The sequence below is a fragment of the Vicia villosa genome, linkage group LG3 (genome assembly GCF_029867415.1).
Source record: "Vicia villosa cultivar HV-30 ecotype Madison, WI linkage group LG3, Vvil1.0, whole genome shotgun sequence".
Classification (NCBI taxonomy): domain Eukaryota; kingdom Viridiplantae; phylum Streptophyta; class Magnoliopsida; order Fabales; family Fabaceae; genus Vicia; species Vicia villosa.
In genome coordinates, this window is record NC_081182.1 from 66,713,696 (window position 1) to 66,781,619 (window position 67,924).

At 32.4% G+C, this 67,924-nt stretch overlaps 2 protein-coding genes and 1 long non-coding RNA gene across 3 annotated transcripts; 1 reads left to right on the forward strand and 2 right to left on the reverse strand.

Annotated features, from left to right (window-relative positions):
• Window positions 1-17,927: 17,927 nt before the first annotated feature.
• On the reverse strand, window positions 17,928-19,250 carry LOC131656012 (uncharacterized). Its single transcript, XR_009299944.1, has 4 exons — window positions 19,035-19,250; window positions 18,332-18,913; window positions 18,150-18,221; window positions 17,928-18,039 (listed from the first exon to the last, which is right to left on the reverse strand). It is a non-coding gene; the product is annotated as an uncharacterized LOC131656012 (long non-coding RNA).
• Window positions 19,251-27,817: 8,567 nt separating this feature from the next.
• LOC131661749 (uncharacterized) lies at window positions 27,818-37,071 on the forward strand. Its single transcript, XM_058931361.1, has 3 exons — window positions 27,818-28,219; window positions 31,994-32,365; window positions 32,453-37,071. Exons 1-3 carry the CDS (start codon window positions 28,127-28,129, stop codon window positions 36,863-36,865), a joined length of 4,878 nt encoding a protein of 1,625 aa, XP_058787344.1. The 5' UTR covers window positions 27,818-28,126; the 3' UTR covers window positions 36,866-37,071.
• Window positions 37,072-56,515: 19,444 nt separating this feature from the next.
• Window positions 56,516-60,671, reverse strand: LOC131661750 (rac-like GTP-binding protein ARAC8). The gene is made up of 8 exons (XM_058931362.1): window positions 60,389-60,671; window positions 59,991-60,078; window positions 59,562-59,671; window positions 59,408-59,471; window positions 57,762-57,826; window positions 57,615-57,680; window positions 57,404-57,501; window positions 56,516-56,907 (listed from the first exon to the last, which is right to left on the reverse strand). The coding sequence occupies exons 1-8, from the start codon at window positions 60,491-60,493 to the stop codon at window positions 56,868-56,870; spliced, it is 636 nt and encodes a 211-aa protein (XP_058787345.1). The 5' UTR covers window positions 60,494-60,671; the 3' UTR covers window positions 56,516-56,867.
• Window positions 60,672-67,924: the final 7,253 nt, after the last annotated feature.

Sequence of the window (67,924 nt, forward strand, 5' to 3'; positions counted from 1 at the left end):
GGAAGTCACCTTAGTAAAACGAACATTTCTTCCAATCCAACTGTTGGATCGTCGCGGTTCTTGAACACAGCATTCTAGACTCGTAGAGGTAACTTCTGACCGGAGAGATTTTTGTTTTGATGATTTTAAGTCCGTCTGACAAAGCGATTTCCGAACAGGTTTTTGGTGCGTTTGTGCACATTGTTAGAAAAGATTTTCGGAGAAAAGTTGGAAGCGGTGGCATAAGATATGGCAACCGGGAAAGTAGAGCAATCTCATATCCAAGGTAAGGGTGGGGTTCTAGCTCTATAAACGGGATTATGATGAATAATATGTGGGGGTTATGGTTGTATGATTGTCTCTATTTTGTGTGTTGTGATTGTATTGTTGAATGTTGAAATTGATTGACGTCTGTGAATAAGGTTATAAAAGTTCAATCAATGGTTGTGGGAAATTAACCTAGGGTTTATAATTGTTATTATTGAGGAATTAGTTGTAGAAAATTCTAGATGTTGGTGGAGTATAACTATAATATTACTATGTTCCTATGATGGTCGAAATTGAATTGTACTGGAATCAAAGGAAGAAAATTGAGTTTTAATTTTGTTGGAAGATGCTGTCAGCGCAGGTAAGCGCCAAGGTTTGGACGCGGCGCAAACTAAAGGTTTCTATGGTGTTCGCGGCGCAAAGAGAGGTTCGCGGCACGTGCTATACGAGTTTTAGAAATATGTTTTGATTTCTGGCTGTTGATGTTTTATGTTGGTTGTTGGGATCAAGCCTTAGTAGGATTAACTTGAGAAGAATCATAATTATTATTAGTGAAGAAATTGGTTTACATTAATTAGAATATTATACCGTTGGAATTGATTAATTTAATTAGTAGAAATTGTAGTGATGATTCTTAGTGATGAGATATGTAGTTAATGGATTAAGTTGTATAAAGATGGAATTGGTGTGAAGAAGAAATAGCAGTAGTAATAACGATGATATATGTAGCAGGCTAAATTAGTAGCATAATTGGAATTAATAATAGAATTAACGAATAGTAGAATTGGAATTAGAATGATAAGAATTGTTGGTAGTAGATTAATTAATAAATTGAGGAATTAGTACCTAGATGTTTAGGGGTTGTTTTGTAATGATTAAGTTGATGCAATTGATGCATGTTTAAGTTGTTGTTTTCGTTGCTGTTGTTCTGGTTGTTGTTGATACGTTGATTAAGTTGCAGGTCTTATGACCAATGTTGTTTAAGTTATTGATGATGCGTTGACTAATATGTAGGTCTTATGACCACGATTGATTAAGTTGTTTGCGGTTGTTGCATTGTTGTGTTGTGACGTTGTAGTTGTTGTTATTGTTGCATGCATACATTTGCATATTACGTTGGCCTGGATTGGCAAAATGTTTAAGTTGGCCTTGACGGCACCTGTTTAAGTTGGCCTTGATGGCACCTGTTTAAGTTGAAATGCCTCGATAACCTGGCATATGTTTAAGTTGGGAGTTCTGCTCCAATGGTACCACATGCATTTGCACAGTTGAGTCGCATTTGAAGTTGTTGTTGTTATTACGTTGTTGTTGTTATTACGTTGTTGTTATAAGTTGTTGTTATTGTTATACTTGTTGCTAATAATTGTTATTATACTTGTTGTTGATAAATAATTATTATAACCGTTGTTGCTATTTGTTATTATAACTGTTGTTTGAATAAGTATGAAGTGGTGAAATGGTATGATCTAATCTTAATATATTATTTATCATACGCTTGTTTATATTGTTGGATATCTCACCCCTTCTGAATGATGTTTCCCTACCATGGGAAATGGACAGGTACTCAAGTTAGCGGTGGAAGTTTGAAGGGATTTTATGAAGTCTTTAGTTACTGTTAGTTCGAGTTGGGTCTTGCTCTGATACGTAGCACTCGGGGGGATGAACGATTTTCTTTTAATTGTTGTTATAACTATAAGTTGTTAACTTTTAAGTGGAATTTATGAAGTAATATGACGTTGGTGAAGTTGTTTTAGTTTAATAAAAATATTACGCGAAGTGAAGTTGAATAATTGATATTATTATTATTATTAATAAAAGTTGTTTTATTTTTTAAAAGAGTAAACAGGTTTTATCGGTTCATCCGAGTTATGTGCTATGTATCTATGATATATGTGATTAAGTTGTTTGTTGTTTTACGTTGAATGTGACATCCCAATTGTATATTGAATTTCCGCACTCTGATTTTATTAAATATTCGTTGGGTAGATTTGGGGTGTTACATTAAACAAGTGAAAGGTTTGTGGTTTAATTGAAGACAACTGTCTTTTCTTGAAACTCACCAAGATGCTTGAGCGACATATTGGGTACACTGATTTATTGGGATTAGGTTAAAACCTATCACACCTCCCTTTTTGTCAGAAATTTTTACACTATTCAACATTTTCTCATCATTGAATTAAAATCTTTTTATGTAAATTCACTTCACTTACATTTAACACATATTCGCCTCAATTCCACACTTTTACCCTAAAAAAACCTTTTAGTTCTCTGCAACCAAACCCTTGTTCTTCATTTTCGTTTGTAATGGCTACTCAATAATCTTCATCTGCTCAACAATAAATTATTCTAAATCTTCGAATCAATTCGCTTCAACCTAACAATCGACTACTACTTAGCAATAAAAACAACAGAGGGAAACTCAAGACCAAGAGAAATAAGGAATTCCCGAGCTTCATTTATCTATTCTTATCTCTCAGTTGGATGTTTTAAGTGAACTTCATGTGGATTTTGAAAATCTCAAAGCAAATGGATTTGACTTAACCAGGGAATTAATATTTCAAAACTGGGAAACTTTATTTCTTCATCTCAAAGGACCAGTTTACACTCAACGTGTGAAGCAATTTTGGATTTAAGCTAAATCAACCGCACAACAAGTTTCAACAAATGTTCTAGGATTGTAGATTTGCATTACGGAAAGTCGTATTACTAAGCTTTTCAATCTTGATAAAGAAGGTAGAAGATGTTGTAACCTTGACGGCTATAGAAGTAAGAAAATATTGAATCACATATCTGCAAAGATTTTTCACATCAAGGAGAATTCTAAGTATGTCAAGGATATTCACCCACGCCTCAGAACATGGGCTCAAATGATTCTGGGATGCATTCATCATCAACCTCATACAAATTGCCTCAATACTGAAGAAAAGTACATCCTATTTTATCTTGATTCTGATGATAAAATCAATCTCTCTGCAATACTTTTAAGTATCTAAGGGACAAGGTTAGAGAATCCATAAATGGAAAGCCTAATATCATAAAGTGGATTCCTCTAGGACGACTTATCTCAGAATTTCTAATTGAAAGCAATCTGGTAGAAGGCCTTAAACAACAAAATTTGGATCATAGTCTTGATGCATATCTATCTGGTCACAAATTCTGGAAGACCCTTTGATAAGAGAAGTTTAAAGAATACGTCTTTAATTTCTTTTGTTATTGAACCTTCCGTTATTCTGAAACCATAAGCCTTTTGCTTTGCATGGAATGATACAGAAGATTATCCTGACTTTAATGTATGTGATCCTCCAGATGCCTTGGTATATTATCTGGAATCATGCATAAAAGATATATCTACACCGAGTTTATCTTTTTAGGCTATTGTTAATCTTATTAACAACTTTTTAGACATTGTCCCTACAATAGTTATGAGATACATTTATGCAAATGTTGTTAATTTAGGCTTTCTGGACGATCTTCCAAATGAGCCTTATGAACCACATATCAGAGAAAAAGAGAAAGTTATTTAGGATTCTTGCTACAAATTTGTCTAGACCCTCTGCAAAGACTACCAAAACTTATGTATTTTCAAGGATTCTGAAGCTTGTGAAAATTGAGTTCCTCATGATCCGGATGTCATGGATTCTGGTCCTCCAACTGCAAGTCTGTCATGTTCTGACATCTCTTATCAAAATGATAATACCACTTCATCCATTCTAGCACCTTCTTCTTCTGCACCCTTACCGTTACTTAATCCAGTTCATACGACCTTTTCATTTGAACCCATTCCTTCCCAGTCTTTTACCTATGACATCCTTTTATCCCAGATTCACCAAATGTAAAATGGACTAGACACCTTGATAAACCAAACCTCTAGTGATTCTTCAGATGATTTTGAAGAATTTTCTGACATATCCTCTCCATGTTCCCAAACTAACCCCTCATATGAACCTCCCATAAAGTACCTAACTAATGTCATAAACATCCTTTTCCTTTTCGAGGCCATTGACATAATATCTGATTCTAAAGAAGAAATTTGACAGATTATTGCTTTCTCGGATAGATCCTCTAATCCATAAAATTCATATAAACCTACCATAAACCTTTCTTAGAACCGATGTCCGCCTAACACCCATGGATGAATTGTTACATCATTTTGAATATGAGGTTACTGATAGGCTCTGTTCCTTAATAGATTTTTTCAATGACTATGAAGACCCTTATGAGAGAAATGCCTTATGACATGTCTTCGGAAGTTGGATGGATTCTAGCTCTACAAAACTCCAATTCTTTGTTAGAACAAGATTTGTTCTGATCAATTATCTTAGTTTTGATGATAACAATAATATGAATTTTGCTTAAGATAATATGGTACTCTAATCCAATGCAATTTCCCTTTCAGGAAATATATAAAGAGTACGCATAATTCAGCGCTCAGAAGCTTTGTCTCAAAGGGTTCAGCATGCAACATCAGAACATGGTCTGGCAAGACATCAGAAGATGGTCGAAGCAGAATCAGAACATGGGTCTATGGAAGCATCAGAAGAACAAGAGAACAGAAGCACTGAAGTTCTGATGGTATCACGCTCAGAAGCACTTCAAGGTCTGAAGATCAGAAGATGCTATGCACCAAGCTGTTTGACTCTGATGATATTCAAACGTTGTATTCACAAACATCAGATCAGAAGAAAGTACAAGTGGCAAGCTACGCTGACTGACAAAAGGAACGTTAAAAGCTACTAAAGGCTACGTCAGTAGACACAGCGTGAACAAGGCTCGAGGTAGTTGACAAAAGCGTATAACATTAAATGCGATGCTGTACGGAACACGCAAAGCATTAAATGCACTCAACGGTCATCTTCTCCAACGCCTATAAATATGAAGTTCTGATGAGAAGCAAGGTTAACGATCCTGAACAAAACAACGCTTATTAACTTGCTGAAACTCTGTTCAAATCCAAAGCTCAGAATCTTCATCTTCATCAAAGCTCACTACATTGCTTTTGTAATATATTAGTGAGATTAAGCTTAAACGATTAAGAGAAATATCACAGTTGTGATTATCGCTTTCAAGAAGCATTTGTAATACTCTTAGATTGATTACATTAAGTTGTAAGGAACTAGAGTGATCGTGTGGATCAGAATACTCTAGGAAGTCTTAGGAGTGAACTAAGCAGATTGTAACTAGAGTGATCGTGTGGATCAGTAGACTCTAGAAAAGTCTTAGAGGGTATCTAAGCAGTTGTTCCTGGAGTGATCAGTGTGTGATCAGAAGACTCTGGAAGACTTAGTTGCTGACTAAGTGGAAAACCATTGTAATCCGTGCGATTAGTGGATTAAATCCTCAGTTGAGGTAAATCATCTCTGCGGGGGTGGACTGGAGTAGTTTAGTTAACAACGAACCAGGATAAAAATAACTGTGCAATTTATTTTTATCTGTCAAGTTTTTAAAGCTACACTTATTCAAACCCCCCCTTTCTAAGTGTTTTTCTATCCTTCAATTGGCATCAGAGCGCCGGTTCTAAGGTGCAAGCACTTAACCGTGTTTAGAAAAGATTCAGGAAGAGAAAAACGCTTCAGTAAAAGATGGTTGATGAAAGTGAAAAGTCTACACCTGCATCTACATCTGGCTCTGCTGAGCAATACAACGGTAACAATGGTTATACTAGACCGCCGGTATTTGATGGTGAAAACTTTGAATATTGGAAAGATAAACTGGAAAGTTACTTTCTGGGTCTAGATGGTGATCTATGGGATCTTCTGATGGATGGTTACAAACATCCTGTAAATGCCAGAGGCGTAAAGCTGACAAGGCAAGAAATGGATGATGATCAAAAAAAGCTTTTCAGGAGTCATCATAAATGCAGAACTGTTTTGCTGAATGCTATCTCTCATGCTGAGTATGAGAAGATATCTAACAGGGAAACGGCCTATGACATATATGAGTCCTTGAAAATGACTCATGAAGGAAATGCTCAAGTCAAGGAGACTAAAGCTCTAGCTTTAATCCAGAAGTATGAAGCCTTCAAGATGGAGGATGATGAAGACATTGAAAAGATGTTTTCAAGATTTCAAACTCTTACTGCTGGATTGAGAGTTCTTGACAAGGGATACACCAAGGCTGATCATGTAAAGAAGATCATCAGAAGCTTACCCAGAAGATGGGGTCCTATGGTGACTGCATTCAAGATTGCAAAGAATCTGAATGAAGTTTCTCTGGAAGAGCTCATCAGTGCCTTGAGAAGTCATGAAATAGAGCTGGATGCAAATGAGCCTCAAAAGAAAGGTAAGTCTATTGCATTAAAATCTAATATCAAGAAATGCACTAACGCTTTTCAGGCTAGAGAAGAAGATCCTGAAGAATCAGAATCTGAAGAAGAAGATGAACTGTCCCTGATCTCCAGAAGGCTAAATCAACTCTGGAAAACCAAGCAGAGGAAGTTCAGAGGCTTCAGAAGTTCAAAGAAAATTGAACGTGGAGAATCCTCTGATGACAGAAGATTTGACAAGAAGAAGGTCATGTGCTATAAATGTAATGAGCCTGGACACTTCAAGAATGAATGTCCAAATCTTCAGAAGGAAAATCCCAAGAAGAAGTTTCATAAGAAGAAAAGTCTTATGGCAACCTGGGATGAGTCAAAAGATGATTCAGACTCTGGAGATGAGCAGGCCAACTGTGCGCTGATGGCGACAGAAGATGACGGATCAGAATCTACATCAGAATCAGATTCTGAAGAGGTATTTTCTGAACTTACTAGAGATGAGTTAGTTTCCGGTCTAACTGAACTTCTGGAACTCAAGTCTCAGATTAGTCTCAAATACAAAAAGCTGAAAAAGCTGTTTGAATTTGAAACAAAGAAGCTTGAGTTGGAGAATTCTGAATTAAAAGAAAAACTTTTAAAATTATCCAATAATGTTGGATCTCCTTCTGATTCAGAAAAATCCACTCCTAGTCTAAACCATATTCTGAAAGAATATGATTTAAGTTTCAGGAAGTTCTTATCTAGAAGTATTGGCAGAAGTCAGCTAGCTTCTATGATATATGCTGTGTCTGGAAACAAAAGAGTAGGCATTGGTTTTGAGGGTGAAACCCCATACAAACTTGAACCTGTTGATGAAATGAAAATCACATACAAGCCATTGTATGATCAGTTCAAGTATGGCCACTCCCATGATATTAGGCACACTTCACATGCTCAAAGCTTTCACATAACACACACCAAAAAGCATGTGACACAACCTAGGAAATATCATGAAACTCACATTAAGAATTATCATGCTGTTCCTCCTATTGCTTACAATGTTAAACCCAAGTTCAATCAGAACTTGAGAAAATCTAACAAGAAAGGACCCAAGAAAATGTGGGTACCTAAGGATAAGATTATTCCTATTGCAGATATCCTTGACTGCAAAAAGGACAAAGCACAACATGTCATGGTACCTGGACTCTGGATGCTCGCGACACATGACAGGAAGAAGGTCTATGTTCCAAGACCTGGTGCTTAAGTCTGGAGGAGAAGTCAAGTTTGGAGGAGATCAGAAGGGCAAGATAATTGGCTCTGGATCTATAAAGTCTGGTAACTCTCCTTCCATTTCTAATGTACTTCTTGTAGAAGGATTAACACATAACCTCTTATCTATCAGTCAATTGAGTGACAATGGTTATGATATAATCTTTAATCAAGAGTCTTGCAAGGCTGTAAATCAGAAGGATGGCTCAATCCTATTTACAGGCAAGAGGAAGAACAACATTTATAAGACAGATCTGCAAGATCTTATGAGTCAGAAGGTGACTTGTCTTATGTCTGTTTCTGAAGAGCAGTGGGTCTGGCACAGAAGATTAGGTCATGCTAGTTTGAGAAAGATTTCTCAGATTAACAAACTGAATCTGGTCAGAGGACTCCCTAATCTGAAATTCAAATCAGATGCTCTTTGTGAAGCATGTCAAAAGGGCAAGTTCTCCAAACCTGCATTCAAGTCCAAGAATGTTGTTTCTACCTCAAGGCCATTAGAACTCTTGCACATTGATCTGTTTGGCCCAGTCAAAACAGCATCTGTCAGAGGGAAGAAATATGGATTAGTCATCGTAGATGATTATAGCCGCTGGACATGGGTAAAATTCTTGAAACACAAGGATGAGACTCATTCAGTATTCTTTGATTTCTGCATTCAGATTCAATCTGAAAAAGAGTGTAAAATCATAAAGGTCAGAAGTGATCATGGTGGTGAATTTGAGAACAGATCCTTTGAAGAATTCTTCAAAGAAAATGGTATTGCCCATGATTTCTCTTGTCCTAGAACTCCACAGCAAAATGGAGTTGTAGAACGAAAGAATAGGACTCTGCAAGAAATGGCCAGAACCATGATCAATGAAACCAATATGGCTAAGCATTTCTGGGCAGAAGCAATAAACACTGCATGCTATATTCAGAATAGAATCTCTATCAGACCTATTCTAAATAAGACTCCCTATGAATTGTGGAAGAATAGAAAGCCCAACATCTCATATTTCCATCCTTTTGGATGTGTATGTTTTATTCTGAACACTAAAGATCATCTTGGTAAGTTTGATTCCAAAGCACAAAAATGTTTCCTTCTTGGATATTCTGAACGCTCAAAAGGCTACAGAGTATACAATACTGAAACATTGATTGTAGAAGAATCAATCAATATCAGGTTTGATGATAAGCTTGGTTATGAAAAACCAAAGCAGTTTGATAATTTTGCAGATTGTGATATTGATATATCAGAAGTTGTTGAGCCAAGAAGCAACGCATCGGAAGCAGAGCTTCTCAGAAGCAAAGAATCTGAAGATCAAGTATCAGCTTCTCTGGAGGATCTAAGTATTTCTGAAGAACCATCTGTCAGAAGATCATCCAGACTCATCTCTGGTCATTCAGAAGATGTCATTCTTGGAAAGAAGGATGATCCAATCAGAACAAGAGCATTCCTTAAGAACAATGCAGACTGTCAATTAGGTCTTGTATCTTTGATCGAGCCAACTTCTGTTGATCACGCTCTAGAAGATCCAGACTGGATAATTGCTATGCAAGAAGAACTAAATCAGTTTACAAGGAATGATGTTTGGGATCTTGTTCCTAGAACAGATGGATTCAATATTATTGGTACAAAATGGGTCTTTAGAAACAAGCTCAGTGAGAAAGGTGAAGTGGTAAGGAACAAAGCCAGACTGGTGGCTCAGGGTTATAGTCAGCAAGAAGGGATTGACTACACAGAAACCTTTGCACCAGTGGCCAGGTTAGAATCTATTCGTCTATTAATTTCTTTTGCCACTCAACATAACATCACTCTTTATCAGATGGATGTTAAGAGTGCCTTCTTAAATGGTTATATAGATGAAGAAGTTTATGTCCATCAACCTCCTGGTTTTGAAGACTCTATGTCTCCTAATCATGTTTTTAAACTTAAGAAATCATTGTATGGATTGAAACAGGCTCCCAGAGCTTGGTATGAACGCTTAAGTTCTTTCCTTCTGGATAATGGTTTCACTAGAGGAAAAGTGGATACTACTCTCTTTTGTAAAACCTTTAAAAGGGATATTTTAATTTGTCAAATATATGTAGATGATATTATTTTTGGAACATCTAATGCTACACTTGGAAAGGAGTTTGCTGAGTCTATGCAGGCTGAGTTTGAAATGAGCATGATGGGAGAACTCAAGTACTTCCTTGGAATACAAATAAATCAAACATCAGAAGGAACGTATGTTCACCAAACCAAGTATGTGAAGGAACTTCTGAAGAAGTTTAATCTTCTAGACTGCAAAGAAGCCAAAACTCCTATGCATCCAACATGCATCCTAGGTAAGTATGAGGTAAGTAAGAAGGTAGATCAGAAGTTATACAGAGGTATGATTGGATCTCTTCTATATCTGACTGCTTCTAGACCTGACATTCTGTTCAGTGTTTGTTTGTGTGCTAGATTCCAATCAGATCCTAGAGAATCTCATTTAACTGCTGTTAAGAGAATTTTAAGGTATCTGAAAGGTACTACTAATGTTGGCTTAGTTTACAGAAAATCTAAAGAATACAACTTAGTAGGATTCTGCGATGCTGACTATACTGGAGACAGAATTGAAAGAAAGAGTACTTCAGGAAGTTGCCAATTTCTTGGAAGTCATTTGATCTCCTGGTATAGCAAGAAGCAAGCAACTATTGCTCTATCAACAACAGAAGCAGAATATGTCGCTGCTGCTGGTTGTAGTACACAGATGCTCTGGATGAAAAGTCAGCTGGAAGATTATCAGATATTTGAGAGTAACATTCCTATATTCTGTGATAATACTTCTGCTATATGTTTATCTAAGAATCCTATTCTTCATTCAAAAGCTAAACATATTGAGATTAAACATCATTTCATAAGGGACTATGTTCAGAAGGGTGTTATATCTTTAAACTTTGTTGATACAGACCATCAATGGGCTGATATCTTTACAAAACCCCTGGCTGAAGATAAGTTTAAGTTCATTCTGAAGAACATCAGTATGGACTTATGCCCAGAATGAGAAGATGAGAAGTTCTTATGTATGAGTATCTTCTGAAATGAAAATGGATTATTTTTTATCAGAAGTTCTGATTGAAATCTTTTAGAAATTATGATTCGGTTATTACTAACGTTTCATTGTCTAAGTTGATTCAGAACCTCTTTTAAAGCAAAAACAGCTGTTACGTTTTATCTCGGGATGGTAAACCTGTCGTTACTATTCATGGATAAACGTGCGTGCAGTTGAAGGGACGCCGACCATAGGTAACTGTGCTAGTCACCTCATTTGTCTTTATTTATCTCTCCTCACGTCACATAACATTAAATGCTATTCATCATTCGTTTCATTTTATTTTCTTTTAAATACTCTTCACACACTTCTCTTTCCCTCTCATATTTTCTCTATTCACTCTATCTTTTTGCATTCATATCAAACCCTAGCTGTTCATTATCTGCAAATCCATCATGAACTCTTCATCAAGCCCAGGAAACCATGAAAATGATCAAAGCCAAGTCTCTGATAAAGATGGTGGAAGATCTGCATCAGAACCAAGTCTCCCTGATCCCTCGCCTGGAAGCCCAAGAAGCAGTCAATGAGGCGTTTCACTCCTTCATGGCATGCTGGCACAGACTTTGTCTTAGCTAGGGTCTTAGGTTTTGGTCTTTGTAGTTTTCTTTTCCTTGTTGCATCTGCTTGTTAAACATCTTCATGTAATATCTTTTGATTATAAATGAAAAAGTTTCTTTCTTTTACATTCCAGTGATTTTATTTGTCGTTTTAATGCATCTGAATCTTTTGAAATATTCTTTTTGATGTTATGACAAAAAGGGGGAGAAGATAAATGATAAATGATTTGATTAATCTATCAGTTGCTGGGTAAAGCTCCCACACATTTACTAACAAGAACTGCAAGTTCTATATGGTTTAAGTGTTTTGCAGGTATAAAGAAGTGAAGAAAATCTTCAAAGCAAACACAAGAAGCAAAACCATGGAAACTGAAGCAAGCTGAGTGCTGTCAAGCTTCAGAGATCAGAAGCAAGAAAGAAGAATGAATCAGAAGCACTGATAATAGAATTTGATCCATATTTGTCTATTTGTTTTGACAAAATTCTATTTGCTCTGATACATTATTTTAGCCTATATGGCTCTGATACATATAATGTTATAGCTCTGATACATATAATGTGTTAGAATATACATTTTATGTTCTGACTCGTTCATGCTGACTTTTGTCGTTTAGTTTTTGTTCTGTAACATTTCAGGATGTAGAGATGCTCTGATGATGCTCTGGTACATTCAACAATGTTCTGATACAAATCTAGCATGAAGTGATGTTGGTAGAAATTCAAAGCTCTGAAGCTATCCGAGGGAAGCAGAAATCAGAAGCTGCGAATGTTCTAAAGATCCAGAAAACTCAAGTTCTGAAGCTGTCCTAAATGGAAGCAGAAATCAGAAGCTGTGAATGTTCTGAAGATCAAAGAAATTCAAATTCTGAAGCTGTCCTGAATGGAAGCAGAAATCAGAAGCTGTGAATGTTCAGAAGATCAAAGAAATTCAAGTTCTGAAGCTGTCCTAGATGGAAGCAGGAATCAGAAGCTGTGAGTGTTCTAGGGATCTAAAGAAATTCTAGTTCTGAAGCTGTCCAATGGAAGCAGAAGTCAGAAGCTATGAATTCTCTGAAGACAAAAGCTTATATGATCGTCTCTACCGAAATAATCAGGGAAGTCTTTTATTAAAGTTCTTCGAGTATTTATTTCAGGGGGAGATTATTTATCTCAGGGGGAGATTGTTAATCTCAGGGGGAGACATATTCATATGCTTATGCTATAGCTGTGTAATTTGTCTTTTGCCGTCTGTTCTTTCTGATCGCAAATTCATATCATTTATATATGTTTTTGTCATCATCAAAAAGGGGGAGATTGTTAGAACAAGATTTGTTCTGATCAATTATCTTAGTTTTGATGATAACAATAATATGAATTTTGCTTAAGATAATATGGTACTCTAATCCAATGCAATTTCCCTTTCAGGAAATATATAAAGAGTACGCATAATTCAGCGCTCAGAAGCTTTGTCTCAAAGGGTTCAGCATGCAACATCAGAACATGGTCTGGCAAGACATCAGAAGATGGTCGAAGCAGAATCAGAACATGGGTCTATGGAAGCATCAGAAGAACAAGAGAACAGAAGCACTGAAGTTCTGATGGTATCACGCTCAGAAGCACTTCAAGGTCTGAAGATCAGAAGATGCTATGCACCAAGCTGTTTGACTCTGATGATATTCAAATGTTGTATTCACAAACATCAGATCAGAAGAAAGTACAAGTGGCAAGCTACGCTGACTGACAAAAGGAACGTTAAAAGCTACTAAAGGCTACGTCAGTAGACACAGCGTGAACAAGGCTCGAGGTAGTTGACAAAAGCGTATAACATTAAATGCAATGCTGTACGGAACACGCAAAGCATTAAATGCACTCAACGGTCATCTTCTCCAACGCCTATAAATATGAAGTTCTGATGAGAAGCAAGGTTAACGATCCTGAACAAAACAACGCTTATTAACTTGCTGAAACTCTGTTCAAATCCAAAGCTCAGAATCTTCATCTTCATCAAAGCTCACTACATTGCTTTTGTAATATATTAGTGAGATTAAGCTTAAACGATTAAGAGAAATATCACAGTTGTGATTATCGCTTTCAAGAAGCATTTGTAATACTCTTAGATTGATTACATTAAGTTGTAAGGAACTAGAGTGATCGTGTGGATCAGAATACTCTAGGAAGTCTTAGGAGTGAACTAAGCAGATTGTAACTAGAGTGATCGTGTGGATCAGTAGACTCTAGAAAAGTCTTAGAGGGTATCTAAGCAGTTGTTCCTGGAGTGATCAGTGTGTGATCAGAAGACTCTGGAAGACTTAGTTGCTGACTAAGTGGAAAACCATTGTAATCCGTGCGATTAGTGGATTAAATCCTCAGTTGAGGTAAATCATCTCTGCGGGGGTGGACTGGAGTAGTTTAGTTAACAACGAACCAGGATAAAAATAACTGTGCAATTTATTTTTATCTGTCAAGTTTTTAAAGCTACACTTATTCAAACCCCCCCCCTTTCTAAGTGTTTTTCTATCCTTCATTCTTCTACTTCAAGGATGTTATGAGAAAGCTCAATGAGTAGCTTGCTGCAAGCAGACCTCTTCCTTCAGTGCTTCTGCTTCTTGCTTCTGAAGTAATTGTTTTTGAACCAGACCTTCAGATGGTTGAAGCATATTCTTCTGGAAATGCTTCTGAGAAGCCTCCTATTAAAGATTCGGCTCCTACACCATCATCCAAGATTGTTGTTGCCTCTGAAGTTGCGATGTCTACTTCTGAGACTGTTGTTCTGCCTCTTACTCTCTTAAAGACTTTGGAATAGATCAAACAAGAGAATGCTCTCGTTAGATCACATTTGGACATGCAGTATCGGTTGATCGAGGAACAAGTTAAGACCAACTCTCAGATTACTGGCTTGCTGCAACAAATCATGTCCCGTGTACCACCCCAACCTTGATTTATTTTACCTTTTTAGTTTACATTTTTGTCATTATTTCTGTATCTTTATTATATTATTCAGTGAAAGTTTGCTTTACTTCATTTGTTTTGTATTCTTTTTTATTTATGACAAAAGGGGGGAAAGTTAAATGATTTTGATATATCTATATCCCAAGGAACTAACCCACACATATATGTTATGATATTTATGCCTTTGTTCTAACAAATTTGAAGTGATAAGGAACTCTAAAAAGGTTTACTGAATATTTCTATATAGGCATTTCTAAAGAAATATCATTGCTCTGGATTATATCTCTAGTGATGGATGGAAGATGTTGATATATGGATGTTAGATTTTACATTATACATGATTTAACAAAAGAGTGAGCCATTCAACTTATCAATTGCTCATCTCAAGACTAAATCGTTGACATTATACCAAATTACTAAGTTTGAAATCCATTTACAAGTTTAGGGACACACTTATATATAAATCGTTGTCAAGTGTTAAAACGAAATGTTGGATATTCAGTTTAGATAATAATTTTATTAAAACTTAGTAACTAATTTATTTAGTCAAATTAGATAATTTGTTTTTTGCAAGTACGATACTTAAAACTAAAATTAGTTAAGAATTATTTAATTTATGTTAGATTGTTAATTATTGAGCTTTGTTGCACCCTATTAATAAGATTTGTTCACTAATAAAAAAGATAAAACATTCACTTTATAATAGAGAAATAGTTAAGACCATATGGTGCTTGACCTAAATTTATCAACTATCTACCTTAGCATGGAAGATACTATTGATATCCCTAATATACCCTTGCTAACAAAAATTAATTGCATTAAATTATGCCCATTCATGTAATTGACTAAATCAATTATCCTTGACCGATAAAATGCTCCCTTTCATCCAAGTGGCTGTTACTATTTTCAAATCTACTTGGTACAATTCATTACCTGGATAAAGCATTTGTCTCATTCAAAACTTTTTCATTTCCTTCTAATTCACTTTTATGATCTATCACTCTCATTCTTACATTTTAGTTTCTCTCTCTTTCAATCACCATTTATCATATTTCTCACTTTCTCTTTCTCTCGTCTGAAAAACATCTCTCTCCTTCAATGAACTTCGCGCTGTCATTTGGTTCATTAGATCTTGCACTGTATTTTGGTTCTGATTTGTTTGATTTTCATCTGAGTGAACTTCGTGCTACTACTCATAATTTTTCGAGTAGTTTCTTGCTTGGTGAATGTGGGTTTGGAATAGTTCATGAGGGATATTTAAAGGATAATTTTAGACATGATATGACAGAGATGGCAGTCGTTCAAAGATGAGAGAACGTGTTTGCAAAATGGAAGGTATTTTCTTTGATTTAATGACTTTTTGTTGCTCCGAGACTTTCTGATTTACTACTCTTTGTTTTTCATATTTTCTTCACTTTTTTTATGTTTTCTTTTGCTTCACTCAGATTATTAACTTCCCTTTTTGAAATTTCATTGTTGATTGTTGCTAAAATGCTCATAGATTTTTTTCCCATAAAGTTGATGCAAGCCCTGTATGGTTGGCTTCCAAATTGTGGAATTTAGGCATTTTTTTTGTGTGAAATTTATCTACAGGTAGGAAATGTATATTGATTTCTAACTAGATTTATTTATGTTTTTTTTGGTGTGTTTTGATACTGTTTTCTCCAATGTTTCTCCAATGTGATTGATTTATTCTGTGTGTATGCTAATGTTGTGGGAAAGAATTATTCTATTATAAATTATGTTTGTATTTTTATTTTTGTTAATCAAACTCTGAATTGAATTTTTTTACGATCCAACTACTTTATTAATTGAACGATACTTTCATTATGATTTAAGACTCGGAGAGTTTAAAGCAATTGAACTATAACGGAAGAGACTAACAGTTTGTTGTTTGGTCCAATTAGACATCTTTATTGAATCTTTACTATTGTAGCATGTTTAGAAATTGGAGCAAAAGTTGATAAAATCAAACTCATATTGTTCATTTTGAGGAGAGAGAAAATGAAACCCTATTTCCCCCCTCTTTTTCTTCCCATCTTCCTTTCTTCCCTGATATTCGTTTCTTACTAACCGGTGAATGTAAAATAGCTTTACGTGGGACATCTCTATGTCTTAACAACCATTTCTTGTTCTTCAAGACTTTTATTCAACTTTACATGTAGGAACTATATATACTATGGTCATCTCTATAACATCATTATTTTTCCTTTTCATTTGTATATGACTGATTTAAATATAATACTTTAAAGTTCCTAAATCACTCTTATTACCTACCAGATGTTATTGATTGCCGAACCATTTCTAGCCGGGCGAGAAGGAATACTAGGCTTGCATTTTATAATTTCCTACTGGATGTGACACATTTGTACAGCAGTATTTGTAGGTACAAATCTTCTCTTTTAACATTACTTGCTTTAACAAAATATGCATGTATTACTCTACCTCATCACATGTTGCTTTTCCTTGATACTCGTTACATGTCACGTCCTTTTCCTCAACAAACTAATTGTACTTTCTTGAACATTATAATTTGACATACTTCAACTTTTCAAATGTACAAAACTTAGATAAGCAAATTGAGTAATGCTTATGTTGCTAGGTAAAGAATACCCTGCTTTATTTTCAATCATCATTATGGTTATGTCTAATACATAGTTCTATCTCAAATCTCCTTCTCTTAGTTCAAATCACTTCTAACTTTTGTTTATGAACCCTTTACAATATTAAGGCTACAACTATTAATAAAGAACAATGTATTCATTTTTTTACTGCCACTTCTTTTTTCATGTTGTTAGGGTGGAATACCATTCACATTATGTCTTTTGTCGTTGTCTGACATTAAATGTTAGTAATGCTATTTAGTAAGATGTTTGAGTGCCATTATATAAACTGTCTCATGTAACATTTTACCTTAACGACATGAGAATTGCCCCATTTTGTTATGAAAAGTCCTACACATTTTTTTGAACTTGCGACGTTGCTGTTGTCAATTGTCTGTGATATTTATGTTTCCAATTTCAAAATTTATTGCATCACATGAGTCACCACATTCTATCAATCAAGCATTTCATTACAAATCAATGGTAACTTGTGGAATACCTTTTTTCCTTTCAATTGCATGCTTTTAAGAACTCTTACCATACACAAATTATGATGTTTATTTTTGTAACTGCATGATTTGGCCTTTCAATTGCATATTTGATAAAGAATTAAAACATACTATATGGACTTGATGAAGAATTACAACATGCTGATGAAATCGTGAAATCGTGAAAATTATGAAGAATTACAGTGCCGCAATTGTGAAGCACTGTAATCCTATAGAATTACAGTGTTGAATTACAGTAAATTATTTATAGTGTTCAAATTGTGAACATTATGCATAAATATATAATTTCAGTATGATGTGTTTGGTCTATGATATTTCGTATGAATTAAATTGTATTACTATAGAATTATACTACTTTTTTAGAACCGGCAGTATGTTTCTTTATATTGTACTAGTAACAAACCCGTGCTGCCGCACGGGTAATATTTTTAAGATATGCCAACTTTAAAAAAAAAACCATTGAACAATAACTTTATCATCTCAAAACCATAATTCCAATAGGATATATTTAGTTTTTACAATGTCATAAAACATGAAAGAGCTATAATGTCAAAAATCTATTTTGCATGTTTGATTGAAATAAAAATATGGCTGCAGCATGAATCTCAAAAATGGAGTGAATGTTTGGACCTGAAATAGTTTGAAAACGAATGAAAAGTTAGAATGTGCATCTAAATAACAACAAATATTTAGCAAATGTTGATAATGGCATGATAAGATAATATTTATAAAAATTGGACCTTTATGGAACGGTTGTTTGAAAACAACTTTGGCTGCAGCATGAATCTAAAAAATGAAGTTACTTTTTGGACCTGAAATATTTTGAAAACGAATAATAAGTTAGCATGTGCATGTAAAGAACAACAAATATTTATCAAATGTTGTTAATGGCATGATAAGATAATATTTATAAAAATTGGACCTTTTCAAATGTTATGGAACACTTCTTTGGATACCACGTTGGTGGTAGAGCTCATAGATTTTTTATCTTTGTCATGAATAAGAATCCTTAAACCCTTTTTCGATTTGACTCTTGAGATAGCCACATATAATTGCCCATGACTAAAAACCTCTTTAGGCAAATACAACCCAACATTATCAAGTGATTGCCCTTGAGATTTGTTAATAGTCATGGCAAAGGAAACAATAATTGGAAACTGGCGTCTTACCAATTTAAACGACCATGGCGATTGTGAGGGAGATAGAGACATTCTAGGAATATAAAATAAGTTACCAATATTTTTTCCAGAAATGATCTTAGCTTCAATGACATGATTAGCAAGTCTGGTTACAGTTAGCCTTGTACCATTGCACAATCCTTCAGACTGATCTAAATTGCGCATTAACATAATAGTGGCACCAACTTTCAACTTGATTGAATGGTTAGGCAGTCCCGAAGTTTTGAGAGCATTTAGGAACTCAGGTGTCACATGCTCATATGCATCAAAGGTAGTGACATCAGATTTATCAATAGAATCACTACTAAAGTATTCTTTCTCTTCTCCTACAACAATTTCCAAAGACCTATATTTAGTTACAATGAATGGGCACCATAATTTTGCAAAACATATAAAAAGGTGTTAACAATTAACTTAAACAGAATGAACTAAGTTTGATTTATATACCTGGAATAAGATTTGTGATATATTGGTTTATATCATCAACAACTTCAATTGTTGAAGCTAAGATCGCACGACTTTGAAGATAATTGGAATCAAGATAATTATGAATGAGATCAGGGTATGTATCTTCAACAATTGCCTTGATTGGATCAGAAAAGCTAGAAATCAAGAACTCATCTGGAATACAAATATCAACATAACCATCATTTGGCTCACACATGGTCCCATCTCCAATTTTTAAAATCCACTCAGAAAAGATAGCACTGTAGGATTATACTACATGTGTTAGAAAAGATAGCACTGTAGGATTATACTACAAAGCTATCAGTTCATTATATTAGGGTTCATTCTCATGTATCACTATTAATAATTTATATACTTTTCAATGTACAATCTATGCCCACATCCTATTTTTATATACTTATCTATGAACAATTTGTGCAAACATTACCTTACCATCATTTAGACATTCACTCATTTGATATACATTATGACTCAATTAATTATATTTTAAACATTTTCCATCAACATCTTTAAATGAACTTACCCGTACGGACGCACAAGTTTTCGGCTAATTTAGTCTAATGATACGACTCAATATAATTCATGATGCAACTTAACTAATGTCTTCCTCTATCACTATTTATAAGATTCTTTAATATTTTTTAGACCTATTATTAAAAAAGTTAAATCTATAACTATATATACTCTATATATAACAAGTACTCTTTGATTTATTTATGTCATAGATAATCTTATAAAATGGTGTGAGTTCATATTTTTTTTATTATAAATTTACTTTATAATTTTAAAATTATATTTTAGTATTAACTAGTAGAAACCCATGCGTCCGCACGAGTATGGTTAAATATATTTTGAGTTTTTTTCAATTATAAAAGTTTAAATTGTGATCCCAATAAATAAAGTTATTAGAATCACTTCTCATTCTGTCTAATTTGCTTACACTAAATTTTATGTTGAAGCTACACCAATGATAATTAAATCAAATATACAAATCACCAAATTGGAATCAATGATTCATAACTAAGAGAGCTCAAATATATAATTACCAATCCTAACATAAATATTCAAATTTATGCTCCTTTATGACCCTTCAATCACAAGTAAAAAATATTAATGAATAAATAAATAAAATGTAAAAAAATGAGAATTTTGAACTGAACTCCCTTGAAATCAAATATGAAAATCAGTTCTCCACTGCTAAATAATAGTATGTCAGACATCATAATAGTATTAGTGGCATGATGACATATTAAATCATAGGCAACACCTAAGAAACTATCAAAATATTTTCAACAATGAATAAAGTAATCAGAATCTTGGCTAATTATTAGGTTTGAGTTATATATATTTTTTACTAAAAAGATATTCATTCATTCAAATTGAAAAATATATCGATTATTACAAATTCAAGATCGCTAAAAACTGAAAAAAGGTGAATCTGCAAACAATCTTGCAGCACCTATGTTAATAGCATACAACAGCAACATAAAAGTGCCTACAAATATAAGAAAATAAAAGTCACCAGAATATTCATACTTCTGGATCTGCAACATTGACGCCCATGTCTTCCTCAGATCTGCAATGATTTGAAGTGAATGTGTCAATCTGAACCAACAAACACCGTACTAAGACGGAAAACCAACAAACACCGTACTAAGACGGGATACGAAACACCAACAAACCCTGTACTAAGACGGGAAGACCAACAAGCACCGCACAAGACGATGAAAACTTAAAAACACACAAAAGAAGAAGCAAATCTATATGAATAACCACTTATTTAAATAAAAGAGAAAGAAAAACAGTGTTGAGGGGTGATTTCTTGCTAAAAATGGCCAAGTTCCATGTTCATACTCTCTTAGAACCCAATAAGGAGAATATCAACTCTATTTATTTTCCTCATAAGTCACAACCATTACAATACTACTAAACACAAATATAACATTATATGGATACAAAGTATTGTCAAGAGTTCCATAAAATATTCTCTAGAAACAAAATATCACCTTCTGAAATATGTGGAACCAAATAAATAACTAATATTAATATTTACGTTATGCTTCCGAGCAAGAGAAAAATAACATTGACTAAAATTATTTAACATAGGTTTTAATCATGTTTAATGATAATATATTAATATGTTCAGAAACATCATTTGTATAACTATTTGAAAAGTTAATAATAAAATGGTGATTGAGAAGAAAATAGGCTATTTGCAAAGTTACTATCATGCACATAATCAAATGTACAGAATTGAATCTCTCATAACACTGAACTCACAAAAACTTTGCTCTATTCTTAGCTTGAACATAAAACATGGTCTCAAAAAATTAATTGTACATATCAAAGAAAAAAGAGACTATTTGGATAAACTTTTTAACATTCATAGAAAAAAATTAGACCATGGAGTATAATTAATAAATACAAACACACGTAGTTGTTCCACTACATTTTAAATCCACAAGTTTGAATTGAAGTCAATTTGGTTATGATATTTTTGAGTTCTCAGTTGTTCCATTCAATATTAGCTACTCACAGATATATTTGACATTATAACATAATACATGATATTATTGATATGTAAGCAACAATATCTAACTTTTTTTGTAAGGTCTATCATTTCTCAACTGAAGATAGTTTTAACTGGATTATATGTTAACATAATACATGTTCCATTAAGGTTTAACTCAAAAAATACATTATAGGAGTATCCCGGTCAAAGGTTAGTGATGGAGACATAGCCTTACACGTGATACAGACTGGTGTGGTTCAGCAATCTGTTTTGAAGGAAGCAATTTTCGTAAAAAGTACTTTAGCACCTGCACAATCTGCTTTATTTTCAGTAATTCCAAAAAAAGACAAGATATTTTAGACATAAAGCTACCCATCGTACGAGTGTCTGTGCTTAAGGAGTATGTTTTGAAGCAAACTCTATTCAGAAGATGCATTTTGGACCTGCACATGGAGCTTTATTTATCACTCATTTCCAAAAGGATAAAAGAATTTGTAGATGTATTAATAACATGGCAATAGGATAGCTCCAATGAAGCATACATGGATGTAAGAAATAAGATAAAAAAATGAGAAATGAGATGGATATAAAACATGAGCATTGTTGATTATGTAGATACTTTGTTAAGTTAATATAGAAACAACTGCTATGGATAAAGTTGAAAATGTTATAAATACTTGATATATGTACTACACTTCATTTATATTCAATGTATTTCACTCTTCAAATGACTTTTGCTGTGCAGTAATGTGATGTCTTATTTGTATCTTAAGCTATGCCCAGTTACACTTCATTTATATTCAATGTATTTCACACTCCAAATGACTACTCCAAATGACTACTCCAAATGAAACTTCATTTACATTCAATGTATTTCCTGAGTTGTATCACAAAGTTAAATATATCATGTAATTGAACTGAACTACTAAAAGTAAAAGAAGGAAGCATTGCCATTCTTCAGTTGCTAAATGGAATAGAGGCTGCTATCAGACCTTCCCAGGCATGACATGTCTTATTCCGTTGATTACAAAAAGATATTAAAAATTGTGATATAGCAGAGTTAATACATAGAAAATGTGATGAATGAATTTTATTGATGATAATGAAAATAAAGTGATAACCATAAAACATATCCAGAGCCTAAGCTCCTCTATACAGAGAAAATGAAATTCTCTCATTCGTAATTGCTAAATTAAATGGCGCGTGACTCATTTGAAGAGCATCCAAAGTGACAAAATGAAAGCAAGATATCAATGTATAACAGTCAGTTTAGAAATAACAGTGAAAAAAGATTGTAGTTTATGAATGGAAAGTACCAGATTGGACAAATATGAGAAGACGATTACCAGGTGATTTATTAGTCTTGTTACAGGTTGGACAAGTTTCATAATACGAATATAAATGATTAGGCTTAAACCTCTTTGCCGTACCATATGAAGTACAAAATATTTCCTACAAAAAACAGTTTGTGACTGTTAAAAACAAATTGATATGTACAAAGAAAATATTTGCATTGATCTGTGATATAAAATCACTATCATCCTAAAGACAAATCATCTCGTCAATGGTCTTAACATTCTCAATAAAGGAGAAACTTCTGTCTTTAAATGCACCCTGTGAATCAGAATTGAGTGACAGAGTTTGCGGTTTCTTGTATGGTTTCTTTTCCCTACTAAGAAATAATATCGCCACCGAGAATACATGTCTTACATTGTATGAACACACACACACACACACACACACACATATATATATATATATATATATATATATATATATATATATATATATATATATATATATATAATCCTTAACCTGTAGTGTAGTACAACCAAAATGAACATAAGAAATAAAATTTAGTGTTTTGAAAAGATATTGAATTTAAACAATAACTGAATTTTACTAAACCTTGAACTAAGATGAAGAAAAGTAATTAAAAATTTAAAATTGACAAAAATAAAACACAACATGTTTGATAAAAATGATGGCTTACAAAAAGCATGCTAATTTTACTTTATTCATAAAGCAACAAATGAAGTCACCAACTAATTAGTAAAAGTTGCAATAACAACCTCATACACCATAAATCCTTTTCATTAGTTTGAAAAATGCAGAAATAAATGCACAAATCTGTAGCAAAAAAGGAATCACAGTCAAAAGATTCATCGAGAAGAGACGAGTAAGACTAACTAATTGAATCATTAACTATTTCATTACACTTTTTATACCTTTTTTTCTATTAACAAGACGACATCAACAAAACAAAACATATCAGATTTGTCATCCACAGAAATAAAACAAAATCAGAATTAAGAAATATTAACCTCATTGCTCCACTAAGTCTAAATGGGAACATTCAAATAGTCACTGATGTATTCAAACTGGATTGTAGTTTAGAGTAGAGAGAAAACTAAAAGAAAATTGAATAATCTTGGACAGAAACCTAAAAGGAAACTTAAAGAAAAGTAACAAATAATGAAATCAAATTGTTAAAAAATGTGCAAATATGAAAGGTAAATGTAGGTTCATGAAATCAAATAATGAAACTAAAAGGTAACCTTAATGAAGATATTATTCATGAAACCAGAACAATATCTTAATCTTAATCTTAATATATATATATATATATATATATATATATATATATATATATATATATATATATATATATATATATATATATATATATATATATAAGTGCAAGGTTGTCATGATGGCAACCCTAGCCACATGTCAACCTGATAACAATTCTAAGCATAAACCTTAATTTTGATTTTACTAATTTGACCTTACACCCTAATTTTAATTTTACTAATTTAACCCTACATTAAAAATAAATATAATAATAATAGAACCAATAATAGTAATATAAATAATAAGTTATATATATATATATATATATATATATATATATATATCCTCAAAAAAAACTTAATTCAATTCTTATTAAGAAAAAAGAAATAGTTCATACATTAAAAAATTATTATATTATAAATTCATTTGGTAAATACATTTTTTTTAATAATATTGTAAAATAATATTTCCACATCATATAAAAATTTTCGGTGTCACTCAAATGCTTCACTCCCTTTTTTTTTCTTCTTCTGTACTACTCTCTAATACGTTTCACTTTTGGATGCCCACATATTAATAAATTATTCACTTATGATTCCTGACCAATTATTTCTATTAAAGAAATATGATAAATATTAATTATGATAACTAGAACTCAATTAATCGTTCCGTTATGTTTGTACCAATATTTATTTTTTACCATTTACATTATTCTATATAGAGTCTCATTTGCATAGAAAATTACACTCTTTCTTCATTTCATACATTAAGTAAACATTCTAACTTCCTAACAATAAAGTGTTCTATTTGTTGGTTAGTTTTTTTACCAATGGACTACATAGATTTTTTGGCTTCCACATATAAGTATTCAGTGTTATTTTTTTCATGATAGATAATGTCGGATTTAATTCATTTTATATTTTATATTTTCGTCTCCAAATTTCTAATTACATTTTTTAATTTCAATTTTGGAAATTAAACTTTTTTTTTTTACAGTTTTACAAGTCTTCATGTGTTTGATTGCATGAAATGCAAATGAATTTGTTTGTTCAATTGATTCGTTGCAAATTATATTTTAGTTATTTATTTTTTATATTAATATTTTGCCTGGTGTTTATGTAGGTGTGCTGGAGAGATTGTTTCATGTTTTATCACTTTGCATCAACTATTGATATTATCTTTATGATATTTAACTTCATAATCTTTTTGTATTTTAGTCTTTAACTTATAATTGCACTTATGCTATCAATTTTTAGAATTAAAATACTTTATTTCTTTTTTAAATTTTGCAGACATTTGATTTGTCTGATTGCACATAAGCAAAATGAATTCCTTAGTTCAATCAAGGGTTAGAGGGATTAAATTCAATTAATTTATTTTTTATATTATTTTTGTTATTTTTTAAAGTAGATAGTCTTCTAATTCTTATCATTCATTCAAGATTATGTCTCTTATCATTCATTTTAGACTTTATAACCAATAATATTTGTTCTTTAAGACAACATTTACCTCTGAAATTTAATCAAGACCATCATAACCTTTGTGCTCTATAAAAATATTTTATTTTTATTTATTTACAAATTTATTATGTGATTGAATAAAATCAACAAATAGAGAGTCAGATAATTGAAATTCAATTTTACTTATATTTTCAATAATAATGATATTTTTCAGATTTTTATAATTGCAATTTAATATTTCTGAAGTATAAAAAATAAATATAAACTATAAAAAATAATAATAATCCCGCGCGATGCGCGGGTCATAACCTAGTATGTGCAAATCTGAAGTGATGCTCCAACCAAATCTCAGATCCAACAAATTCATATGCCGAATCGCATCATCAATCGCTTCTCCATCCTCAAAATTCACAGATCTAAAATCTTGCAAGAACCTGGCTACCATCTGCTGTCTTAGTTCCCGTGAACATCTTCAACCGTCATGGTCTTCTACGGCGTCGTGATTTGCATAACTATGAAATATGAAATTGAAAAAAAGAAAATAACCAGAAGAACCATTAGGCAAAAAGATAGAGGTGAAGTGAACAGAATACGTGAACATGAAAATGGAAACCGTGTGATATTGGTTTAAACATACCGTTATCACCGCAGTATGAGGCACCGAGAAGAATGAGGAACCTGCTAGGGTTTGAAAGGAGAATAGAAAGGGGATTGGAGGATGTTGGTCTGAGGAAAATTGACGAGGGAGAATGGAGGATGTTGAAGACAATGTTTAACCGCTTCACAAAAAAAAAATTAAATTGATAGAGTGAATCTTTAACCGGGTAAAAGGATTGTGTCAAACATTTTAAAACATGAAAAAGTAGTGGCATTTGTTATGCCACTCGACAAAAAGAGCCGTTTTAATTGGCTCATAAAAATGTTTTAGTCAATTAAAAAAAAGAGTAAGTTTTAGGATAAATTATTTTTGAGTGGAAGGGTAAATTAGGTAGTACATAGACATATCACATATTCTAGTCTTAAGCAGTGTTTTAAAAATCAGACCGGTCATCGAACCGGTGAGGGTATTGGGTCACTGGTTTATCGGTCGAACCACTGGGTCACTGGTCGAACCGCACGACCAAACCGGATTAAACCGGATAACTCGGTTGAATAGACCTGTCATTATATAGATATAAAACCGGTCGAACCGGATGATTCAGTCTCTAAAAAAATATAACTAGCTTTTAAATTTTTTAAAAATATCATATCATAAATTCACAATTTCATAACTTAAATTCAAATTTTAAACAAAGGTATCACACATAACAAAATAGTAAAAAATTACAAAGTCTAATTACAAACAAAGTCTAATTACAACATAATCTAAACAAAGTCTAATTACAACATAATCTAATTGAATAGTTTATAACAAAATAACTCCAATGTGTACCAAATAGGATCCTCCTAAAAAGAAAATCAAATAAAATTCAATATGTTTATGCTATTTAAGAAAATTTATTAGCAAAGATAACAAATAGACAATAAAATTTTTAATTTGTCACTAACGAAAAAAACTATGGGAGAATGCTATTTAAGTAATACACTACTAAATATATTTAAAAAAAAGTTAAAAATTTTTTTTTAAAAGAAATGTTAAAAAAAAAGTAAAAAAAAAGTTAAAAAAAGTAAAAAAAAAAAAGAAAAAAAAAGCAATTAAAGCGTCGGTTTTCCGGTTTTCCCGGTTTTTCCGGTTTTCTCGGTTTTCACCGGTTCTCACCGGTTTGATGACATATCCGATCCAACTATTGAACCAGACCGGTTACCTGGCCGGTTCCCGTTTCGACCGGCCGGTCCGGTCCGGTTTTTAAAACACTGGTCTTAAGTTGATAATTGATAAATCATATATTTTTAAAAATACATTAAATACATTTAAAAAATTGTAAATTTAAAATAAACAAATATTTTCAAATGTTTGAATAATATTAATAAAAAAATTGTAAGAAAAAAAAAGAAAAAAAGAAATGAAGGTTAATTGTGGGAGAGAAAAAGAATAAAAAATTCAAGTCAATTAACAAGGTGGGAGATGGAGCAGTCAATGTCGATGACTCAGTTCCCAATCTGCAGTCACATTCTCCACACGTTGCCTCATCACCTCCCCGTGACGTTATCATTCTCCCTGACCAAACTGCCCGATCTGCCCGTCCTACACTACCCAAACCCAAGTACTGCCAAGCTCATCCTTTCCCTTTATTCACTCTCTCTTTCTTACCTCTTTCTCTCTCTAAATTCTCTCTCTAGATTCTCGCACGCTCTTTCGTCCTCCATCGTAAAGCGCTTACCAAATCCATCTTCATCCTCTCGCGTGGATCCGATTATCGCAACCGTGCTCCTAGTTTGAATAATCGAATTCATAGTTCTCTTCGGTGTGATTTTTAAGTTAGGGTTTTCGGTGGATCTAGGGTTTCTCGAATGGATTTTAAGATCTTATTTGTTGTGTAATTTAACGAAGGATTTGTTGTGAAGAGAGGAAAAGCACTTGGCACATGTTGAAGTCCCTCAAACGTGGCGAATCGTCTCTTAAAGTGGATGTTTCTTCTTCATCTCCGTCTTCGTGGTCTGCTAAGTCTTTCACTAAGGTACTGGTGTCAAGATTAAGATTGTAATTGAAGCTTTTCATTTCTTATTCTTGTTGAATTTTTTGTAAGACAAGGTAAATTTGGGATTCTATTGGAATGAAGTGTAGATTTGTAAAAATGTAACCCAAATTAGCTTATTCAACTGTTTTTTCTTTTTTTTTTTAATAGTAAAAATACCTTAAAGAGCTTTCTTATTGTAGAAGGGGGGGTGTAGCACTTCTTAATGTTTTTTCTTTTTTTAGTAAAAATACCTTAAAGAGCTTTCTTATTGTAGAAGGGGGGTGTAGTACTTCTTAATATATAGTGAAGTGCCAAGGAGCTTATTTTCTTTCTTAATCAATCTCAAGTTCTAGTCTTGTGAATGGAAATAACTGCTATGGATAGTTTGTGGCGTGGAGGGAGAACTTAGTCGTAAGTGGTTTTACATGGTTTAACTTAGATTAGTTGGAGTTTGATGTTGTGACTTCATGTATATATTTCTGGCTATTGCTTTAGCTGAATTTATTTAAATTTATGTGAGTGGGGGAATAATGGTGTAGTCTGTGTCAGTTACCCGTGGCACACAAGGTTGTCAAAATCGGGATCTTGCATAAGATCGGGGAGGGGATAGTAAGATCGTAACTAAGATTGGAAGATCCTACTCAACTATTTTTGTAAGCACGAGAGTGGGTAGAAAGATCGTAAAACATAAGATCATAACAAAAATCGTAAGATACTACTAGAACATCAAATAATACTACATCTTTAAAGTATTTCTACATGATATTTTCGTAGGCAAGTGTATTCGTGGGAAATGAACGCCGCCGAACCATAACTCTTGCCCCTTTGTATCTTGTCATCCTTCTCGGCATGTAATGGCGGTGGCCGGAAAATGGCCGATTGTGACCAGAACTGGCCAAGATTGCACTTAATCAATGTTTTTTACCATTTTTTTTTTACATTTTGACTATAACACAGAGATTCTACTTAGGATCTAGATCGTTGGGGGTGAGTGAGATTGCAAATCGTAAGATTTTAAGATTTAAATCGAGATTTTGATAACCATGGTGGCACGGGCTGTAAATGGATGTTTGTGGAGAGATGGAAATTTCTTGTTTCTCACATAACTTAGCATTTGTACGTGTTGGCCGTGCTGTGGATGTATGGGAAGTACACTATTTTCACCAATTTATTTAAATAAACAATATAGACACTGAAAGTGTGTCTTTTTATTACCATATACTGTCCAATGCATGTAGATTTTGTAACATTTAAGTCACCGAGTATGTAATCACCCAGTTTAATGCTTATTGAGTTAAATACTAATTTCCACAAGCTTATATCGTCAATCACCTAGTTTAATGCTTATTGAGTTAAATACTAATTTCTACAAGCTTATATCGTCCCAATGTTTTATTAACAAAATTGTTGTCTGTACACAGAGAGGATTTTATGCATGCGTTCCCTTTTAGGTACTCCATCCGTTTCAAATGAATTGTCATGTTAGAAGTCTTAGTTAGTTTCAAATTATGTAGGACTTAGAATGTAAAGAAAGCATTATTTTTATCTTCTTTCATTTTTTAACTTTCTTTTGATATTTCCACTATGTGGAATTAGAGAGAGCATTGACAAAGTTAAGGGCTTGGCCATAGGGAATAAAAATAGTGTCTGGGAATCAAAAAGGTGAATTGGGATTTGAAATTGAAGACGGTGTGAGTTTCAGCCTCTATCGGTGAGATCAGAACACGGATTAAATGACTGGAGGAGTTTTGCAATACTCAATTGATCTCGGATCCCCAGTACTTAGTAGAGGGGGCTTGTAATTTTCTAACCATTCAAATTTAATTGAAAGGTGTTGCAATAATGTGTAGTTATATTTCTCTAAAGAAGTTGATATTTGATAACTTAATCATTGTGCAAAGCTTTAAAAATGATCATTTTGAACGGAGGGAGTAATTTTTTATTTCAGAATTTCTCTTGTATGTGGGTTGCAATGTAAAAGAGAAAGTATGTTATTATTAATGTAGATTGAAAAATCAATAGAGCTGGTTTTTATAACTTCAAAATATGTTATTGCATGTGCATTGATTTCATCTTAATCGCAAGCATCTATTTTCTAATAAATGGTTATGATTTTGTAATTTTCTCTTGAGCATATTTATTACTTCATTTAGAGAAGCCAAGCTTGGTTGCATCATAATCTGTGTTCTAATTTTATGTATGGAGTGCTTAGACAGTAAAGTGTAATTAAATTCTTGTTATATTATTATTAATATTATTATTCGACTTCTCTTTTATTGCTTTTTTAATTTTACTCTGCTTTTGGTGCTCTAAAGAGTTGATCACTGAACATGGATCCCCAATACTTAATAGAGTGGGCTTGTAATTTTCTAGCCATTCAAATTGAATTGAAAGGTGATACAATAATATTTAGTTATATTTTTCTAAAGGTGTAGATATATGATAACTTTCTTAATCATTGTGCAAAGCTTTATAAATGATCATTTTGAATGGAGGGGGTAATTTTTTATTTTGGGCTTTCTCTAATATGGGTTGCACTGTAAGAGAGAAAGTATGTTGTTATTAACATAGATTGAAAAATCAATAGAGCCGGTTTCTAAAACTTCACAATGTGTTATTGCATGTGCATGTATTTCATCTTAATCTCAAGCATCTGTTTTGGAATAAATGGTTATGATTTTGTAATTTTCTCTTGAGCATATTTATCACTTCATTTAGAGAAGCCAAACTTGGTTGCATGATAACCTGTGTTAAAAAAACTAATTTTATGTATGGAGTGCTTAGACGGTAAAGGGTAATTAAATTCTCGTTATATCATTATTATTCAATTTTGCTTTTATTGCTTTTTAATTTTACTCTACTTTTGGTGCTCTAAAAAGTTGGTCACTGAACATGGATCCCCAATCTTAATAGAGGGGGCTTGTAATTTTCTAACCATTAGAATTGAATTGAAAGGTATTACAATAATATGTAGTTATATTTCTCTAAAGTTTTAGGTATTCGATAACTTTCTTAATCATTGTGCAAAGCTTTAAATATGACCATTTTGAATGGAGGGAGTAATTTTTTATTTCGGGCTTTCTCTAATATGAGGGTTGCACTGTACAAGAGAAAGTATGTTATTATATCATAGATTGAAAAATCAATAGAGCTGGTTTCTAAAACATCAAAATATGTTATTGCATGTCCATGTATTTCATCTTAATCTCAAGCATCTGTTTTCTAATATATGGTTATGATTTTGTAATTTTCTCTTCAGAATATTTATCATATCATTTAGAGAAGCCAAACTTGGTTGCATTATAATTCGGTGTTAAAAAAACTAATTTTATGTATGGGGTGCTTAGACGTTAAAGGGTAATTAAATTCTTGTAATATTATTATTATTCGATTTCCCTTTTTTTGCTTTTAAATTTTACTTTGCTTTTGGTACTCTAAAGTATTGATCGTGCGAACATTTTAGCATTGATTACTTTCTCTCTTTTGATAATGCGTGGAACTTGTATATACCACTTGCTACAAATTTATTTCAAGTCTAAATACAGGTTTCACTTTATTGTGATTTTCTTGTTTCATTAATGAACTATTTTTCTTCTGTTGCCAAAGAAGAATGTGTACCTTAGAATATTGCTTTGAAGGGTTTAGCTGTCGAATAGATGTCAAAAGCATAAATGGGAATGTTTAATGTTTGTTATTTGAAATATAAACTACAGATTTACTCTGTTAATTGAACTGTAATGATTTACACAGAATTTTCTTTCTTTTCAAATGTAGGACGGCCGAATAATTAGTGTTGGTGACTGTGCTCTCTTCAAACCATCACAAGATCGCCCACCTTTTATTGGAGTTATTCGTAGTTTGACACTTGGTAAAGAAAGTAAATTGAAGTTAAGTGTTAATTGGCTTTATCGGTCCATTGAAGTAAAACTCAGTAAAGCAGAGCCCTTGGAGGCTGCTCCCAACGAGATTTTCTACTCCCTTCATAAGAGTGAGATTGATGCTGAATTGCTAATCCATCCTTGTAAAGTTGCATTCCTTCCGAAAGGCGTCAAACTTCCAGCAGGGATTTCATCATTTGTGTGTAGGAGGGTTTATGACACATCAAACAAGTGTTTACGGTGGCTAGATGATCAAGAGTATCTTACTGTAAGTAGTGAATGTCTTGTGTTGTTGTCTGTAATGATCTTTTTATAGTGCCTTATATTTTCGCCTCTTATTTTTCCAACATCCCAGGAATGCCAAGAAGTACATAAGTTAGTATATAAGACTTGTGTAGAAATGAATGCAACAATTCAGCCAGGCGGTCGATCTCCTAAGCCAATGAGTAGCCCAACAACAACATCACAGGTGAAATCAGTTTCAGATAGTGTACAGAACAGTACTTCTTCCTTTCCTTCTCATGTTAAGGGGAGGAAAAGGGATAGGGTAGAGCAGGGCTCTGAGCCCATCAAGCGAGAACGTTCAATAAAAATTGAGGATGGACATTCTAGTAATTTTAGGCATGATAACATTTTGAAGACAGAGATATCCAAAATTACAGAAAAGGGAGGGCTTGTTGATGCTGAAGGAGTCGAAAAGTTTGTGCAGCTAATAGTCCGTGATAGAAATGAAAAGAAGATAGATTTAGCTAGCCGGTCATTGCTTGCAGCTGTTATTGCAGCAACCGATAGACTTGATTGTCTTAGTCAGTTTGTGCAGCAGAGGGGTTTACCTGTATTTGATGAATGGCTTCAAGAGGTCCATAAAGGAAAGAACGGGGATGGTGATAAATCTGTTGATGAATTTCTCTCGGTATTACTTCGGGCACTTGATAAGGTCCCAGTCAATCTACAGGCTCTAAAGATGTGCAACATCGGTAAATCTGTGAATCATTTGCGAACCCATAAAAACTTTGAAATTCAGAGGAAAGCAAGAGGTTTAGTTGACACATGGAAGAAACGTGTTGAAGCTGAAATGAATTTAAAGGATGGAAAGTCTGGTTCTGGTCCCAGTTCCCCCTGTCCTGCCAAGTCACGGGTTGTTGATGTTGGTCAAGGTGGGAATAGACATTCAGGTGTGTCATCTGATATTGCCATGAAGAGTTCAGTCACACAAATTTCTACATCTAAAACTTCTTCCTTGAAGATTGTCCAGGGTGAGAACACACCTAAATCTGCATCAACATCTGCATTTCCACATGCAAAGTCAGTGCCTTCACCTGTATCTGCAATTACGAACTTAAAAGATGGACAGCCCCATGTTGCCGCTGTCAATGGCAGTTCTATTATTCCTATCGCCAATGCGAAGGATGAGAAAAGTAGTAGTTCTAGTCAATCTCACAACAACAGTCAATCTTACAACAACAGTCAATCTTGTTCTAGTGACCATGCTAGAACTGGGGGTCTTTCAGGAAAGGAGGATGCCAGAAGCTCTACTGCAATGAGTGCAAATAAGTTATCAGGCGGCTCTTCACGGCATCGGAAATCTATCAATGGACTCCTAGGTTCAACTTCATCCAAAGGGAAAAGGGAAAGTCGGTCAAGTAGGAAGTCTTCCTTGCACAAAAGTTTAACTTCAGAGAGAAGATCTCAGTCTGGATTAATTGAAAAAGCACTTGATAAAATTTCTCACGAAGGGAATACTCCCAAGCTAATTGTTAAAATTCCAAACCAAGGTAGAAGTCCTGCTCAAAGGGCCAGTGCTGGTTCTTTTGATGAACCTACAATCATGAATAGTAGAGTCGCTTCTCCTGTTCTTTCTGAGAAGCATGATCAGTTTGATCACGGTTTAAAGGAAAAGAGTGATTTTGATAGAGCCGATATTGGCTCTGATGTTAACACTGAATCTTGGCAGAGTAATGATTTTAAAGATATATTGACTGGCTCTGATGAAGGTGATGGATCCCCTGCTGCAGTTACTGATGAAGGCAATGGATCCCCTGCTGCAGTTACTCATGAAGAGCACTGTAGGACTGGCAATGATTGTAAGAAAACAGAGGAGGCATCAAAAATTGCTTCGTTGTCATCTGGGAACGGAAACAAAGCTGGAAATTTGCAGGATGCTTCTTACAGTTCCATAAATGCTTTAATTGAAGGTGTTAAGTACTCTGAAGCTGATGATATTGGAATGAATCTTCTTGCTAGTGTGGCGGCTGGAGAGATGTTGAAATCTGAATTATCGACTCCAACTGGGTCTCCAGACCGAAAAGCTACTGCTGTTGAACAGTTGTGCACAGGCCACTCTTCAGGTAAGTCCTCTGGAGTAAATGTTGTGCAGGATGAATGCCACTCAAATAATGGTCTTGATGCTGAAAATAAGCAACATGGTATATCTGGTGAGATGAATGTTGATGATGATTTTGATTGCCCGGCATCTGGAGGAAAGGCTGTAGGTGAGCTAGATAAGCCTGTTAATGCACGTAGTATGGATTTGCAGCAGGTTACAGAAACTATTCAAACTGGATTAGAAAGAAAAGGAATATCGATTGAAAAGCCTGTTCCTGCTTCATTGCGCGCACTTCCTGAATCGCAAGAAGCTATGGATGGTAATTGTAGTAAGCAGCTCCAGGAAGAGGTTGTTAGAGGAGTGGGTGCTGATGAAACTCTTGGTATTAAGATAAGTAGTGTTGGTGGAGTTGGGGTGGAAGCAGTTGACAAATTGTTACACGCATCTGTGGAAGTGGATGTAAATGGTGATCACGGTGCTGAACGATCAGGCAGCGACAGACTGATAACTCAAAAATCTCCCACTGTTAACAGACAATCCAATTCAGCTAGAGGAACAGACGACGGTGTACTCCTTTCTCGTGGTGTTGATAAGGTTCCTGAAGACTTCAATGAACGGGAGCATGGAAAAAACGGCGATATTGCGGCCAAGAACCATGCTAATGAGGCTAAAGTGCTAAGAACTGAGTGTGAACATGTTGTCTTGGCTATGCCTGCGAAAAGTGGTTTGTGTTCTAATGCAACTGATTTTGCTGCTGAGCGTGTGGAGGAAAATTCTGATATAAAAGAGGTTCATGACCAAGATACTGGACAGAGGCTTCACAAAGCTTCATCAAGCTTTCGTTCACAAGAAATGGATGAGCAACTGGATTCTAAAGGATCAAAACTGAATGCCATTGAAGCAGAAGAGGCTGAGGAGTGCACCTCTACCACAGCAGACGCTTCTTCCATGTCTGCTGTTGCTGTGTCAGATGCAGATGCAAAGGTTGAATTTGATTTAAATGAGGGGTTCGGTGCCGATGATGGAAAGCGTGGTGAGTTAAACAGCATTGCCACATCTGGATGTGCACCTTCTGTTCGATTGATCAGTCCTGTACCATTTTCTGCTTCATCTTTGTCTTATGGTATTCCTGCATCAATCACCGTGGCTGCTGCTGCAAAGGGACCCTTCATGCTGCCTGAGAATTTATTGAGAAGTAAAGGGGAAGTTGGTTGGAAGGGGTCAGCTGCTACTAGTGCATTCCGGCCAGCTGAGCCCAGGAAAGTTATGGAAACCCCTCTTGTTACACTAAACACACCTAATCTTGATACGGCCGCTGGAAAGAAGAGTCGACAACCATTAGATATTGACTTGAATGTTGCCGATGAAAGAATATTAGATGATATTTCTTCTCCATCTTGTGCTCGTTACATGAATATTGTATCTCTTGAAGCCAATGGTTACAATCCAGTATGCAGTAAGATGGCCTCACCTGTTCGGTGCTCTGGTGGTCTTGGACTTGACTTAAATCTAATGGATGAAGCCTCTGATATCGGTAATTGCTCCACAAGCAGTAGTTATAAGATAGATGTACCTCACATGCAGGTGAAATCATCATTGGGTGGCCGTTCAAATAGAGAAATGAGTGCCCACAGGGACTTTGATTTGAATAATGGACCTTCAGTTGATGAAATCACCACTGAACCATCGCTGCTCTCTCAGCATGCCAGGAGCAGTGTGCTAGCGCAACCATCTGTTTCGGGACTTAGATTGAGTACTGCCGAGCTAGGTAACTTTTCTTCATGGCTTCCTTCCAGTGGCAACACCTATTCTGCTGTCACGATATCTTCAATTATGCCTGATAGAGGGGATCAGCCCTTTTCAATTGTTGCCCCTAATGGATCACAAAGATTGCTGAGTCCTGCCACTAGCGGCAACCCATTTGGAACTGATATTTATAGGGGGCCAGTATTGCCATCTTCTCGTGCAATGGCATATCCATCTGCTCCATTTGAATACCCTGTTTTCCCTTTTAATTCCAGCTTTCCTCTTCCATCATCGTCATTTTCTGCTGGATCGACTACCTTTGTGTATCCAACATCAGGCAGTCGACCTTGCTTCCCTGCGGTAAATTCACAGTTGATGGGGCCTGCCAGCACAGTTTCATCCCATTATCCCAGGCCTTATGCTGTTGGCCTTCCAGAAGGTAGCAGTAGTACTAGTGTTGAGACCAGTAGGAAATGGGCAAGACAGGGCTTAGATCTTAATGCTGGACCTGGAGGTTTAGACATAGAGGGGAGAGGAGATGAAATCTCATCTCTTGCATCAAGGCAACTCTCTGTTGCTAGTTTGCAGGTCCTAGCCGAGGAGCATGCAAGGATCCATCTGGCTGGTAGTGTCCTTAAGAGGAAGGAGCCTGATGGTGGGTGGGATGGCCACACCAAACATTCGTCATGGCAATAGAAATCTAGAATCTTACAGTCTGATTGATCAAAAATGATTGTAAGTGTTTAGTATTGTATATTAAATTAAACTGTTTGTAACATTCTGGGACAGGATTTGAATATATATCATGTATCACACTAATGTAATTTAGTGGAGGGGGATGCTTGTTGTATTAAGAAATATATTTAAATGGTAAATGAATAAGTGCAATTGCAGTTTCTCTATGGGTCCTCTGTCCCATTTTCATTGAGAAATCCTTCTCTTTGCCAACTAACTTTGTATGTACCGTTTCATTTTTTCTTGTTATTCTTGCCGGAGTTTTGTCTCTTCTCTCTCTTTCTTTGGTAACACGCAATTGAATAGTTTGATGCCGCTTAAAATTTCTGTGTAATAGAAAATGTCTTGTCTTGAGTGATTTGAGGATGGGCATGTTCAATTTTCAAGAGGTCTTCATATAGTTTATACTAATGCTTTCTGAAGACTTGGGGTGGGAACTGGGAAGTGAGTGCTTGATTGTGTTGGAAGACTCTTCGTTTTCGAGGAATCTTTATGGAGGAAAATAGTTGCTTGCTCTAAAATATGTTCTTGGTGGCCGAAAGTTTATTTTGACAGTCACACATTCAAGCAAATCTAGGCCATTCATGTAAAATCCATCGGGTCAGATTATATCCAGATTATATCAGTACAAATTCATTTATTTATTTTATGGCCTAGTTTAACTCGGCAATAAGAGACTGCAGAGAATCCAAATCTCATTTTTAGTCGATTCAAATCCCATTTTTTAAGTTTATAGATTGCGTTTTATAGCTTACAAGTATATGTATAAAAAAAGTTTGAAGTTTATATATATATATAAAAAGTTTGTTTGGTATTTATTCTATTGTGAAACCAGAAATAAAGTGTGATGCGGAAGTTACGGTGGAGTAATACTTTCGATGTAGCGGAGTGGTGGTGTATCTATATGATTAACACTCCAACGTTTAAGGTAGTATGTGAAAGAGTTGAGGGTATTCGAATTGTGTTTGAAATTTATTACATGAAATGATGCCATTCTATATATATGGGAGAGGAATAAGAGTCTCACTATCTTTCAGGCGTGAAAATTTAAGAACCGTTAGATGTGCTTGAGACGTAAATCTCCTACAACGTGGTACATGATGATCCAGTGGTTAGGAGAAGCTTCTGAAAACTTGTCCGTGCAATCGGTTGCTAAGTTAAAGTCTAGGAGTAATTTTTTTCATGGTGATTGGCTCAAGGGAGATATGGCCGGTCCAACACATGGTGATTGGCTCAAGAGAGATATGGCCGGTCCAAAACATGGTGATCGACTCTAGAGAGATATGGCCGGTCCAAAACAGTAACCATCATGCTTTTAATAGTAATTTAGTATTATTTCTTTCACTTTTATCCTTTTATTTAATATAAAAAAATCAAAGACATATTTTTATTTTTGCCATGTATATTTATAAATTACTTTTAGTTAATTTGTTGTTAACTAATTTATAAATGATCTGGCATTATCTTATATATATATATTTTTATTATAAAAAACGACTTCATTCATTTCATTAGTAATATGTTTTTGAATACATATTAATAAAAAATGGGATTACTCATATGAGCGATTTCATTAACTTGTCTCTTAACGAATTTAATACGAGTTTCTAAAAGTAAAAAGTTAACCGTTTACATTCGCATGTAATAACACGAAAATTCAAAGAATTCAAATGTTGATTATCACTATCCATAGCGTTTTTAGATTGTAGCTCAAAATCCACTCCATTAAGGTATAGGTCATGCACTATTTGATAGTTGATAGAAGACCTATACCTTCCTTTGTATCAATCTCGGTAAATAAGGAAGAATCACTCATTTTGAGCTACTATACAATTTTCTTCTCGTATCGAATACAAACATCTATTACTACCTTATTACAAGTATTAGAGAAGGATGCGTCAATATTGCATTTGAGACGTCCTTCTGAAGGTTTGCTTCAAGTATTATATGTAGATTTTTGATCTTCGTTTGTATTGCTCGATCGTAGTTATTGGGCATTTTCCCACCCCAATAATAGATAAGAAGCACAATCACAAGTTGGGTCAGGTGAACTTTTTATGAGATTCAAGATTTGAGAATACTGCTTATTGTTTATCAAATGCTTTCTAGTTGGCATGTAATTTCTACACAACAACCATATAAAATTCTTAACCCTTATAGGAGTTTTAAGTTTCTAAAGTTGTTCCCATTTCTCACTAATATTTATATGTGTTATATCAATAACTTCTTCTGTGCAGTATCGATAAACACTAAGGACTGGAATCAACCATTCTTTTTAAACTTTCACACTAGTTTATCAATCTGAATAAATTCAAACATGAGAGTATTAAGAACCTTTGTCATTTCTCCGCCTCCAACAAGAGTGTGAATTAGGTTAATGTTTTACTGTTTTATGTTATTGATTATGGGTTTGCCAAAGGATGTGCTATCATACAATCAATTTTGACCCCAAATCAAAATATTCTCTCCTAATCTAATAATCTATTTGTATCCACCTCGAACAACAAACTTTGAATTTCAAATACTCTTCCACATATAACTGGGGACGTGCCCAATTGCTAAACTAAGGAAATCACACTTAGAAAAATATCTTAACAAAGGAAATCACACAGAAAAATATCTAGTCTTAAAAAGATGAGTGATCATATAACTTATATTTGTCATGAAACTCCAAACCTTTTTACCAAGCATAGCATAGTTAAAAGCGCTTATATTTTTGAACTTTATGCTTCCCACATTCTTATGCACAAACATTTGATTCCATGAAAGCCAATGAATATTCTTAACATGATATCTATTATACCCACTAAAAAGAATTCATCATCTTCTCAATTTTGTCACTTAAGGAGATTGGAAAAAAATGCTAATTACATAAAGCTAAAATAGATTGGAAAACTGACTTGATAAGTGTATCTATTCTTGCTTGATAAAGGCACTTACTACTGTATGAGCTAATCTTTTTTTCTAGATTATTTCTTTTATAAATTTGAAAGTTACCTTTTTACTTCTACCAATCATAGATGATAGGCCAAGCTACTAACTTGTACATAAAATATAGGTGTAAAATATGATGTATATAGGTGTAATATTTGTCCAAATATTATTATCCGTTTGAACAGTATTATTCAAAAAACACTACAAAAATTGATGTATTGTGGCGATCTTAATGTGAATATTATGGTAGTTTTAGTAGTTAGAATTTTAAAAATTGGATGTGGTGGTTTCAGTAGTTAGAAATCTCAAAATTGGATTTGTTCAGATACTATTATTCAGAAAAAATTACAGGCGCAAAATATAATGTCTAAACATAGTTATTAATCAAGTCAGAGATTTGTCAGAATAGTATTACTCATACAAATATATAAGCTACATTCATATTTTACTACACGTAAAAGGCAAAAGGAGAAAATTTAAAATTTATAGGGATTGAGAAAATATATGATAACAATAGAGATAACAAAGTAGGGACGATAGGAAGAGACTAGAGTTTCAATAATGTGAATATCAAAACTTGTGATAATAAGGATTATAAAGAGAATATATAATAAGACATAAATAGACTAAAGTACCTATAGCCCAACTATAAGAAAAATTCCATTACATATTATCTAACATCTTCTATCAAAGTCACAATGCATTAACATGAAACATTGAGAGTTTGACATGAAAAATAAAAAACATACTCAATAATAAACAATATAAATATAAAACTCTAACACTCCCCCTTCACATTAAAATTTGTCAAACTTTAAACTTGTTACAAATTAACCCTAAAAATAAGCGGACAAATCAAACTAATTAATACTATGACCAATAAAAAGAGAAACCAATAAGAATCATCATCTAGAAGAACAACAACCAAAGAGAGAAGAAACAATTGAAGAAGTCAAAGAGAGAAACCAACTGAGAGAATAAGAGTATCCAAAGAGAGTGATCAATACAAACCAACAAGTCATATCAAACCAAATCAATTTGAATCAAATCAAACTTAAATAAACCAAATCAAACTGAGTCAGATTATGTCAAATTGAATCAATCCAATCCAATCCAATCCAAACAAACCAAACTGAACCAATTCAAATAAAATCATATCAATTCGAACAGACTCAAATTATACCATATCAAATCGAACAAAATCAATTTGTACTAAACATACCAAAAAGAAAAAAAATCAATCTGGATCAAATTAGATCAAATCGAACCAGTCTAATCAAATTCAAATCAAATCAAACGAAACCGAACATAAATAATCCAAACAGAATAATATTAATTTGAACTAAATCAAATCATACTATATCAAAGAGATAAACCAACTGAGAGAGGAGGATCATCCTAAGAGATAGACCAAACCAAACTAACAAATCAAATCAAACGAAATCAATTTGAATCAAATCAAACTAATACCAATTGAATAAAATTATATCAAATCAAACCAATACAATCCAAACCAAATCAATATGAACCAACTCAAATCATACCAAATCAAACTGAACCAAATCAAGTCGAACCAAGTCAATTTGATCCAAATCATCCCAAATTAAATTCATGAAAAAATCCAATCAAATCTAATCAAACAAATCCATACCTAACCAACTAAGAGGGAAACTTAAAAAAATCAAACCCGACGAAACCAAATAAATTAGAAATCCAAATCATACATGACCAATACTAGAACCAATGATGAGATGATCAACCAAAGTCTTGTATGATTCAATCTCGATCTTCAAGCATACAAAGTGGGAGACGACATGCCAATAACAATTTAGAGATTTAGTGGAAGGACTTTATTTTAAATTTCTTCAATAGAACTAGTCATCAAAATCAAAGCAAACACATTACCAAAGTTTTGGGATTCGACAGTCAAAGTGGCGATTAGTTCAAGGAGGATCGTAACAATATCTATATACCCTTAAAGCAATAGAGATAACAAAGTAGGAAATGGAGAAAGATAATATGATTTCAATAATGTGAATATCATAAAATAAGTATTACAAAGAAAATATATAATAAGACATAAATAGGCCAAAGTATACATAGCCCAACTATATGTAAATGCTCGTTACATATTATTATCTAACAACATATAAGATGCAATGAACAACCACTAATTTTTTATCGACTTCGATGTGTTGTTAGATTGTCCAAGTATTCTATTCTATCAATGTTGCAGCAAATTGAGCAGCAAAACAAAGAGAAAGTTTTGTTTAGATGACCATATATCAAAATAACATGCAATAATAGATTGTAAATATTTATTTTATTTTATTTTTTAGTTTCTTTTATTTAAATTTATTGTATTTTATTGTATGAGCTTATTAAACAAAGTTTTTCAGATTTATGCGTTTTTATTAAATAAATTATTATTATAATGTAAATCAAACATAAATTCATTATAATTTTTTTGCAAAATGGTTTTAAGGTTGGATTTTGAGAATTTTGCTTTTGCAAATACATAATTATCGTTCACATGATTTTTTTTATCATGTTTTTTTGCTTTTTTGTACTCTGGTTCTAGGGAAATGAGACTCTAGTAATTCAGAGCTCGTGCCGAGAGATCACAACACTGGTAAATTATTGTTCCCACCAAAAATCAAATCCGATATTCTCCGAACCTTCATGTTAACACCCACACTCCTTTTTTTATGGCATTATTTTGTAGAACATTTTTTGACAAACTTTTATATTTACTTTTCTTTACGATATTTACACATTTGAATATCTTACCGTTTTTGTGAGTAATCTTTTAAAATCTATCATAGAAGAAAACTAAAGAATTCCCAATCTTCTCATGCTGCCACATCCGCAACTCTTCCCTGAATTTTTCACATCAGCTTCGGCAGTTAAGTGTCTTCATTCCATTTATCTTTTCCTTCATTTGCAATCACTTCTGTAACTCCAGCATTTTCTATTTTCTTTATTCATTAGATTATTTATTATTGTTTCTGATTTTTGTTCTTCCAATCTTCCAACTCCTTCATTATTCATGTAATTGTTTGTATTCCAAATGAATGAACGGTTTTGCCATCATTTCCATGAAATCGGTTCATTATCCATCATTGGTATAAATTGCCTTATTTTTTTCATCATTTCGATTCAATTAGATTATTTTGATTTTCATCATTTCAATTCAATTTGATTATTTTGGTTTTAGGGTTTGAAGTTCCGTGAAGCCATCATCGTTCTTCAAGGTAGATTTGTGGTTTGATATGAGTACGTCATATTTTGGGTTTTTTCGGTAGTCAAACAAAAGAAGAAATTAGGATTTTACGGTATCCACCTTTTTCCTATTCTACACATCTTTGCTTAATTGATTTATACTGTGAGGCTATGGTTTAATCTATTTGCTTAATCGATTTAGACTTTGAGGTTATGGTTTAATCTATTTATATTCATTTGTACATACGTGAGTCGTGATCTTTGCAGGTTATAGTTTCACAGGTATTGCTTTTTAATTTCGTTTTTATGTTATAATTTCACAACATTGTTTTTTAATTTCGTTTTAATTTTCTACGAGATATGATTGTAGAACAATTATTTATTGATTAATTTTAATTATTATATAACTTTTCTCATTTCCAAAACAACTCTAATGTTTGCTTGAATTCATTGAATTTAATTTTGGAATATTTATAAGAGGACACATGGAATAAAATTTGACCACAGAAATATGACGGCTATGCAGGAATCACATGAAGAAGGAGATATCATAATTCCACACTATTAGACATAATGACGGCTATGCAGGAATCGAAGGAGATATCATAATTCCACACTATTAGACATACCGACATAATGTATTTTAACCCTCATTTAAAAATAATCTATTATTATATTTATTAAGTATCTATTATTATATTTATTAAGTATTATTGTTAATAATTATTGCTCTTTAGAAATTAATTCAGATTCTTAACTAAAATGTCAATTAATTTTTGCACTATATTAATCCTCACAATCTCAAAAGATTTGAGACATTATTTCATTTTACTTAAAATCATTATTGATTGTTGCAATTAATTAACGATCAAATATTTAAAAATACCATATACAGTTATATACAACACAAGAATAATTTATAAGAATAAAAATAACACCAAAAATACAATTATTACAAAAAAAAAAAGAAAATAACAATTAAAATTCAAAATATTATATTATAATAAAATATAATTATTGGTAATAAATTTTAAATTTATTAAAAAATAATTAATGTTGCATTAATAAAAAGAATAATTAAAATTTATTAAAGAATAATTAATGTAACACGTTTTTTTGTAGTATGTAACAACACTGTTGATTCCTTCAACAAAATTTCTCTTTGTACTTTTCCAATGAATGTTGCTTTCTAAATCTACCTGAGTGAACAATTTTCTTTTCTACGAAACTTCCATTAATATACTTTTCCTGCCTTGAAGAACATCTATAAGACTATCATTTCTCACATAACTAAGAGCAAGTAAAAATAACAATGACAACTATTTTACTTTATTCTTTCTATTCTCCTGCTTCATATATCATACTCTTGCGTCTTCCAAATGTCTCCCAGATCAACAATCATTGTCGCTTCAATTAAAAAACAATCTCACAGTTTATCCTCAAAGTCCCCCTATACTAATATCTTGGAATGAAAATACTGCTTGCTGTAATTGGAGTGGTGTAACATGTGACAATGTGGGACGTGTTGTTGGCCTGATCTAAGCTTAGAAGGATTCTCTGATGGATTTGATGATTCTAGTAGTCTTTTTAGTCTCCGATATCTCCAAAAGTGGAATTTGGCTTATAACTCTTTTGATTCTCCCATTCCGCCAGGATTCAGCAAGTTGGTGATGTTGAATTATCTGAATTTGTCATATTCTTACCTTGTGAGGAATATTCCTATAGAAATTTCAAAGCTTACAAGGTTAGTCACTCTTGATCTCTCTTCTCTTATTACTAGCTTTTCAAATGACTAAGCGCCGATGATTTACAACCTAATACTATTTAACTAGCTCACTCAATTCTTCACACTTTCTTATTTATACTATATTAATCAATACTTTATTATTACATAAATAAATTAACTTTTGATCTACTATTTAACTAGCTCACTCAATTCTTCACACTTTTTTATTTATACTATATTAATCAATACTTTATTATTACATAAATGGTTGTCTACATGTGCAATATTAACAGTTAAATAGTTCTTACTTAAAAAGTAAAATCTTTATGCTTCCACTCCATATTTTTTCTCAATAAACTTCTCTATATATAAAAATATACCATTTAAAACAAAACTATTAAAATATGTTAGAATCAATATTACGTTAGTACGTTAAAAAAAATACATCCATCAGTTACAGACCAATAATTTAATTGGTGTACAATCGAAATGTACCAATAATTTAATTGGCGTACAATCAAAATGTAAGAATATATTCTCTACTTCAAAATGACTTTAATACTGTATCACAAATTGAATGAAACAAATTTACATTAAAAGCTAATAAGAACTAATTTATTCCAATTTGATTGTTTTCAAAATTATTTAATAAAACTATCCAAAATTATTAAATATCAAGACAAATTGAAACTTTTGTACGGTTAGAATTTAACCTTATCATTAATTTAAAATATCACCTAAATAGCAATAAAGGGTAACAATTAAATACTTTTTATTTAATTATTAACTTATTTATGATATTTGAAATATTCATTAATGAAAAAATTTAAACTATTATTTGTAAAAGAAGTTTAATTAAAAATAAAATTCTAATTGATTTAATAAAATATTTTAAAAATTAATTACTTCTTTTTATTTTATTTTTTAATAATTACAACAATCTCCTACATTAAAAAATAATAATAAAAATTTACATTATTTTTAGTTAATTTTGCTACAAGATAATACTATTTTATTTCATTATTTGTTCTAATATGCAGTTTTAAAAAATTTAATTTTAAAAAGGAATTAATTTATAAGAAAGTTTTGTCTTACAACACAATACAAGTTATTAAAATATTTAAATGCACAATATATTTATATTTGGGAAAGACTATAATAAATGAGTATCTTGCTATTGCTCATGGGTAAATCAAATGTTTTGATAAATATTTTTGTATCTATATTATTTGGATTCCTTTTTAATTTTATTGAACTTGTACAAAAGTGTATATTATATATACTTTAGAAAAAAATTTACACTATTTTTTTTGCCAATTACAAAATTTAAACACATTGTTTAATGACTATTATTATAAAATAAACACTAATAATAATAATAATAATTATAATTATTATTATTATTATTATTTATACAATTAAAACAACATTTATAAATACTAAGTTTTAAGAAAAAAGATATATATATATATATATATATATATATATATATATATATATATATATATATATATATATATATATATATATATATATATATAAATTTGGAATTAGGGATGACAATTTGGCCCATACCATATGAGTACCAGCAAAAAAACGCAAATAACGGGTAGGATAAAACCCCGCAAAAATAGGTAAGGATACGGGCACGGTTAATTATCCATTAAAGTAAGCAAGCAAATATGGGTGCGAGCACAAATATCTTACAATCTACCTCGCCCCATACCCGCATTCCATATTTATATATTACCATTTGTATTGTTATATAAAAATGCATGTTTATCCATTTTTAAAAAATATACCGCCATTAAATGATTATACAATTTAATAAAAGTCTTTATTTATTTATTAACTGAAAATATTATATATAGGGATCAAAATATTGAATAATAACGGAAACATGAATTTACTAATAACGTGAACATGAAGTTACTCATAAAAATATTGAATATTAACATGAATATGAAGTTACTTATCAAAATATTAATATTAGCGGAAACATGAAGTTACTAATCAAAATATTGAATATTAACGGGAACATGAAGTTACTGATAAAAATATTGAATATTAACGGGAACATGAAGTTACTGATAAAATATTGAATATTAACAGGAACGTGAAATTATTGATCAAAATATTAATATTAACGGGAACATGAAATTACTGATCAAAATATTGAATATTAACGAGAACATGAAGTTACTGATCAAAATTACTGAATATTAACGGGAACGTGAAGTTACTGATCAAAATATTGAATATTAACGAAAATATTAAATTATGACAATAATTTCAAAACAAAAATAATATTTATATAACCAAATATGTATTACTGTTCAAAATATTAATATTAGCGGAAATATGAAGTTACTGATCAAAATATTAATATTAACGGGAAAATGAAATTACTGATCAAAATATTAATACTAACGGGAACATGAGATTACTGAACAAAATATTGAATATTAATGGGAATATAAAGTTACTGATCAAAATATTGAATATTAAGGACAACATAAGTTACTAATCAAAATATTTAATATTAACTGAACATGAAGTTACTGATCGAATATTAACGGAAATATTAAATTATTGATCAAAATATTGAATATTAACGAGAACAAGAAGTTACTGATCAAAATATTGAATAATAACGGAAACGTGAATTTACTAATTGAAATATTGAATATTAACGGGAACATGACGTTATTGATCAAACTATTGAATATTAAGAGTAACATGAAGTTACTGATCAAAATATAAAATATTAACGGGAACATGAAGTTACTGATAAAAAAATATTGAATAATAACGGAAACATGAATTTACTAATTAAAATATTAAATATTAACGGGAACATGGCGTTATTGATCAAACTATTGAATATTAACGGAATTTTTTTTAAGCCTATTAATCCCAATATATTAACTAACATTAGGCTATATAATTAAATATTAATTATATATTGAATATTATACCATTAGACTATATCACTGAATATTAATAATGTTTAATTTTTTTAAGCCTATTAATCCCAATATATTAACTAACATTAAAATATTTGGTTACGAACTTAAGCCCAACCTATTAAGTTATACCATTAGGTTACATACTTTGAGAAACACTTAGGCCCAGATTATTCAAAAATAATTTCTGTTTTTCACACATCTTTTTTCATTATATTAACCTCTGACCTAACTTTTACTTTTTTACTAACACCTCTAATTTTCCTCAACCTAAATGCGCGAAAACGACGGGTACCCATGCGAACGCACGGGTATCACACTAGTATTTTAACTTTAACAAAATGATTGCATCTTTTCTATTTTTTTGTTTGTTTAATGTAAGTGTTGTTTTTGTGTTGGTTTTGTTGTAATATTTGCGGAAGTCTCTTCGATTTTTGTGTGTGCTTGAAAAAGTTAAAAGAATTAGTTTTGATGTTACTCTTCGAAAAATCAAGACAGGAGTTTCTTCTTCCAGACTTTTAATGTTTCTTGTGCTAGTTCTAAGAGTCTTTGAATTTTTTATTCTGTGTCACATATCACTTGACATTTGGTTCTCAACTTTTTCAAAGTATATTTTTCTTTTTGGCATATCTTATATTACTATTGTAAATGGTTCTTTTACTAGCACTACTACAAATAACACTTATAACATCGGTCGCAAAATGCGTTTAACCTCGGCTACCCAGACGACGTAGCAAAGGGCGACATGAAAAGCTAGCGTTTAATAACACCCTCAATGTTTTAAAAAATGAGGTTATAATTTTAAAGGTCATGAGTTCGATCCCTAGAAACTGCACATTTTTATTTTCTAAATTTTGTTGCGCACTTCATATACCTTTCAATTTTATTTAAAATCCGAGGTAATAATGTATTCATTTACCTCGGTTTTATGTAATAACCGAGGGGTCAAATCTCATTTTTTGACTGTATTGTATCAATTTCACTAGCATGTATCATTTTTTGCCTGGATCATTTTCACTGACCTGTATCATATCATTATAAATCTATTAACCATCGTGTATCATATTTTCACTGACCGTGAGTAAGTATATATTAACTTATGTTTTTAATAACCTAGGCCTGACCTATTTTATTAAATAGGCTTTTAAAAAAGCCAAAGCCTGACCTTTTTATCAAATAGGTCTGGCCTGGCCTGGCCTTAAGTAGGCTAGGCTATAGGCCCCTGTAGGCCGGCCTGGCCTATTCTCACCCCTATTGGTTGCTAAGCTCCTAATACCTTATTCTTCATCCATCCTTGTGTAATGCCTGTAGAGACTGGTTGTCGGGTTGTTTTCGCCACTATAAATAATTTTCATTTATTTATATCACATTAATACACACAAATAATATAAGGTCGAAAATCACAAGTAATATACTCACGTGAGGGTAAACATAGGTTGGCTTTTTAGCAATAAGATTTCTTCTACGCGCATTAACAATATGGATAAAATTGATTTATAAATGAAAACATAAGTTAATATATACTTACTCACGGTAAAACGGGGTCATATAACAATATTTGATGTTACATTTCTCCATCAACTTGTCTTGTAAGTAATTTTTGATTTCGTGTCCTGGAGAATCGCGAGTAAGACCAATCCTCGCAACATCTAAGATACAATACTTGTTTAGAAGATTCCTTTCAACAGAGACCTCATGGATGTACCAACAAGGTCAAATCTTTATGTTAAAGTACAAGAACACATGAATATAAATAGAAATTAACATAAAACTATACTTACGAGCTTCAAATTTGTAATATGAAATTGTCTAGGTATACCTTCAAAAATTCATGTTCAAAAATCTTAGAAAGTACGAATAACTGATCTAGATCATGACTTAATTTAATATCCAAGAATGGGTCTTCAATACTCTCAATCATCATTTATATCCTCTTAACGCTATCTTGTTTTGGTGGTGTGGATTCAATACTGCCCGGGTTGGCAGAAAAATTATGTGTCACACTTGTACCATCCATAAACTTCTCAACTACATTCTCTTGAATTTTCAACTGATTTGAATTTGTGTGGCTGAATATACCTAACGGTATCAATTTCTGTATCATAAAAACAACTTAAATACAATCCAAAATAAAAATACACAAATAATAATAACAACAACATACAACTTATACCTCAAGAACATTGTGGGTCCACTTCTCGGACACCTTCTCCTCTATATTCTCTCGTTCCTCTTGCTCCTTCTAGACACTCTCATGCACCATTTGCAACAACCTCTCTCTCCTCCTCCAATAACTTCTCTCGCACCATCTGCAACAACCTCTACCTCTCATCTTCCAAGATCCTATCCTGATCCTCCTTCCACTTCTCCTTTTTCTTCCTCAACTTAACAACAATAATCTCTTCAACCTCTTTCTTACTGATATTCTCTCTATATGATTTAGAGCATTTAAAAAATACCTTGAAGAAAATGCCTCTACCAAGACCACAAACACGCCCATGATGCTCTTTGGTTTTAGTTGCTTCTACCAAGATGTCATGACGATCTTGTGAAGTGAAGAGCCCGACTTTGGTTTGTTCAACAAGATCATCCTACAACACATATGAAATTTCATCTTTACCAAATTGATTTAACTGAAATAAATATTATTTAAAAAAGTATCTACTTACAATCCTTTGAGCCATTTCGCAGGTAGCATTCCTTCCTTTTTGATGTGCCTTCTTCCATTTCTTGTGGCGTCATGGTGGAGATGGAGTGCGATCAAGACTTATAGAATTTTCTAGCTCTTCCTCCTTTTTTTTCTTTTTTCTTCAATCAAATTTTTTTCAAGTCTTTGATACCTTCCACAAGACAACCTATGTGGATAGATATTTCTAGCTCGATTTTCCTTTCCTTTTTGGCTCTTTGCCAAGAAGATAGGATGGTACGAGACTCTACAAATTTCTCCCAAACATCTTGATCAATAAATGAATACACCTCGTATGAGGTCTTTTCTTTATCTTCTCCATGTTTAATATAATCATGGGTGAGCTTTGTCTTAAAGCCTCTCCAACGCTCACCGTATCATGAAAGCATTTTCTTTTTCACGTACTTATCATTTGGACTAACAATGAACACATCCTATGTTTACACAATAAAAATGTTATTAGTATTAAACAAAAAATATACTTGTAAAACTAATCATAAAGTTCAAAATAAATACCGTAATATCAGTCTATATGTCGTCTTTCAAATTCTCGTCAACTTCATGCCAACTATCTATCAAAATACTCATTTTACTTCTACCTTGTAACACAATGTAACCCAAAAAATCCTCAGCATGTTTACTAGAAGCCTTTCTGGTTTCTACATCAACTCTAACCAGGTAGCGAACACTAGTTTTGTAGGATTTTTCACCTTGGTATACATCGTGATACCTCTAATTTTTCTTTTACGTTTTGTATTAACAGAGGTTGTAACAGACGTTGTATGGGAGGTGCTTGTCGAATCGGCTATGACTATGAAGAGACTAACGTTTCTATGAAAATAAATGGAAAATCATATAAACAAAATGATCAATAGTCAAACTAATGCAGAAACCTTAAACAAAATGATCAAGAGACTATTTCAGTAAAAAATAAAGTGATATATAAACCGCTTTAGTGAAGAATAAACCTGTTGCAAAAATGACGTTTGATGAATATCTATTGGAAGAATTTTGATGAATATCGCTTGCAAATCACCTAGGATTTTTTGCGAAATGAGAGTGATGAACTGACATTTGAGCGTTGATAGGTAAATGAAAAGTTAGAAGCTAGATAATAATCTGAAGTATTTCATGCAAAAAAAGTATCACGTCAGTTTTACATAAATACCGACGTGATACTATTAATTAAAAATATAAAATATAAAAAACACAATAGCGCCATATTCTGGGAATTCATTTAAAAGATATATCATGCGGTTTTTATTAAAAATCGAAGGGTTTAAATATATCAAATAAAATATTAAAATAAGATTTTGAAAATAGTATTTTGAAATTTCTTGATGCAAAATATATTACCTCTTTGTTGGACCATGTAGCCGAGGTAATTACTCATAAAAAAAAATTAAAAAATGGAATTTGAAAAGGCGTCAAGTGAGAAATACTAATTAAACAATTAAAAAAACATAAAATGCAGTAACTGGATGTTGAAGCTAGTTCCTTTATAGCTATGTTCCCTCGATTTTCTTAAAAATCGAGAGCTAATGTTTTTTTATATAAAAAAGTAAATAAAACATGGCGCTCCCAGGACCTATACCATCGTTTTTTCATTGTTCGAGGTGTAAGTTTCGTCATAAAAAACGTTATTTGTAGTAGTGTAGTGTATAGTTATGGTTACATTGACCTTCAATCATTTAAATCAAAATGTGTATTTTATATTTTCGACTTTTTCAATATTTCAAGTCTCATTGTGATTTTGAGGATCCTTCAACTGTCAGAACAATTTAAATAGCTAAGGAATGGGGATGATTATACTATTTGTGTGATGCGCAAAATGATCAAAAAGTGATGTCTTTTGCACTTCAGTCTCAACTATAGTCTCATTCTTATGCCTAACAAATATGACTTCAACAAATGTATTTTGTCATCCTCTTTTTCTATTAATGCTGTGTAAATTTTCATCATTGTTTTAAAACAATCTATTGAATCTTTTAAATGACATTTTCCAGTTTTCTAAGCACTATCATGTTGAGAACATAACAAGTGTGAGCAGTGTGGGGAAATAGTCCCATATTGGATAGCAAAGTGGAGAAGACTTGAGCATTTATAAGTGGGAGAGCCTACTCACCTATCACCTTAAAGTTTTGGATGAATAAGTGATGTGTCTCTCACAAAGGCGTGTTGCTTAAGGAAAGTCCCACAAAGTAGAATGCTCTTCGCTCGACCCCCACGATTGTTGCGCTGACAAATAGTATCACGAGCCTTTTGTTTTGAGAAAAGGGAACGACTTACTTGTATCGAAATACCCATAGGCGGTGTTTGTAGATAGACTCACACTTGAGGGGGAGTGTTGAAAATATAACAAGTGTGAGTAGTGTGGAGAAATAGTCCCACATTAGATAGAAAAGTGGAGACTTTAACTTTTATAAATTGGAGAACCCACTCACTTATCACTTTAAGGTTTTGGGTGAATAAGTGGGGTGTGTCTCATAAATGTGTGTTGCTCAAAGAAAGTCCCACAAAGTAGAACGCCCCTCGCTCGACCCCCAGATTGTTGCGCCAACACATCAAACTATTTTTCTTCAAAGTCTTACCAAATGTTTCAAACTATTTAATCTTATTCATTCACATGTTAGGGAATTCATGTATATTTCTAATATTTTGAATCCACATGATTTATTTTCTTTATCTTTATATCGTTGATTGTTATCGAGTAATTTTTTTTATAGAAGATAAATTAGAAATATCTCAGTTTTTAATTTGATTTTACAATATGGTACAAACATACTTCGGGAAAGAAATTAAAATAATGTGTTCTAACAATTTTTAAAATTTATGACAATCTTAATCTTTTCAACTTCACAATTAAATAAGACATCATCTATGAATTCACACATGTTGATACTCGACACTCCACAACAAAATAGTGTTGCGGAAAGAAAAAGATAATCATCTACTTGAAGTTTCTCAAAATCTTCTCTTATAAATTGTTTTTCCTAAAATTATGTTGGGGTGAAGCCTTTTAATTATTGTTTATCTAATAATAGTGTGGCATCTTGTGATATAAGTAATGTTATTCCTATTTTGTTTATGATCTTATTTTTTCTTTACGTTTCTGCCATACAAAGTCACTAGTTTCGAGTAGTTTGGTGTATTTTTTCTCTCTCTTCATATTTTTAAGTAAGAACGAACCAAGTTAGATTCTCATATAGATAGATGTATTTTTGTGGGTTACGATCCTAGTAAAAACAGGTATAAAATATGTTTTTAAAGATGTCATATATTCGTAAGTGCTTTGTTTTTAAAGAGGTCACATTTTATTATAATATGTCTTGCTTCACTTGTCCTCGGCTTAAGCGACATATGTTACCGACTCTAATTTTGAGTACGTGTTCTTGACCTTTGATCGTAGTCTTCCTAAAGTTTTACTCCAATGTCTGAACCTGAGTCATCGCCTATTTTGACTCATATTTTTGGTTCAACTTCTAAATTCGAGCCTATTTTTGTTCAAGTTCCTCCAATATACTTTATTTTGAGTCATATTACTAGTTCAACTTTTAAAATTAAGTCTATTTCTTTTACAGCTTCTCCAATATCATCTTTTTTATTGGAATAAGCATATTCGTAACAAATTCAAGTATATCAGATAAAAAGGAAACCTAATATGTTCCAAAAGAAATTTCAACTACCTAAATAGAAGTTAAATACTAAAAATGATTATGCTATTGGTGATTTTCAAAATTTTCGTATTGATCCGAATGACGTGTTTATTTCTTTGAGAGAGGATAAAATATAGCGTGACTTTAAATATTAATATTCTATATCCCATCTCATCTCCTCTAAGCATCTTTATTTATAATATCAAAGGTTTTTTTTTGGAAAACATTGATTTACTGAAAGATAAAAATTAGTTCAAGTGAAAAATGAAAACACTTAAAAACAAATTCAGTTTAGGAGATAGTCGAAATACAAAACGATAATAAATAAGATGGATTTTGATGGATCTATACAATAAAGCATAAATCATACGAGACTCTTAATTGTTACATGACTAGAATAGTGGCAAAATAATACACTCAAATATATGTCATTGAGTAGGAGGAGATATTTGCTCTAGTGACAAAAGATAAATACCATTTATGGAAAGGAGGGTTCTCCAAGTTTGTGGGCAAGTGTAGTGCATTTTTGGCGGAGTTTTGGGGAGTATTGAAAGGTTTGAAGCTAACAAAGTTATTAGCCTATAGTAAGGTGGAGATTAATATTGAATCCATGGTGGTAGTCAAGGCTATTGAGGATGGTGAAGTTGGGTATGTTGAGTGTGTTTCAATCTTTTTTACGGATTATAGAAATTATTTCCTTGATGAAAGTAGTAGTAATCTCTGTTAGAGATTCGGTATGATAATCCTGGATATCTTCAAGAATCGTGTTTGTTCACTTTCCGAACAAAGTATTTCGACCCTATTCTTGTCGGGTTCACGAAATCTTTACGGGGATAATTCTTGAAGAACAATCTGTTTCTGACAATAGAGAGCAGATCAAAATGTAGAGAGGAAGTATGTAATTTCGTATCCCAAATCGAGACCAAAAGACTCCTTATATAGGAGACCAATAATAGAAACAAACAGACACACCTTTTCGGAAAAACAGTTATGTCTGTTGGAAACGCGTGCAACTATTCAAACGAATTGTTATGTCCGTTGGGAAAGGGTGCAACTATTCAAAAGGAAATTTTGCTTGGGGCGCTGCCCCGCACCCCGCCCGCTGACCTGGTCAGCGGGACCCCAGCCAGGGGCGCTGCCCCTTGGACCCCTGCAGGGCGCTGCCCCGCACCCCGCCAGGGGCTCCGCCCCTTGGACCCCGACGGGGCGCTGCCTCGCACCCCGCCAGGTGCTCCGCCCCTTGGAACCCCGTTTCTATTATTCGTATTCAATTGCACGTTTGGCTCTACGAGCGTGCACTCCGCACTACCCCTAACTCGTTTCAAGCTTAACGCATAATTGCATCAGCCTACAGTAAATCACATTACTACCAAAATACATTGATGATACTAAAATCACCAACAATCTCGCATGTCTATAGAAATTCTAATGCATGTGCGGATTATTTGGCAAATCGTGGGTGCATGAAGAAGAATTTTGTTATTTATGATGAGGCGCTAGACTTTTTACAATCATACTTGGATGTTGATGTTCTTGGGATTGTATTTTCAAGTGTTAAATTGTTGTAGTTGTCTTTCTTTTTGGGCTTAGACCCTCAGCAGTACCAAAGAAAAAAAAAAAGAAGATAAATACCATTTGAATATTATTATCTCTTGTTATTCACTTTAATTGAAAACAACACCAATTTAATGTTTAAAAATGTTTATCATGAAAACTTAGAGGAAAAGATGTATATGAAGGATCTTCCAAACTATGGTTTCACAATCAACAAAGTGTATTGATTAAAGAAGACCTTTTATGGAATAACATAATCCTCTCTCGAGTATGGTTTGAAAGATTCACAAAAACAACTATGTACTTAAGTTATAAGCAAAGTCATAAGAAGTTGCACTTTATTCTTCAAAATATACTCGAGGAGAAATTATCAGCCGGGTCTGAGTTAAAAGACCTTAGTCAACTCAAATATTTAATGGAAATTGAAGTAGCCTAGTATAAAACAACAATGGATTTTTTTCTTTAAAAAAATTGATGAGTTTGATCATTTGAAAAAAAAAAAAAAAAAACTTGGAAGCAAACTTGTGAAAAGATGTTGTATCTATAATATGAGAAATGATATAGTTACACTAAATTTTACATATACACAGTATAATTATGCCAGTACAATCTAGTTTTTTCTTTTTTTAATTATATTTAATTGCATTGAAATTTGTGCCACGGTGAAATTGAAATTGAATAACTACAGGGTAAAGCATTTGGTGTACAATTTTGGTGTCTGTGTAGCATATCTCATAAAAGAATTGTTCATGCATCAATTGTGGACTAAATCATGTAAGTTACTCATTTCTCAAACAAGCCAAGTTCCCAAGAAATGGCCTGAGAAAGTATCAAATGAAAACCTTGTAAAATATTAGTCTAGACCAAAACAAGTACAAACTTTGCACAATGGACATTAAATCTCAGATAATGCTCACTAATTAATATATGTTGCAAGCCTGTATGTACATAGAATATTACTTCTATCACATGCAAACAAATTGGTAACTAGCCAACAAATTCTCATTTCTTTACAATATATATGCTGCAAATATATCATAATTCCTCAAAACCTATCAAGAAACTAAGCCGAAAACGGTCAAATGTAAGTAGCTATAGTACTATACTATACTGCAAACTCCACCAAGATGATTTTAAGTCAGGCTTAAAATTTCTGCAAACTGCGTCCCCATGTCACATAAAGCTTTCGGAATTTTCGATCGAATACTACCATCATTTTTCATTTATGACGAACGATATTCCTTCCACACAGGATATTTCTGCATTTTCAATGAGATAGATAATAGATTATTAAACCAACAAAAAAGAGTTATGAAACATTCAAAACATGCAACTAAAAAGCTAATGAGGAACCGTGATAGTTACCAAACATTAAAAGCAAAGTGTCATCATCTTGTATACATTTTTTTTTTGGTATTCTAATGTTGATATTGTTTTTTATTGTAAAGTGCTAGACAGCACATAATACAACTGCTACTTATTGAGTATTCCCAGTTGTAAAGAAGGTGGTTTAATTAATGGGAGTAGCTACCATATTCATTGTTTTTCATCAGTTTTAGTTTCCGTACCTAACAAGTTACTATTAATTATATCTTATCACTGGCTATTCTAACAATAGTTTTTTGACCAAAGGGTAAGCAACTATTAAAATAGTATAAACTTGGGACAAAGACATGGAAAAATGAGTGTGCATGGAAAGTTGATGCAACAAAATACAAAGCAGTTGATATAATACAGAGAAAAAAATGTACTGACAGGAAACAGCCGTGATGCTTTTTTTTCCTCTTCTCGTGTTGCTTTTGTGGAGGCTTGATGACCATTCTAATCGCAGCATCAAAAACCCCCTTCACATTCTGCAATTGTATTATGAATAATTTAGTTAGTTTCTGGAAGGACTTTGATAAAAACATCAATTACTGACGAAATAATGAAGATTGTTTATTAAACTAAACAACATTCGACATGCCTGTTGAGTTTTTGAGCTGCATTCAATATAATACGTAGCTCCAATCTGCTTCCGAAGTTCCTCACCCTAGTTATCAACAAAAGTGAACAGTGTCAGAAAGCACTGCATGTTGAACTCTATACACAGCTAATAAAGGTAGATTTGTACTTGCTCAGTAGTCACCGGCACCATGCCAGGATGATCAGCCAAATAGTGTTTGTCTTCTCGGAGATCTGCATGTTCATCATAAACACAGTATTACACGCAATGTTTCGAGCAATACGCATCAAAACCACCGCTTTGCATAGTTATAAAACAGATTTCCAAAGTGAATTTTAGTTTTCTGCCGTACTAATTTTCAATTGCAATATTATCTGAAAATAGAAGCAACATTACTTTATATTTTGGGATATATTGAAGTAAAAAATGGGAACCATGTGCATAATAACAGATATGTGTCGTGCTTTCCACGTTAAAGAGGAAAGACAACGAAATCCAGGAGAGAACCACATTAACCAGACCCCTAAGTTCTAAAAGTAACGTCTCCTCCATTCAACCGAGTCTGAGTGGTAATACCATAATTAATGACCAACATATTGCATTATGAAGCTTCACTGAAATTGAGTCATTTGTGAAACCTTTCTCTAATATTACTATGAGCCTTCCTCCCGGTGATCCAAACTTCTATCCTTGTTTTTTCATTTAGGTCAATAAGCTTAGACTTCCTTTGTGTGATAAAAAATTGTTACTGTTAAAACTTGGGTGTGTCCTAACTCAATCCTACAGAATCAATGGCATAGGTTTAAATTTTCTTTGAGCAAAGAATGATCATACAAGCAATTATTGAGATAAAAATTGTTACTTTTAAATTCCGAGCCGGCCTTTACCGTATTTTACAAAATCGGCTTCTAAGATGATGGGCACCCCTCAGTTATAAACATATTTTCAGGTCATATTTAATCCAGTGTGGGACTTTCAACACACCCTATCATCCCCAAAACTGTAAATTTAGAATGTGACCCTAGCGGGTGGTCAAAGGAATCTTGGACAAACTTTGACACCATCTAAAAAATTGAGTTGGACCTAACTCAACTCGACAAAGTCGGCTTTTAAGGTGATGAATAATTAAATATATTCTACTTATAAGCACATTTTTAGGCTATATCTCATCAAATATGGAACTCTCAATAGTTACAGTAGAATGTTTTTATGTCAATGTGATTTCCTTAATGGATTACTCACATGTGATGTGATACAATAGATGTAAAATAAAACAAGTCTTCACTATATCAAATATGTATGAAAAAGTTTGGAGCTTTTCTTGCCCTGAGATAGTTTGACCATTTAACATGAATAATGGCAACTTTTAATTTTTTTTTTTATTGTAGATGAGTTTGTAAAGTTTTTAAAAAGTACGCATAGTTTGGATAAAAACTTTGTCCATATAAGGAATTATTTTGTGAAAATCGATCAATAAATCTATGTATAATGACCATATATTTCTATATCAATGTTACCGATAGCGGAGAACTAAATATCCAACATAAAGCCTGACACATGGAGCCGCCATATCTCCCAAATTTAGCCATGGCGGAGAGCCAAAAAACCACAACATATATCCCCCCATGGCCGATATTTGACAGCAGTGTTCAATATAACAAAATACCAGTTTAAGATTCTATTCTAAGAAAAGAATACATGCCAGTTGTAATTGTGTCACATTTCTAGTCTCCTTGTGTTGCATTTCCTCATATCTAGTTCATACTTTAGAAGACAAATTAGCTTGAGACTGATACAAGTGATTGAAGACTTACCTAGTTTGGTTCCAACCAGTACAACAGGAACACCAGGAGCAAAATGCTGGAGTTCAGGGATCCACTGAACAGTGTATAGAAAATTAGAAACCAAAGGAGAAATCTGCAACACAAATGAAAGTGCTAATTCATAAACACAGGCATAAAATCATACCTTCTTGAACACGTTCTCGTAACTTGCACGACTAATTAAAGAAAAAGCCAAGACAAAAACATCTGCACCCCTGTAGCTCAAAGGCCTCAACCTATTGTAATCCTCTTGCCCTGAGGAATAAATCAGAAACAAACACAACATATCAAGCTTTTCAATTTGACCAAATCAAAACAACCACAAAGAAATTGAATTTACAACCATTGCCTCATCACCACTTATAGTTTTTATAATTGATTTTGTCTCAAATTTTTTGTTCAACTCACTTTTACTTTTACATGAATGTATCTAAACATAAATCATCTTACGATCAACCAACTTTTAATCATAATTAACGCAGTCAAAATCAGTTATCGTCACAACAGAACCAAACATACACGGTATAACCGAAACAAAAAAGGCAGTTCAACAAGAGTGAGAAAGTGAACATACCAGCTGTATCCCAGAGGCCTAAATTGACAGTTATGCCTTCAACAACCACATTTGCACTAAAATTATCAAACACTGTAGGAATATAGTCCTGATAACAAACATAGGAACACAAAAAAAAAAAAAAAAAAAATCAGATTATAACAAAACACACAGAAAAACTCATCATAAGCAACAAAAATATGTTGATTCTACACTCAAACACACTCCAACGAGAAAAAACTCAACTGTATTACAGTATTACAGTATTCTACATTTCCCCCAAACACAAAAATGTTTCCTTTATTGAAATTACGATAATCCAAACAAAATTGAGAATCAATGACACACAAACATACACAAATTAACCCATTTAGAAATCCAAAACAAAAAATAATAAGAAAAGGTCAAAGAATGGATACAGTAGGAAATTTGTTGCTGGTGTAGCAAATGAGCATGCAGGTTTTGCCAACAGCTCCATCTCCAACTGTAACACACTTGATGAACCTTGAGGCTGTTGTAGCCATTGTTGCAACAACCAATAGGAAGAAGAAGAAGAATCTGTTAGGATAATTTAGAAAAACAGAAATGGGTGTGTTTGTTGGATGATAAAGGATGAAGCTTTTGTTTCAGAGAGAGAGAGAGAGAGTGTGTATGTAAATGTGTGGCGGCACTTCACATGATTCTCACTCATTCACTTCTTGTTGTATGTATGTACTAATTGCTTTTCTTTCTTTCTTTTTTTAATCTCTATGCAATTGTTTTCTTTTATTATTTATTTTTTAATTTAATTCTTATAGTCAAGGTCATAGGTCATTCAAACTATTTATTTTATTTAATATGTAATGGTTTATTATATGTAATGTCTTTTTTTTTTTTTTGGTTTGGGTTCAACGTGCTTTCGATCGTAATTGCGGGAAATGAATTTTGGTTCATCGTAATATATTCAGCGTCAATCACTACTGAACCAACTAACAATCGATCTAATATGTTCCAATTTAAAGGATATGTTATTTATTGGTTTTCTTTTTTAACAAGTTATTGGTTGATTTTTTTTTATATTTATATTAAATAACTTTTATTGATTTTTTCCACGAATAATTTTTATTATAATTTTAATCGACTATTTTTAATGGCTTTTATCGTTCGGTCAATATTTTTACCATATATTGTTTGACCATTAAAATCTTAATCAAATCATATATTTTTTAAGATAAAACAAATCTAAATTTAAGATAATATCTTCATTTTTTATTGTAAAATTTTCTACTAGAAAAAACTATTCTTTAGTTGGAAAACAATACTCATGAAAACATAAATGGTAATAGATGAGTTAAAACTAAAAAGGAAGATGGGAAATAAACCATATAAACAATAATGTTAACCTTAAATACTAATGAGGAAAAAGAGAAAATATATATTTTTTCTTTTAGAAAAACAATTTCCTTTTCCGCATTAAAAACAGAAAATGGTACATCACTTCAGTCCCACATCACTTTTGAAATTGAAAGTGGTCCTATTATAAATTTTCAAACTTTCTAAAATTTAGAAATGCACTCTACTCGTGATTAATAACGGTAGAATGTGCATCACAATCACATAGTAGCCTCTCATAAGATTTTTTATTTTTAAATTATTAATTTCATAGTAACCTCCCATGTGAATTTTGGAGGAGAAAAATAAAAAAATATTGGTTTTTGTTAAAATATTTTAACTTATGTGTATTCATAATCTTTTTCAATTTGATTAAACTAGACATTGATAGTATGATATGTGTATTCACACCAAAATAAATTAAATAAAAAGCGTGTTAAGAAAACATAAAATGACATGACGGATAAATAAATGAACCCTCAAAATAAAACCAATTATAGACCTTGAAACAAAAGAAAAGTTACAATTACAAAAATACAAAATGAACCTCCCAAACGAGATCACCTAATAATGAAACAAAACAAAATTTAAAGACCACCTAAACCACTATTGTTTAAACTCTCTATTAAACCATCTCCTTTTAAATTTGTACATGTGTATTTATTTTTCACATAAATAACATGTGAGTCTAGTAAGACCGAGCTAGTAAACAACAACCTCACCAATACCATGAACATGAAGAGAATTTGATAAAAAGTGTGTATGTTCATGGTAGCCTTAACCAAGATTATAAGTAGGGATCAAGATTATAGGTAGTGATGATAAACTAGCATGTTTGTTGGGCTTAAATTTGTTCATTAAAAATCTGCAAAAAATAGTGGGACGAAACAGGCCTTGTTGAGGGTGCGTCCTTAGAATCTTAATCCACTTTGGAAAAAAAATGAATGTGAAATGAGTTCATGTACATTACACATTGCAAATTTTCATGTTAATATCCGTACCCACAAAAGCCCACGTAAAAAGGGGGCGAGACTGACATATTAGAGAGTGTGTGTCTAAAATTTTGATCCGCTCTGCAAAAAATCTTGGTCCGCTCTGCCTAAAATCTTCATTAATTCTATGATTTGATTTGCTTGAGGCACAAATTAAGCTTATGTTGCATTTTGACCTTTCAGCACCCCCATTGGATATTTTTTGCACCCCTTTGCTAGAAAATACTAAAATATTCATCTTATGGGTTATAAAATAATATATTTTAATGAGAAAAAATTAAAATCATTATTTAAAGGGCGTAGTCACGTTTTCCTGATTTTTTTTCAACATTAAAACAATTTGTACCTCTTTTATCAAGAAGTCTTGATAAATATTTCCCAAATAATGGGAAAACACCAAATGTTGAATCCTCCTCTACACATCGTTGGATGCGAGAGTTGGTAAAAAGCCACAAAATGAATAAGTCCATTACAGACATATCCATTATACTGATCACTAAGGATTATAAACTTTAAGATATTCTTAAATACTTTGCTTTGATCGCAACGATTAACATTTCCCATCATCGTTCATCCTTAGATCAGATACTTGATAGAAAATGTATACTATAGAAGTATATTGTCGCTTTGTACAACTTTACTAATCGTCAAAACTACAAGCTGCAAAATACACTCGCAAACCACTAAGATTTCACCTTTGGTGCCCATATTTTCTTGCGCCCAGGTGCATTAGATATATAAGATCTAAGGTTGTTTGTTACCTTTAGATTTTTTCAACTTATCAAAACAAAAAGGTTATAAGTGGCACATTCTTTTACAATGGTGCACTTATATACCAGACGTTTTTCTATGTTTTTTTTAGACTTTCTTTTTAAAATCCTAGAACATTTTTATTTGTGATGGACTTTTGACTAGATAGAATTAGGTCAAACTTATTTTTCTCTTAGGTAAATTTTACTAGGGTTTCACGTAGATCAACTACTTCTTTTAAATGAGAGTCACATTGCTTACATTCTTCTTTTGAATTTCTAAGCTTAGTTATCTTTATTTTGAAAGAATAATTGATTTCCTTAAGATATCTTAGGGATTTATTAAGATCTAGGTTATGTTTTCTCAGTTTAGCATTTTCTTCCTCAAATTGACCACTCATTCTAAAAAGTTGAGCATAAGATGGTTTGATACATGGAATAGTATCTCCCTCGTAGGATGCCTTTAAGAAAATTTCATCTTCTTCGTTGGAAGAGGATTCTTTCATATTTCTCCCTAAGGTTGATGTCTCTCCTCCTCTTCTTTGTTTAAGTGTTGAAGAAACTTTTTCATCTTCTTTGTCATTTCTTGAACAATATGATCCTTCATTGGATATTGAATCTTAAAAGGATCGTTCTCCTACTGAGTATGTTCTTTAGAAGGATTGGACATGAGTTGTATGATAGGGGCATGATGAGGATGATGATTCTTTAGTTTGGATTCCTTCATCTTTAAGTAATTTAACTAGATCTTTCAACTTTTCTACAATTTCCTTTTTTCTTAATTTTTCCTGAAATTCATGAAGGCTCCTATATTTTGATTTAAGAATTGGATTAAGTTTCCAATTCTTAATTTTTAAATATTTGTTAGTAATACATCTACAATAAAATTTCCAATATTTCTAAATTTGGAAAAACATTCATGATTGGCATTTCCATCTTCTTTGCCTCCTGTGTTAATATACTCTTGTTCGATACTTAGAGAAACTCCATATATCATTTCAAGAGTATTCCACATCTCCTTGACGGTATTGCAATGATGAACATAGTAAAATTTTCTATCATATAGAGACATTGCTATAAAGTGTTAGAATTAAAGCATTAATAGTCAATCCAATATGCATGCTCAATAAAGGGGAGAAGCCTAATAGTCATATAAGCATGTGTAATATTAAAAGACCTACAAATTTATTTTAGGAATAATTGGATCCATTGAGAAATTTTTTTTGGCGCTAATCCGGAGAGTTAAGAGACAAAAAAGAATACCTGGTGGCTTGTGTGTTTCTTTCTCAACCGGTACTCCTAATACCTCTAATACTCTTCAGATGGGGAGAAGATTAACTTCTCCCTTATCTTATGTATGGTATATTGGGGACCATAGCCTATTTATAGAGTGATGACCAATTAGGATTTCCATTATTCTGAAATGGGTCATTCTGACGTCCATTCATATTTGAGCCCATATCCAAGTAATTAATTAATTTCTAAATGAAATATAATCAGCCTTTTAACTTTATTTGATCAATTAATTATTTAAGGCATTTAATTTGATAAAATAGCTAATATAATTAAATGAATATATTTGATAACATAATTATTGGAATACTAATATAATACTAAATTTTTATAATACTCAAACAATCTCCCATTTGGCCAATATATCTTAATAATTATATCAGAGTTCTTCAGGCGTGCAGTCAGATGCTATTTATCTTTAGATTTTAACTTTACAATCTGGTTCACCTCATACATCAATAATGAGACCACCGCAGTTGTTGTCACTGACGTGTAATGTGACGGAACCCTGACGACCACCGTATCAATGTACTTGATGACATAGATCGATATGGATGAGTGACATAGAAATTTTATGCAATGTTATCTCTAAATCATGCATATTTTCAATCGGTCCTACTGCAGTCTTTAGTGAGATCCAACTGGAGTTCCTTAGGTGCAATTCAAAATTACAATATTTGCACATAACAAAAAAAAATTGATAGTGTTATAACAATAGTACCTCATAAGTTTTTAATTCTTCAGAAAATTAAACATAACATAAAGTTTGTACCAAAACAAAACAAAAGTATAGAACATGGGCATCCTGTATGTACTTGACTTGTCGGAAGACATTAGTTGTTATTATCAAAAGTTGTTGTCCTTGTTAAAAGCATCTGCAAAACAAAGCTCCGTAACTTATTTCACAACGGGATCGATGACGAACCAATGGTACACCATTCTCATGTCTATACATAGCATATCTGAGAGCTTCCGGGCGAACAAATTGATGTTCCTCCTAAGCAAGGTGATCAACTCTTCCTCTTTATATTCAGATAAAGGGGTGCCTAATTTGGTGACATGGTGGTCCAAGGTCCCAATCTGGACTTCTTTCATGTCTTCGGTTGGAATGAGCCTTTCATTTTTGGTTCTTAATCTAGGGTCCGAGCTTGCTACATTTGTGTCACGTGCATTTGGATGAGGTGGGACAAGTTCCCTCCCATTTCTAGGTTTTTCTTATAGCATTCCCGTGTGACCTCCTGGTCCCTTTGAACTAAACCAACTCATCCATCAAGTAACAAGTATTTAAGGCTTAAATGAAGGGTGTACATGACCGCCCCTAATAAGTTTAGGGCATGTCTCCTCAGGATGGCATTGTAGGGAGACAAGAAATCTACCATGAGATACTTTACTTTAATTCTCTACGGGGAACTGGATTCTCCCCTACCGTAGAAACCCATGGCAATGGTATTGATAATGATTTCATAGCTTTGCTTAAACATCCTCGTTAGGGGATAGTGAAAGTAGATGATGGGTAATGATACATGTGGCCCACAACAGTTTTATCGGGGCCCACGAAGAGCGTCAATTGTACTTGCTAAAAATATAATATGTGACAACCCTTAGTGCTTAAGGGTTTGTCAAAGGCTTTAGGATAATTGTAGGGTTTAAAGTTAGCTTCTATGTGGAGGTGAGAAGCGTTGTGTATCTAGTATTTGTATCAATTTGAGATTGTATCTAGTATATGTGGAAGTGGTCATTTAATCCCCTATTATTCAAGAGAGCGTGGTTAAATTTCTCATGACTTATTTCATATCTTTATATATATATATATATATATATATATATATATATATATATATATATGTCACTTTCTCATTTCTCCACATCGGATGACTTATCCCAAAAAAAGATGACACGTCCAGTAAATAGACGGTCAATCTAGAGAATGGACAATCATGAAGACTTTATGGGGCAAGGTGACGCATCATTTGCTACACACGTCGCCTCTCACGGATTGCTTACTAATATACCAATACAAGGGTGCACGAATTTAATTAATAATTCAATTATATTTTTAGAGTTTTAACAATGAAATGCAATATATCTAATAGGTTAAATATGTTTTTGGTACTTATAAAATACTAAATTTTGTTTTGGTCCCTATAAAAAAATGGCATGTTTTGGTCCCTACAAAATTATTATATACATAATTTTAGTCTCTACTGTTAAATCAATGTGTATTTTTGAATGATTATTTTGCAAACATGTATAGAACATTTTAAAAAATTCCTTGAAATAAAACAAACTCAAAATTCGATTTCCAAGTCGAAATATTTATTACTTTTATCATTATCTTTTGAAATTTAAAAAATTTAGATTTAATCCTTCTCTTTTAAAAAAAAATTAAAATTTAATAGATAAATATTTGACAGTATTCTAAACATGTATGAAAAAAATTATTCAAAAATTTAAAAATTAAAGGATAATTAAATAATTTTAAAAACTAAAAATAAAATTTGAGATATTTATAAGAAACAAAATATATTTAACCCTATTTAATATTATATTGAATACAGTTAGTTATTTTTAAAAAAGAAAAAATGTATTGCTTTATTTGTTAATGTATCTGGTCAAGATTCTCTAATAAAATAATATCTAATGACTAATAAATATTTTTTAAAATAAATTGAAAAACAATAATCTCATTGTGTGGTTGTTTAAGATGGAGGAGAGTGTCAAAGAAAGAACAGAAAAATGAGATATATGAATTTACAACAAAAAAAAGAAAGTAAAAGATGAGAGGTGAAAGATACATAAAAATATAAAAAGTGTAAATAAATGAATGGGAGTAATGAGGGACATGAGAAATATGCAAAAACATTTTTGAAAAAAATAAGAAGCTCAAGAAATCTCATGTTTTGACCCCAAAAAAATTATATATTAAATTCAATAAAAAAAAGTCACAAAGTCCATATAAATCCAATTTACCAAACAATCCATCAGAATTAGAATGTTTTTGAATATCACAATATTATTTTTAAGTTGTAAAAAGTTTTGATTGAATACTGCTTGATTTTTAAAAGTCAAAATTATCTTTATCTTAATATAATATTATAAGACTTATTTAAATTACAAACAAGTTTTAATCAAATACTACCATACTTTTTCAACATAATAAAAAGTCATCAAAATTCAAATTGAGTACATTCTTCTACATTTAAAAAATTCATGACACATAATAGTACTAAGTTTTTAGATTTAGGTTAAATTTTAAAAACAGTATTTTAATAAAAAATAAAGTTATTATAAATCATGAACATTTTAATTATGCAAATATTTTTCATTTAATGTTTTGTAAAAATATTTGTGTTTTAATGGTTAAAATGTGTAACGTAAGCCCATGGTAAAAATATTTGTGTTTTAATTTAATGGTTAAATACTCGAATTATAAATCATGCCTATTGTATCGTATATATACTTTGACAGTCAAATCGGTCACAAGTTCATGCATTTCATTATTATTTAAAATTTAATTTACATATACCACCAATAGAAAAATCTGTTAATT

What these genes read in the sequence shown, in the direction of transcription:
- LOC131661750 (XM_058931362.1), bottom strand. Translation starts at nt 60,493, where the DNA reads ATGGCTACAACAGCCTCAAGGTTCATCAAGTGTGTTACAGTTGGAGAT. An exon ending in CCAGCAACAAATTTCCTACT is followed by an intron (nt 60,079 to 60,388) that starts GTATCCATTCTT and finishes GTTTGTTATCAG; the next exon opens with GACTATATTCCTACAGTGTT. An exon ending in AGGCCTCTGGGATACAGCTG is followed by an intron (nt 59,672 to 59,990) that starts GTATGTTCACTT and finishes TTTATTCCTCAG; the next exon opens with GGCAAGAGGATTACAATAGG.
- LOC131661749 (XM_058931361.1), top strand. Translation starts at nt 28,127, where the DNA reads ATGTTGAAGTCCCTCAAACGTGGCGAATCGTCTCTTAAAGTGGATGTT. An exon ending in CTGCTAAGTCTTTCACTAAG is followed by an intron (nt 28,220 to 31,993) that starts GTACTGGTGTCA and finishes TTTCAAATGTAG; the next exon opens with GACGGCCGAATAATTAGTGT. An exon ending in ATGATCAAGAGTATCTTACT is followed by an intron (nt 32,366 to 32,452) that starts GTAAGTAGTGAA and finishes CCAACATCCCAG; the next exon opens with GAATGCCAAGAAGTACATAA.